The following is a 72,089-nucleotide window of genomic DNA, read 5'->3' on the forward strand; positions in this document are numbered from 1 at the left end:
CAGGACAAGAAGAGAGGCGCCGTGAAGCCTGCGTTCCCTCCCGCACGCGGGTGGCCTCGGTGGCCACCCGGGGAGCCCAGCAAGGAAGGCCCAGGGTTCGGGAGGCGGGTCCTGCACTGCGACGCAGCCTCGTCCAGGTGGCCGCGGGGGCCGCAGGCCTGGGGAGCAGGGTGCAGCACACCTGCCGCCGGCTTGCAGTAGAGGCGAGAGCGGGGCGCCGGGATGCTGGCGTCCAATTTAACCACGAGGGCGCACGGGACGGAGGCCGGGGGTCCCGCTTTTCCGTCAGAGTTCGCGGTCACTAGTGGAACCCACCGAGCACTCTTATTTTCCTGGCATTTTCACGGCATTAATTGGATGACAGAGTCAAGAGGCAGGGCATTTGCCGACACTGACTAGCAACGCGCGGCCTCTGAGCCGCGCCCGGCCGCCCACCCCTTTCTCCTCCCGCACCCGGCCGGCTCCCCATCCCGGCCGGGCTTGGCGGCGCGGGCGCGGGCGGGGGCGTGGGCGGAGCCGCGGCCGGGCAGTTCATTATGTTGGACAGGGCGCGTCTGCGCCTCGGGCCGCCGTGGCTCCCGGGGCCTCCGCCTGCAGCAGGCGGCGGAACGGGGGCAGGCGGCCGAGACGCGCTAGCTATTTGCATTCCCCGGCAGTCATTTTTATATGCGGAGGTAATGAAGTTGTCAGCGGCGCCCCAAGTGTGGCAGAGCCTGATATTCAAATCGCCCTGCCCGCTCCGCCTGCTCCCGCCCGCCAGTCCCGGGAGCCCGGGGCTGCGCGTGCCCGCCCCGCATCCCCGCTTCGCCCCGCGACCGCGCGCGCCTCCTCGTCCTCCCCCGCGCCTTTGTCTCCGTTTCCTCCTTTCCCTCCTCTTTTGTGTCCGGCCAGACTCAGCCCCAGAAACCAGCCACCCTGCCGCGTCCGACTGCCAGGGACCCCGCACGCCGCGAGGTGAGCTGGCGGCAGGTTTGGGGAAGTTAGTGGGTGCAGTCAGGCCGCCGCCCCCGCACTCGACGCCACGCCCACCCCCCCTTTCCTTCCCCAGGGGCCCCTTGCCCTCCCTTCACCTCCGTCTCCAAGAAGGATGACCTAGTACTCCATTACAATTTGGGCCTAGAGAAGTTTTCGTCCCTCTTTCCGAATGCGTATTTGTGGTCATTTTTATGATTACAGAAACCCAACACACAGCTATTCTGTCAGGCTGCTGAAAAAAGGCTGCTGTTCCACAGTTGCAGCCCTGCTAAGGAAATGAGGCGGAAAGGTGGACGCACCTGACTGGAGTGGTTGAAGGAAGGCAGTGAACATCCACGCTCCTGGGGTTGGTTTTCCTGGGCCTCTGCCCCTGTGCTGCTCACTGGGGCAGCCACTGACCACAAGAGGCTGCTGAGTGCTTGCAGTGTGGCCAGGCCAGACCAGGATGTTCTCCAAGTGGGAAATACACACTCCATTGTAAAGAAGACTGTATGAAAAAAAGAATGTGAACTGGCTCATTCATCCTTTAAAAACATTGGTTGCATATTGAAATGATAATATTTTGAGTATATGGGGTGAAATAAAGTATCATGAATTAATTTTTTTTTTAAATGTGGCTACAAAGAACATTTAAATTTACACACGTGGTTCACACTGTATTTCTGTGGGACCGCATTTAAGACCCAACCCCACCTATCCTCTAACCCTGCCCTCTCATCTTGCTCTCCGGGTACTTTGGAACAAGGCAGGGATGGAGGGAAGGTCCTTGTATCTTGGGGATCAAATGCCCAGGAAAAAATTAAGAGGTGTTTGGGATTATGCTGAGAACCCTGACAACACTGCGTAGGAGATGTCTCTTCCTTTTCCCTTTTTTACTGTAAAGAAGAACTTACACTCCCCCACAGCCATGCCACAATTCCATGGACCAACCGTTCCTGTGTGAAGGTGGGCCTCTAGGAGTGTTTTGTGCCTTTTAGGAGTTATTTGTGGCACACTGAACTTGCTGACATGCCATTTAGAAAAGTGAATACTGTGTACGCACTGTAACCACTATTTCATAAGTATTTTTGGTGTACACTGTTCCTCAGCACTCACAGGCTTCAGAGTAAGAGCTCCCGGAGTATGCATTGACACGATGCGCTGCAAATGATCCGGGCATGGGGGAGTCCCCGAGTGTGCATTGATTCCACACACGGTCACGGCTCCTACAGGGTTTTTATGGCACAGCTTGCCAATGATCCGTGTGTTAAAGACTCCCCAAATACCCATTGACACGATAGACTGGAGTTGTTTGGGTCTATCGTGGCAATGATCCGGGGATAATGGCAGTGTCTTATACAATTTCATTGAGATTGGAGTGCTCATGGTCCTAATGGCAGAACCGGAACTGCCCCAGTTAAGTCCCACCATGGCGCCCAGTGAAGGGTGTGTAAGTCTTTGACCTTCCGCTTCATGACACTGTGTCATCGCTAATGTTTATTGATATTTTAACTAACACAATTGAGTTAGCATTTTTCCCCCTGAAAATTCGTTTTTGTAATTCAACACCTGAATTAGGGGGTCTATCTGTTGATGGTTTCATTTGTTTAATCATAAGCTAAAGACCTAGGAAAGGTCATTCTTAAACCTAAAGTGGTTTGGGAAGAAGAATCTTGGGAGATGCATATGAGCTTGAGACAGAGTTAATATGGAATAAATAACCTCAGTCCTGAGAAAACCTAGTTGGCTAGGCTGAAATAGACAAGACAAGAAGGTGGGAAGAAGACGTTTTTAAAAATAATGAAAGTAATATATTCAATAAAAATAATTCAAACACTGCAGAAATGTATGAAATAAAAAATAGAATCCTCCTTCCTTCCTCCTATACCATTCACTGTTACAAGCACTATTAATATTTTTGTATATTCTTCCAGTAACTTAAAAACACATACAAATATATACAGTCATGCATCTCTTAATGATGGGAATATGTTCTGAGAAATGCATCGTTAGGCGATTTCATCATTGCACGAATATCATAAAGTGTAGTTATACAAACCTAGATGGTGTAGCCTACTACACACCTAGGCTATATGGTATAGCCTATTGCTCCTAGGCTACAAATCTGTACACCATGGTACTGTAACAGAACACTGAAGGCAATTGGCCAGGCATGGTGGCTCATGCCTGTAAATCCCCGCACTTTGGGAGGCTGAGACCCGCCTTCAAGACCAGCCTGGCCAACATGGTGAAAACCCGTTTTTACTAAAAACCCCAAAATTAGCTGGGCTTGATGGCACACACCTGTAGTTCCAGCTACTCGGGGGGCTGAGGTAGGAGAACCACTTGAATCTGGGAGGTGAAGTTTGCAATGAGCAGAGATTGTGCCACTGCACTCCAGCCTGGGCGACACAGCAAAACTCCATCCCCCCCCCAAAAAAAAAAAAGAACACTGTAGGCAATTGTAACACAGTGGTGAGTATTTGTGTATCTAAACATAGAAAAGGTACAGTAAAAATACAGTATAAATGATTAAAAAAAAAAAAAAACCCTGTATAGGGTACTTACCATGAATGGAGTTTGCAGGTCTAGAAGTTGCTCGGGTGAGTGGAGTGAATGGTGAGTAAATGTGAGGGTCTAGGACATTGTGTATACTACTGTAGGCTTTATAAACACCGTACACTTAGGCTACACTAAATTTATTTTTAAAAAGGTAATTGCTCTACAACATTATGATGGCTATGTTGCCACTAGGCTCCAAGTTAATCTTATGGGTCCACTGTTGTATATTCTGTCCATTGTTGACCGAAATGTCATGATGTGGTGCATGACTGTATATCTACTCTTTGTTTACACGAATGGGTTAATGCTGAACGTTACTCTTCAGCATCTTATATTTTCAATTAATAATACAGTCATGTGCCCCATAATGATGTTTTGATCAGCAATGGACCGCATATACGATAGTGGCCCTGTAAGATTACCATGGAGCTGAAAAATTGTAACATCTTAATGCAACACATTAGTTGCGTGCTTGTGGTGATGTCAGTGTAAAGAAACCTACTGAATTGCCAGTCATTTAAAAGTGTACCACGTAACACAGTATGCCACATTATCAAGTACATAATACTTGATAATAACAATAAACAACTGTTACTAGTTTGTGCATTTACTATACTATTTATTATTATTTTAGACTGTACTTTCTACACATGCATACACACATATTTATACACACACACACATATATACACACACACACACATATGTATGTATAAAAGTTAACTATAAAACAGCCACAGGCAGGTTCTTCAGAAGGATTCTAGAAGAAAGAATTTTAATAGAGGAGACGAGGCTGGGCGCAGTGGCTCATGCCTGTATTCCCAGCACTTTGGGATGCCGAGGCAGGTGGATCACCTAAGGTCAGGAGTTCGAGACCAGCCTGGCCAACATGGTGCAACTCTATCTCTACTAAAAATGCAAAAATTAGCTGGGTGTGGTGGCAGGCACCTGTAATCCCAGCTACTTAGGAGGCTGAGGCAGGAAAATCACTTGAACCCAGAAGGCAGAGGTTGCAGTGAGAGGAGATCATGCCATCGTACTCCAGCCCGGGTGACAAGAGCGAAACTCCGTCTCAAAAAAAAAAAACACATATATATGTATGAATGAGATGGCAGTTCCATGCACTGACGACCTTACAATGGGACACAATGTGAAGGTGGAAGACAGTGATATTGATGATCCTGATCCTGTCTAGGCCTAGGCTAACGTACCTGTTTGTATCTTCGTTTTTAACAAAAAACTTAAAAAGTAAAAACAATAAAAATAAAAATTTTAAAACAGCTGCTATAAATAAGGATATAAAGAAATTAAATAATTTTGTACAGCTATACAATCTGTGTTTTAAGGTAAGTATTATTACAAAATAAAAGGCTAAAAAAATTAAGAAGTTTTTAAAGTAAAAAGTTATAGAAAGCTAAGTTTAATTCATTGTTGAAGAAGGAAAAATAAATAAATAATTTAGTGTGGCCTAAGTCTACAGAGTTTATTTATTATTTTCACTTTTTATTTTTTGAGATGGGATCTTGCTATGTTACACAGGCTGGATTAGAACTCCTGGGCTCAAGTGATCCTCCTGCCTCAGCCTCTTGAGTAGCTGGGATTATAGATGCGCATCACCATGCCTGGCTAGAGTATAGGGCTTATAAAGTCTGTAGTAATGTACAGTAATGTCCTAGGTCTTCACATTCACTCTTTACTCATCCACTGACCCACTCAGAGCAACTTTCAGTCATGCAAGTTCCATTCATGCTAAGTGCCCTATACAGGTGTATCTTTTCTTTTTTTTTTTTTTTTGAGACAGAGTCTCACTCTGTCGCCCAGGCTGGAGTGCAGTGGCGCGATCTCAGCTCAGTGCAACCTCTGCCTCCCAGGTTCAAACAATTCTCCTGCCTCAGACTCCTGAGTAGCTGGGACTACAGGCACGTGCAACCACGCCCAGCTAATTTTTTGGATTTTTAGTAGAAACGGGGTGTTACCATGTTAGCCAGGATGGTCTCTATCTCCTGACCTCGTGATCTGCCGGCCTCGGCCTCCCAAAGTACATTTTTTATCTTTTACACTGTATTTTTACTGTACGTTTCCTATGCTTAGATATACAAATACTCACCATTGTATTACAGTTGCTACAGTATTCAGTACAGTACCATGCTGTACAGGTCTGTAGCCTAGGAGCAATAGGCTACACCATCTAGCCTAGGTGTGTAGTAAGCTCTATGATCTAGGTTTGTGTAAGTACACTGTATGATGTTTGCACAATGATGAAATCACCTAACAACACCTCTCTCAGAAAGTATCTCCATCATTAAGTGATGCGTGACTATTGAACTTCACTCCTTCTTAGCACATTTATATCTGTGGCATCCTTTTAAATAACTGCATGGAATTCCAGGGTATGGATATAACAATGTTTAGATGTATGCTGTTTCAACTATTACTTCAATGAATACCCTTATTATTCACATTTGGAAATTTGTGCAAGTATGTTCATAAAATAAATTTTTAGTAGTGGAAATGCAGCTAAAAAGACGTACATTAAAAATGTTGATATATATTGCCAAGCTGATCATCTTACACACCGACTAACAGTATGTGTGCTTAGTTTCCCACTCCAGGCTAACATGACGTTTTATCATGTCCACTATCATGGACAGTGAATTTCCCGCCAATTTCTCTGCATAGCTTTATGGTGAGAGTCCAGTACTGGGGGTGGTGATAAATGCAGTGTAGTGCAGAAGCCAGACTACAGAGTAGTAAGTCCTATTAGCCAAGATAAAAAAAATAGTTGAGCCACAAATCACACTGAGAGCAGATGGATTTTGGTAATAACCTATCAACCTGGGAGAATCAGAATTAGAGCACATTAATTCATGATTCAGCAAATATTTATTGTGAGGTTATAAGCAACTCCTCCACTGAATAAGCCCCTTGAAAGCAGGAGCTTTGGCTTCCACAGAATTGTAGATTGAGAGTTGTTTTTATTGTTGGTGTTGTTTGTTTGCTTAATTGGTCACTTCCTGTGTACCACGTGCCTGGCTCTGTGCAAAGCCAGGGAATCAAGATGGCTGACATGTTATTCTTGGTCTCAGGAGCTCCGGGTAGGAGAGACAGTGGGATGTAAACCAGTCTGAAAAGTCACATAGTACAGGCAAAGTAAACATTGAGCAAGTGACTTGCATGGAGTACATAAATTTCCCCAAAGTTCAATATTTGAGCTGGGTCTTGGAAGATGAGTAGGGAATGATTTCCAGATTAAGGAAGGACTTTTAGACAGAGGAAACCACGATGAAAGGGGTGGAGCTTTGTGGGAATGCCCATATGAATGGCACAGGGTTTGTGTGTCAGGGAGAAAGGAGAGCAGAAGGGCATGTGCTTCCTACTTACAAGGTGCCAGGAGTGTAAGGGAGAGATATAGGGAAGGAGTGGGTGTTCCCATTCAGGCTCTATATCTGAATTGTAGTGGGGCACTGGTAAGCCATGAACATCCCATAACTTTAATGTGCCTCATTTGTAAAATGGCTAGATCATTTCCAATATTTTTATCAGCTCAAAAATCTTATGGCTTTTGAGCCACAGGACTTGACTTGCCTGAAAGGATTTTATCTTCCAATCTGCATACTGGGGAGCATTGTGTGATACCTAAGAGTGTTCCTTTACTATGGTAGTAAGGGGCTGCTTATAATTTGCTGGAACTAACAAGCAGGGGCACTTACTGTGACCTCAAATATTTTATACACCTTTTGGCAAAACAGAAAAAGAAAGAAATGCAAGAAAATAAAGGAAAAGAAGAGGAGACTAGTAAAAATGAAGAAAAGTGAAAAGCAGGACATAGGAATCTTCTGGCAATTACTCTTTATATGCAGATGAATCCTATCTCCACTCTGGAAGTTGAACGGATGTTGCTTAACTGGTTTCTCTGAAGTACATTGCAGAGTTGGATGTCAAGTGTCCTCTTTCTTGGGATTCACACACTGAATGAATTTTATTGGACTTGATAAGCTTGCCATCATGTCCTCCTCTGTGGCAAAGGGAAGCATTCTGACTGAGGCAGTGTCTAAAGAGAGAGAGAACCCTGGGACCTATTGATTACAGACCTCCCTTCAAGCTGACATCAGTACTCTTTGAGAATTATTACCAAGCCTACCTTGCCCAAAAGAATGAAAGACTTGCTGACTTTCAGATGAACTATACATGGTTCCCCCAATTTTTAGACTCAGCCTTTTCCAAGTGGTATTTGAGGCTATCTAGAAGCAAACAAAATAAACACAAGCAGATAGCCCATAAGACCAAACGTGCCATCATAACATCTTTTATGACCAGTGACTCACCTAAGATGAGGGATTTTGCTGAATTTATTGAATTATTGAAGAAGGATGCCTTGCCAACCCTGTCAGTCACTAGAGTCTTAGATTTTACAAAGGAAAGTGAGAGGTCTAAGAGGCTCTGCTAAAACCTCACAGAGTCAAGCCATCTGTCCCACATTGATATTGGGGATTTCCAAAATAGCTTCCTATGAGATCACCTTACACGTGGAAGCCATGGCAGACCTCTCCAGGGGGACTCCTGGTGGAACCAAATTTGATATTTTCATTGGCATGGAGCAAGGACTGGCTGGTGAAAACAAATTTCTGATTTCCTCTGAAATTCAAGGGCAGCACAGGGTTACTGATAGTATGACAAGAGAGGTGAGCAGGTGCCAGTCCCAAATTACTGTCAGGATTTTAGGGACCTGCAGTCTTTGTTCAGAGAGCAGAATTCTTCATCCATGATTCACTCCCAGATTACTCCCAGAGTAAAGATTGTTTTGGAAGAATGGTCATTGTGAAAGAGCATGTCCCTCTACCAGTATCAAGAGAGCTACTGGCAGAGTATGTCATACATGTCATTGGGTGTCAGGAAGCTTAAGTATTTCTACGTCAGTACAGACCAGGAGACCCAAAAGTACCCATGTGGAGCCATGAGCACCAGATTGAAGTAATGATGGTTGATAGTCCCCAGTTGGTGAGACATTTTCCTGGCCATTTACGAAGATTATTGAAACTAATATCACAGTAATTGTTTAGTTGATATTTCTGGAGCTATGCTGCAGTTGTGGAGTTTGGTTCCTTCTTGGAAAAACTTAGGAAAATATTGAATCAATCAGAATTAGAGTTCCAAAAGTGTTTCTAGGCTTATGATCTTGCAAAGTAACTGGACCATATCCAGATGCTCAATGAGGACTGATCAAATGAACGAGTGAAGAAGGAAGAAAGGAATGACCTAATATTATATAAACAATAAAATGGCTCCAGAATTATTTTTATCTAGTTTGATGGTACCTGTAAACAAGGAGAGAAATGATTATAAGCCTAAACATGTAGGTGATAGGATTTAACTACTTGTCACCAGAAGTTGTAAAAAGAGAGAAAATAAAGAAAAAAATGATCAATTTCTAATTCTTTCATGTCCTTTGAGAAACACAGTCACAGGAAGATCTCTCAAAGTAAACTGCATTTAATTCTGGAGATGCCATCAATTAACCTGAAATCGTAGGTTTTGAATCTAAAGCGATAGCTTTGAATATGTCACATATATACATAATGAACTGTAGTAGTGTCCAAATATTTAAAGCCTGTAAAGCTCCTAACATGGAGGTGGACATAGAAGGAGAAGAAGAGGCCAATAGACACTTGCAAAGGTCATTCCAAGTTTATGAAAAAATCAGATTGTTGAAGTGAAGTAGGATGTTTCCAAGAAAGAATCAGATTTTCTTTCTACCTTAGAAAACACATAGAATCTTCAGCAAATGAAATTAAAACTGCACACAGAAGATTGAGTTCCTGTAAAAGTCACTTAACCGGGGAAGACACAACCACATATTTTATACCATGGAACTGCAGAGAGTTCAGGGTCATATCAAATAATTGTTTTCCCAACACAAAATGTAAGACATCTTGAGGACGAAATTTCAAGACAGTAAGTTTCATTTGGCATCAACATTTTAGCATCGGATCTTAAGGGACCCCCAAAACTATAAGACAGAGAAAGCAATTCTTCAATGGCCAATGTAGCTGCTTTAAGAAGCACGGGGCATTTCTTTCTTTTTTATTTTTAAAATTTAGATTCAGGGAGTACATGTGCAGGTTTGCTACATGGGTATATTGCAGAAGCACTGGGTATTTCTGTATCTGGTAAATTCAGAGATAGTCTCCCAGTGTACTTTTTTTTGCACGTTTAAATGTCCCATGATTGAATATACATAATTTTCAAAGTGAGGTTAGCAGACTCGATACATCAAGATGCTTGTTCCATTTTAAAGGCAAAGTTTTCTACCCTTGAAATCAGCAGTAAAACCTCCCTGGGCGATTTTTTTTTTTTTTTTTTTTTTGAGATGGAGTCTCGCTCTGTCGCCCAGGCTGGAGTGCAGTGGGGCTGTCTCACCTCACTGCAAGCTCTGCCTTCCCGGTTCACGCCATTCTCCTGCCTCAGTCTCAAGAGTAGCTGGGACTACAGGCGCCCACCACTACGCCCGGCTAATTTTTTGTATTTTTAGTAGAGACGGGGTTTCACCATGTTAGCCAGGATGGTCTCTATCTCCTGACCTCGTGATTCGCCCGCCTCGGCCTCCCAAAGTGCTGGGATTACAGGCATGAGCCACCCCTCCTGGCACCCTGGGCGATTCTTAAGCACATCCAACTTCAAGAACTTTTAGAACTTTGATTAGGGGTTGTGATAGTATGATCTAAAGTTGTTGGTTAGTTCCTTTAAATATTGGGAGTTATATGCTGGAAGAAGTAGGCATGGTTAAACAAATATTTCTTTTTAAAAATGAAAACAGCCTTATTATTTTTCTCTATAGAAAAATGGTACATGCTCATTGTAAAAAAATAAAAAATGTTAGCATATAGAGAAGAGGCCGGGTGCAGTGGCTCATGCCTGTAATCCCAGCACTTTGGGAGGCTGAGGTGGTAGATCACGAGGTCAGGAGTTTGAGACCAGCCTGGCCAACATAGTGAAACCCCCATCTCTACTAGAAATACAGAAATTAGCTGGGCATGGTGACGCATGCCTGTAAGTGCAGCTGCTTGGGAGGCTGAGACAGAAGAATTGCTTGAACCCGGGAGGCAAAGGTTGCAGTGGGCTGAGATCATGCCACTGCACTCCAGCCTGGGTGACAGAGCAAGACTCCATCTTGAAAAAAAAGAAAAAATATATATATACACACACATATGAGAAAGTATTTTATATACTGTCTTTTCAAGATTAGTGATATTAACCCTTTAAAATCATATTTATTGCTAATATTTTTCTCAGATTGTCATTTGCTTTTTTTTTAACTATAGGAGGTTTTTATGAAATAAATTTTTTATGAAATAAAATTTATCAATTTACATTTTTATGAAATAAAATTTCTTTTTCTCTTTTCATTTCTGGCCTTTGACTTAAGATAAGAAAGACTGTCACTTCCCTGGATAATACAAATCTTCATGTGTTTTTCTCCTATACTTTTCCACTTTTCCCATTTTTACATTTAAAGTGTTGATCCCACTGGAATTTAACGCAGTATAAAGAATAAAGCTGGGATCCAGCTCTATTTATTTTGTCCAAATGGTTAGCTAGTTTTTTCCAGATCATTTCTTTTTGTTATGTATGAAGACCATTTCCCATTTCTTGAATAATTTATCTTAGTCCCACTGATGTAAAATGCTACTTTGATTATGTACTAAATGTCTACACATACTTTCTGGCCCCACCATGGTGATGTGGTCAGTCTGTGTATTTCTGTGCCAGCACCACACATTTTAATATCTCATTACTCTTATGTTTAGAATTTTCTTGGCTATTCTTGAATGTTTATCCTTCCAGATAAGCTTTAGAATTATTTTTCAAAGTTTCAAGAAAGATCCTGTTGGTACTTTCATTAGAATTATGTAACTTACACAATATATGTTTACATAAATTTATACATTAACTTGGGGAAGAATTGGCTTCTTTACAATTCTGAGTCTCCTTATGTGATAATATAAGAAGAGACATGATTTCTCAAATTGCTCAAAACTTTGTTGAAACCTTCTTCTGTGTGTGTGTGTGCGCGCGTGTGTGTTCACAAATAGATTTTGCCTGTTTCTTGTAAAGTTTATTTCTGGGAATTTTTCAGGGTTTTGTTGGCTTATGATTAACCGTATGGTTCTAAGGTATGTGCGTAGACCTATGTGTGGCCTAACATGTAAGCTAGATTGCTGTGGTTTTAGGGAATTGGTATGTGATAGAAGCCTGTGTTTCAGAGATAAACCCAAATGGATCTTTAACATAGTTTACAAGTTGCCATCAGACTTTGGATAGATTCTTCTTTCTAAGCTTCTTTTCCCACATGTGTACAGTAGGAAATCTTGAAGGGATTTGTAAGCATTGAATTGTCTAACATAGCGCTTAGCACATAGTGGGTCATCAGATATGGGAGCAGTTCGAAGGCCAAGTCAGTCTCAAAATTCCTTGCAATGTTGAGATTCCTTGAAGCTTTTGAAAAAGTATTTATACTTGGCAGAGTTTAAGAAAAATGCTTGTAATAAAAGCACTGTTCTAATAGTCCCCTCTCCCCTCCTTTGATGGCATATTTGATGTGATGAAGAGAGCTCATCCAATGACTGCCTGATTCTGAGCACCATCACTGCTGAAACGTTTCATCTCAGCCACATCACAATGGGGGGCCTGATTCTTTCTTCTTACACTGTTAATTAATGGTCGATTGGGGAATTAGGGGAGGAACTTCAATGTGTTAATGGCTTAGTAAAGTACATCTGAGGCACACAGACCATTTGGAGTACCCAGTTAAGAATGATTTGCCACATACAGGATAGCTGAAAGAAGACTTTCACGAACCTGGGCATTCAGCTAAACCAATAGCCCCACATTCTTAACGGCATAATCACCAACATAACCATTTCAGCATAATGGCCTTTTAATCCAGAAACAATTACTTCGGATAGTAAAATAACACTTTAATTCGCTTGACACAAAATTTGACCTATGTGGATCATATAATTGTGAGGTGAGGGGAAAGGGAGTCTGTTGAGTTCTAAATACATTATAAAGCGACAACATATAATATACTTCAGGCCTGGGGTACTGTAAATGGCTTAGCAGAAAAATAAAATGATCAGGATCAGCTATTGCTTTGGAATTTACAAAATACTTCATTATTTGGGTATTGGTTTGCTTAGGAAGAGACAGCTAAACCTTGAAGTTGATGCATGTTGATTAAATTTGTTCATTTTGAACACCTACCATGGGAAGTGCTATGGGAGATACGATCAGTCAGCCCACTTTACTGAGTAAAAGATAATGCTGTCCCTCAGAGGGAGATATAAATTACACGTATTGCTTCACTATAGCAATATATATATGTATATTTTGAGGCAGGGTCTTACTCTGTCACCCAGGCTAGAGTATAGTAGTGCAATCTTGGCTCACCGCAACCTCTGATTCCCAGGCTTAAACGATCCTCCCACCTCAGCCTTCTGAGTAGTTGGGACCACAGTTGCACACCACCATGCCTGGTTAATTTTTGTGTTTTTTGTAGAGACAGGGTTTCACCATGTTGTCCAGGGTGGCCTCGAACTCCTGATCTCAAGTGATCCTCCTGCCCTGGCCTCCCAAAGTGCTGGGATTATAGGTATGAGCCACTGTGCCTGGCTGCATATCTTTGTATCTAGCTTTTGGCCATTGTTAGCTGCTTCTGTTCTGTTTTTAATTGAATTGTTTTAATTTTCTTAAACGTTTTCAAATTATTTTGGGAAGTAGGTGAGTTTTAAATCCTAAATAATTAAAAGCTTCCGCATATACACTTACTAAGTAGGGGAGTGAAATAGCTAATCTATATTCTTGGTGTAGGCAAGGACTCTAGTTTTTTCATTTGGAAGAAAAGCTGGGACAAGGCTTAAGAGACTTGTGCTATATAATATCAGGGATTCCAAAAAGTCTCATCTTATGCCTGATTCAATGTACTGTTCCTACTGTATAGCGGATAGTTAATTCCTGTCAGCTAACTACATCTCTCATTACATTGCAACTGTTTCCTGGGAAGTAGTAAAAGTTACTGGCCATGTATACCTTAGTAAGAATGAATTTATAACAGCTTTCTTAAAATAAGTAAAGGAGATATTATTAAGTGTACTAAAAAAAATGCAGAAATGATCCACCAATTTACGATTAAGGATAAGATGGTTTATAAAGTCTTTGATACTATCCCTCTGCTAGGGACTGAATTGTGTTCCCTCCAAAATCCGTATGTTGAAGCTCTAAGCCCAAATATGACTGTATTTGGAGACAGTGTCTTTATGGAAGTGATTAAAGTTAAAGGAGGTGATACAGATGGGGCCCTGATTCGTTAGGATTTGTATCTTTCTAGGAAGAGACACTAGAGAGACACTCAGCCTGGGTGAGGATACACAGTCATCTTCAAGGTAGGAAGAGATTCTTCACCAGAAACTTCTCCTGCGGGGCTCTGATCTGGGACTTCCAGAATCGTCAGAAAGTACATTTCTGTTTACAAATACCAGTCTACGGTATTTTGTTATGGTAGCCTGAGCTGAACAATATACCCTCCAATGGCTGCATACTATTCTAATGAATGCCCTGACCGGAATTATTTTTCTGTTCTCCCACTGTTGGACAGTTATTGGTTTATAACATGGAAGATACTGTTACGTCTGTGAACTACCCTTTCATAGATGGCTCTGCTTCCTTTTTTCCTTTGGATTTTCAAATGTTGGGCTTTCCTTCTCTGAGGTATGCCTGTATATAAAAACAGTCATCATTATTAAGGGGGCTTCTTGCCTTTTCAGGATGAGGGATCTGCAGGTTTAAGTGTCCTAGATCAGGGCTGTGCAAACTGTGGTCTGTGGTCTGTGAGCCAGTGCCCGTCTGTGAATGATTTGCTACTGGTCCACAATGGGACAAATACAGAAACCATGAGGAAATATTTAGAAACCTTCATAGCAATTTGACATTGCCGTAGCATCCAAGAAGTGGTCAGGGGATGGTCTTGTAGCGTATAGAACAGATCAGGTCATGAGTTTTACGTAGTGGGACTCCGTGGGCATTTTAGGATTCTGATTCAGCCCATGTAAATTGTAGAAAACAAACAAACAAAACTGGTTCTTCACCTGAGATATACTGAGAAGAGTGGAGGATGCACGAAACCCCTAAAACCTTCAGAGCAAAGAGTGCAGCTAGTAGTTAAGGGACAGACATGGTGAAACTCCAGTGTTGCCTCTGATTTGCTTTGAGACCTTTGCCAGATTACTAAAGCTCTCTGTATATTGGTTTCCTCAACTGTAAAAACAGGAATAACAATAGAATTAACTTCATAATATGATTCTACAGAGAAAGGACTTGGCAAATTTCCTGGTATGTATCAAGTGCTCAGTAAATAGAAGCTACCATTACTATGTCACTAAACATCATGCAAACAGCAGTTTGTGGAAAGGTTCCTTTACTTTTTATTATTGCAAAACCCAAAGCTCTTGAGTGAAGCAGTATTCCCCTCTTTTTATCAGCCTATTTGTGATCCAGGAGCTTGTGTTTGTCTTCTACAGAGGTTGGGACCACATCCCTTGCAGGGTAGCCTGGATCAGAGGTGACAGGCCAGGAAATCACAGACCCTTTAGAGCACCAACTCCACTCTTTCCTGCACTATCACCAGCTCATCAAAAGCTCTGTTTATCTCACAGTTGCCAGATGTCTATCTTTTTGAGGTTGTCCTGAATTTTATTGCCCTGTCCTGTTTACAGTCCTCATGGATACACAATGGCCTGAGCCCAGGGAGAAGCTGTATATCCATGACGTGTCCTGTCCACATCCTGGCACACTGGGACCCCGATTCTGCTACTCCTGTTGACCCACTCCCTACCTTGCAGGCTTGTTGGAGGCGGAGAGCAGAAAGAGGGTCAGAGCTGGTGTTTGAACATCTGGATTCTTATCCTGGCTCTGCTGCTTATGGTCCCTGAGCCCCAGTGTCCTCATCTGTAAAATGGGGACCATAACACCAACCTTTAGTATGGTGACTAAATGAGAGCCGCTGAAAAGTGTTCTAGTGCATAACACATGCGGCTTTCTTCCCATCCTGCCAGCACTGATCTTCTCTCTGCCTCTTAGTGCTGTACTAAGTGTACAGTAGTCCCCTTATCAGAGCTTTCCATGGTTTCAGTTATCCATGGTTAACCTTGGTCCAAATTCCAGAAATAAGTAATTCACAAGTTTTAAATCATGCTTTATTCTGAGTAGCATGATGAAACCTCAAGTTGTCACACTCTGTCCCACCCATGATGGGAATCATCCCTTTGTCCAGCAGAGATGATTGGGGGACCGTAAAATAAGGGCTCCTTGAACCTCATTTTGCCTTATTTCAAGGAACTCTTATTTTACTTGCTAATGTCCCCAGAGTGCAGAGCAGTGGTGCTGGCATATTGTTGTAGTTGTTCTATTTTATTTTACCTATTGTTGTTAATTTACTACCTTTAATTTATAAATTACTCTGCCTAATTTATAAATTAAACTTTATCATATATATATAGAGAGAGAGAGAGAAAAAAAAAAACCATAGTATATATAGGGTTGGCTACAATCCCAGGTTTCAGGCATCCACTGGACAGTCTTGGAACATTTTGCCTGAGAATAAGGGGGATTACTCTACAAGGCATTGTACAAAGTGAATTCCACACTAGAATGTATGTTCCATAAAGGCAGGGATTTGTCCCTTTTATTTATTGCTCTAACCCAAGTTCTAGAACAATGCCTGGTGACAGTAGATACTTAATTAATATGTGTTGAGCAAATTAATTAAAATGAGTTATATACTCACATTTCTTGGTGTCTCCTTTAGGATATTTTTAGCTCTAAGCAACCGAAAACCCTGACTCCAAAGAGGACATCAATTATTTCATAAGCCAGAGAAGTCTGGAAGTAGAGAGGTTCTGTGGGTGGTTAGTTTCATGGCCCACAAGCATCATCTCTGGCCCAGGTCCTTCCCGCCTTTCCATTCTGTCCTTCTCAGGCTGGCTGTCCTCAGAGTCATAAACAGCTGATGCAGTTCCAGGCATCACATATAGATAGTGACATCAAGTTGAAGCAGAGAGAGACTCTCTCTTCCTTGTGTATCTTTTCAAGAATGTAGAAATCTGTTCCCCAAATCCTCTACTTGACTTTTCTTCACTTGCCTATGCCTGGTTTAGGCAATCACAAGCTTGGCCTAGCAAGGATTAACCCTGAGTTACGTGTGGGAAGGGTTAATACCTAAAAAGATTCTGGCCTTTGTCGAAAAGGAAGAAGAGAGGGCAACCAAGAATGTCAGATCCACTTACTCTTTGGAGTCTTAGAAAAAAACAGCCAGGAATGGTGGCTCACGCCTGTAATCCCAGCATTTTGGGAGGCCAAGGTGAAAGGATTGCTTGAGTTCAGAAGTTTTAGACCAGCCTGGGCAACATAGCAATACCTCATCTCTACAAAAAAATTAAAAAAATTAGCCATGTGTGGTGGTGTGAACCTGTGGTGCCAGCTACTTGTGAGACTGAGGTGGGAGGACTGCTTGAGCCCAGAAGGTCAAGGCTGCAATGTGCCATGGTCATGCCACTGCACTGCAGCCTGGGCAAGAGAGCAAGACTTTGTTTCAAAAAAAAAAAAAAAAAAAGATTAAGCAAAAATTAAACTTGTTTAATTAAACATGTGTGTGGATAAGTAAACATTTATGTTATATGCAAATAAAGAACTGGGAATAATAAGTGTAGACGGAATTGCATTTCGGGAGTTGGGGAAGAAAATACACCCTTCCCAGCTGCCTGATTCAAGCCCAAATGTATTTAGGGTTGACAACTGGCTATATAAAAGGAGGTGCTTAAATGCAAGATGATGTAGCATAAGTTATATTTTGCAGTGCTATAATAGCTTATGGATTAAGTTAGGGATTCAGACCCACCATTGCAGTTGCAGAATAATCTCATTAATGTATCCCCTAATTCATTGCATGTACTAGTTCACTTGACCAGGCTAGTTGTTTACTCTGGTATTTTCCAGGGAGAAATGGTTTGCAAAGGAAACACATAGTCCAAGTAGGAGTACAGGGAATGAGTTAAATGATTTTTAATACTCTGGTTTATCAAACCTCATGTGCAAAGCATATCTATTTATTTAAGCTAGCCCCTGGAACCTATCCTTGGCACACTTAATGGCCTGTGGTTGAAGGCACTACATGCATTTGGAATGAACCACACCAGTATAGTCTAAAATACTTTGAAATGCAAATTTCCTTAATTTGGCCATTACCCTTCCTGCAGTTAGTTTGAATTTCTGAGGTTTTCTTGAATCCCCAGACCTCAGGATACTTAGTAATCAGACCGCAGGAAGCCTGTCCTTGTTTCTGGTGCTGCTACTATGACACTTTGAGGTTCAGCTGAGGGCCCACATTTAGTGGAACCAGCATATGACACATCAGATGCCAAGCATGAAGCCTGGGTAGCCAGACTGCCTGTGTTCATACCCCAGCTTGGCCAGTGGTTATTTGTGTGACCTTTGAGTGAGATACTATCTCTCCATGCCTCAGTTTCCCATCTGTAAGTGGGAATAATAGTAGTACCTACCTTATAGTGTTTTGTGATAAGTACTTGAATTAGTATACATTAGGTCCCTAAAACAGTGGACTGTACAGTAATATAACATGGTTGGTATTTATTATATTATAAAAATGTTTACTATTTTAATAACAAATATATAAATTTGATCTAAATAAATTAAATCATACATATTATGATTCAAAGGACATTGTTCAGTCAGTTATGATTAAGTGTGTGGCAGGTTGGCCAGGCACAGTGGCTCATGCCTGTAATCCCAGCACTTTGGAGGCCAAGGCAGGCGGATCACAAGGTCAGGAGATGGAGACCATCCTGGCTAACATGGTGAAACCCGTCTCTACTAAAAATACAAAAAAATTAGCCAGGTGTGGTAGCGGGCGCCTGTAGTCCCAGCTACTCGGGAGGCTGAGGCAGGAGAATGGCCTGAATCCGGGAGGCGGAGCTTGTAGTGAGCTGAGATCACTCCACTGCACTCCAAAAAAACCCACAAAAAAGTCTGTGGCAAGTCACTTTCTTTCCAGGTCCCTAGGAATGTAACATTTTCTTCAATGCCCAGGGAAGTTTTGCCCAGCTTGCCTCTAATACAACAGCCATATTGTAGCAGAGGAATTGTTTTATGGGTTGCAACATATAAATAAAAGCTGTTATTAATTAACTACTCAATTCCTTCTGAAGCAGTTTGCAATGGTTTTATTTCAATGTATACTGAAGGACATTCTCACTTCTGCCTCCCACTGTGTTAAACATAACAGATATTAAATATACACTTACGGCATTCAACTAAGATAAAAATAATTGTTTAGGCTTGAACTTAGTTGACCTAACTTCTACCATTTGTTTAGAAATTGTCATTTCTTTGCTTTAAGGGCCATAAAAAATTGCACTAAATAGCAACCTATTTAGACATTTTAAAATAAAATTCTTCTGCATGAATTATCCCCATAGAGGTTCGGATGTGTCTGAATTTGCCAATGAATCGAGTCACACTCTATTTGTGTTGATGGATCCCGGGCTTTAACACTCTAAGGCTGGTCCTCTAATTTAAATGTGTGTCACATGTTGTGTTATTATCCACATAGTTCTGAGCAGGGTGAATCGTATGGATATTGAAGAGGTGCTTTTTTATCTCCTATATTCAAGCTGGGAGTGAAGGGAAAGAAACTTACTTCCTGTAAGTTCCTGGAATTTTTTCTATCCATGCATGCAGCAGGACATTGTCTCATCTTAGGTTCTGGCTCAGTCTGCGATGGGAAATCATTCAGTTGCACACAGACACTATCGATGGAGCTCCCACACTGAACTTTCTGGGAAAAGCCAGGAGCTTACTCCTAGGAAGACATCAGGATGAAGGCTCATGACCAGCTTAACATGGCTTTCTGGCATTTCTATGAATCAATCCTTTTATTGACCCCAACCAGGGTGAATTTGAAAGCAGGATCCTCTCAAAGCCCTGACCCCAAGTTACACTGCACCCAATTTCTGACTTTATATTCCTATCTGTTGTAGACTTTCCATGGTTTCCTATGGTGCTTATCACAAAATTAGTTGTCCTTTGTGTTTCTTTTCCTGAGTATTTGCAGGAATGAGGCAGATCTTGCTTGTAATATATGGGGAGCCTGGAGGAAAATGGTGTTACTTTACGAGCCAGCCAACAATTCCTTTCAGGGAGGAGACTGCCTGCCACCTTAACGGAAGCATTTGGCTATGAAGATAAGGCCCTCAGGAGATAGCCTGGACAGTCTGGAGCTAGCCTGAGAGATAGCACACTACTCTGTGAAAGATGTTTACAGGAATTTGGGGGTGGGTGGAGAGCCGAGGAGAAATAAGAGAGGATAGGGTTGAAGTGAGTGAGAAGGCAAGATGGCGGCAGGCCAAAGGCCCTAAGGAGAGCCTTAAGCAGATGGAAAGACTGAGCTTCACAAAAACTGCGGGGTTTTCTGGGGGTGGAGGGAGAAATCAAGTAAAAGGGGTTACATTCAAAATCTAGATTGGCATGGGGCAGCTATGGGAGATGAGAGACAAGTGAGGTCAAGAATCCAGCCAAAAGAAGCCACTGGAGATAGGGAAGTGACCATGAGAATATAAGCTGTCAGGAATTCTCAGACATCTAGGGGAAGACATTGGCCTTTCACAGGATGTGGGAAGGAGGCTTCTGCCAGTTTTTGTTTAAACCTCAAAGCAGAGAGTGATCTCAGCTGATAGTTGTATTATACATCTGTACCAGGAAAAAAAGTGTTTTTGAGTTAACACATTTTTGGAATACTGTTATAGAGATGAATGAAACCTTAAAGTAAATTTTATGACTTACGTGTCTCATAAAAAGAAAAGCATATCAGCAGCATTTAAAAAAAGTTATTTTATAGGATTTTTTTATTCTAATGGATAGAGATTGTCTTTGGAGAATATAAATATTCTAAAGATTTAATGAAGTTATCTGAAGCCACATAGACATTAATTAGAGTTCTGTAATTAGAATTATAGTTATGGAAGCTTCTTGCTGCAAAATAGAGGGTAATATTTCAATATTTCAGGTTTACTGTGCTGTTGGAGCACAGTACCTGATGCATTTTCATATACGAAGGCTTCAATAATTCTTTCTAAATAAGCATTTTGATAGATATTTAATAGTTTTAAAATTAATGTTGGGGTAAAACCCATTTTTATTTGTGCTCATCCCAACCCTCCTTCTCTCACAAGCAGCCCGTCTGCTTTCTGTGCACAGAGCCACCCAAACCGATGATGACACCGAATCCAATCAGAAAAGCAGCATAAAGATGAAAGGTCTTACCAATGAGAAGTGAACTTGCTAAAGTACACCTTTCAATGAATTTGGACAAAACTGAAAAATGTTGTTGATATCAGATCCTTAGGCTGATTACTGAAGCGTTCGATTTTTCAGTATGTCAATTCATCACTGTCTACCTGGTTATATTTAACACTTTCTCCTGTTTCCAGCATGTCTGCTGAGACAGGCAATTGCTGTCACATGATATCTGCCTCTCAAGAAGGTCAGCAGACCATTGGGAGGCCGTGGTTTCTGTCCTCCAGCTGCCTTGATTCTTTCTCAGGTATTACTGACAGCCAATGGAGCCTCAATGTCTTGCAGGATCTAAAATATTAATAAGATTAGGGCTTTTATCCTTCAAACAGTTTAGCCTTTCCTTTTAGAGGCTCTGCACAATGTCTCATCTGTTAATTTATAATACTGGCTCTCCAGGAAGACCTGACACCACTTACGGATACCAAAATACCACTTTGCCCAGAGTCCCTCTTTTTCATGTCGCCAGTGTGCTGGTTCATGTTTTAAATCATGCTCATCTTTCAGAGACATTTGGAGGAGTTTAATTCCAGTTTGAGATGAGAGGTCTTGGGGTGCGTTTTAATAAATATTTGATGGGAATGCTAGCCTTGGGGGGTCATTCTTATTTACAAAATTAGACTTGGCATCTCTGAGGAAAGCTTAACTTTGTGGAAAAGGCGGTGTTTATAAATGCGCACAGCACTCTCATGCACGGGGTGGCCGCCACTTTTCAGAACACAATAGTTATCCACGGTTCCATTTTTAGAAGCAGTGATTAAATTGCAGAGCACTGCTGTGTGATACCAATTACAATAACCATTGTTGATTCAATTGTCTTTTTTTTAAATGGAAAGCAAAATTCACTTTTCTGCATATATCCTACAAAAATACATATATCATATGGTATGCAATTTAGATCATTTTAAAGGGCTGTAATGGCATTAGTTTAGATATCCCATTCCAGTCGGGCAATGAGCATCAATTTTGTTAATTAAGAATTTTAGGTTCTGTAAATTTATAGTACAATTATAATTTACTTCATATTGAAAAGGGTCTTTACCCCATGCCACCATTAGAAAAATGTCCACTTATATTATTTGCTGACAATTTCACAGGCAGATAAATTTCACAGGAACCATTACCATTTCTTTTTTTGCATTGAAATTTCTTATTGAATGCCAATTGTCAGCAGAATGCAACCATGAAGACTTTTGACTTAAATTTCTCTCTTTTCTTTTCTTTCTTTCTTTCTTTCTTTTTTTTGCTAAAGAAAAAGCCAATTCATCAGGTAGGAAAGGACTGCCTTTCGCGGTCCCAGGTCCTGCCAGAGACAAATGACTGTAAAAATTTAAAATCAATCATTAACAGATTAGCTGTTGGTCCTAAGTAAATAGCAATCAGCTTATTAAGCATCAGGCAGAGTGAGATAAAGGGGAAGAGTTATTGAAAATGAGGATGTTGTCTGGGGCTCAGCTTGTGGGGTAGCACAGGAGGAGGCTATTGCTTTGTGACTCTAATTACAAATGGAAAACAAGGTAGCTGGCTGAAAAAGTTGAATCCCTGGTTGTGTTAAACAGAGTCCTGTGGTTTTCTTTCTACGTCATGGCTTTATTCACCTTGATCAGCATGGAAGTTTGTTGTGCTCCCTGGCTGTTCTCCTCTTTGCCTTCTAAGCAAAATCTGTCGACTGCTGTTCACTCAACCCTGCAAAGCAGCCCAGAAACTGTGGCTGAGGCTCCTTAGTTTCAGGAACTGGACCTTTCTTACCCCTTTGCACTAGTTCACATCTCATTACTGGTTAGGTTGGGGTTGTGAAGCGAAGGGATGGTTCATTAGTTGCTTCCCTCTAGGTTCAGATGTGTGAACTACTATTAAATGCCACAGTAATAATTGTTGCAGGCAAATTCCACCAATGGATGCTAAAATCAGTGGTGAAGGTTTGAGGAGAAACAGGATATTTGCATAGCTTCAAAGTATCTTTCCCAAGATATGTATTAATTACAAAAGAAAAACACTAACATTGCAATGGTGAAACCCAACAGACAGCCCCTTAACCAAGTGATCAAGGTTAACTTCACCAGTAGCAAGATGGCGTCCACCAGACCCGCGGCCCCTTCCCCAGACATGATGCACTGAGAAGGACATCATTTTTGTGGTGCTCTTGCTAAAAATGTATAATCTCACTCTAGTCATGAAAAACCAGCAGACAAACCTGTTCTACACACTAACTGGCCAGTACTCTTCCAAAGTGTCAAGGTCATAAATGTCAAGGAAGACTAAAGACCTGGTACAGACTGGAAGAGACTAAAGAGACAAAATAGTGTGGGATTCTGGATTGAATCCTACAACAGAAAAAGGAAGTTAGTAGGAAGCTGGATGAAAGAAGTTACTAGAAAAACTGGTGAAATGCAAATGAAGTCTGAAGCTTAGTCAGTAGTACTGTACCAATTAAATTCCTGGCTTTGGCAATGATACTCATATGGTCAGGATGCTTTGGCCCCTCCAAAACTCATGTTGAAATGTGATTCCCAGTGTTGGAGGTGGGGTCTGGTGGGAGGCAATTGACTCATGGGAGTGGATCCCTCATGAATGGTTTAGCACTATCCCCTGGATGAAGAGTGGGTTCTTGTTCAGTTAATTCATGAGGGATCTGGTTGTTTAAAAGACTCTGGGACCTTCCTCTTCTTTTTTTCATGCTCCCACTCTCGCCATGTGACACGCTGGCTCCCTGCCGCACTCCGCCATGGTTTTAAACTTCCTGAGGCCTCACCAGAAGCAGATGCCAGCACCATGCTTCTGGCAAAACCTACAGAACTGTGAACCAATTAAACTTCTTTTCTTTATAAATTACCCAGTCTCAAGTTTTTTTTTTTTTTGAGATGGAGTTTCACTTTTGTTGCCCAGGCTGGAGTGCAATGGCCCAATCTCAGCTCACTGCAACCTCTGCCTCCTGGGTTCAAGTGATTCTCCTGCCTCAGCCTCGTGAGTAATTGGGACTACAGGCGTGTACCACCACACCTGGCTAATTTTTGTATTTTTAGTAGAGATGTGGTTTCACCATGTTGACCAGGCCGGTCTCGAACTCCTGACCTCAGGTGATTCATCTTCCTCAGCCTCCCAAAGTGGTGGGATTACAGGTGTGAGCCACCACTTCCACCCTTGAGTATTTTTTAATAGCAATGCAAAAATGGCCTAATACAGAAACTATGATTATGTAAGACATGAGCTTTGGGAGAAGCTGGATGAAGGAATACAGAATTGTCTACTATTTTTGCAACTTTCCTAAAGTTATTTCAAGATAAAATGTTAAAAAAAAAAAGGGGGGGGGAAAGATGCACTTAAAGAAAAAATACTGCCTAAGCTCCAGAAGCTTCTACTCCTGAACCAAGCCTACAGTCTGGGTTAATTTGAGCTTTTTATCTTACACAGTTATGCTTGATTTTGGCCAAAGCTTGAGTAAACCATAGCTTTTGATGGAAAACAAAACAAAACAAAACAAAACAAAACAACTTTTCTTTGTATGGGGTCCTTCTTCACAGTTTCTTATTGTGAGTAACTTCTTTATTGATAAGTGCATTCTCTAAAGCAGATGGAGACGATCCCAGTTTGTGGAATGTAGGATTCCACAGTTTGTGTGACTTGGATTCCCAGTTCGTGTGAATTATACTATGTTAGTTATTCTCACGCATCTGCAGGCTGGCCGGGGTTGGCTCTGCTTCGTCCTGCAGGGCTGGGACTGCTCTTTCTTAGACCAAGGAGCTAACTGGGACACAGTCTTCTCAAGGTGAGAACAGAAACTCAGGAGGGCAGGCACCACCACACAAGCACATTGTAGCCTAAGCTTGCGTCCTGCCTGCTAATATCCTGTTAGTCCAAGCGATTCACTGGACCAAGTCCAAAAGTCAGGGTGGTGGGGATGCAGTACATCTGTCTGATGATATATCTAATCTAGCATAATACTTCTGGCCTGTGTTGCCTCTGTCTGGCCTGCTTTCTAGGCCCTCTTTCCTTGCTTAAGTGCAGATATTGAAAGATTGGCTTGCCCTCACTGATCTGATTCATTTTCACGAGGGCTATGACTGCTTGGTGGTCTCCCAAAGTGAGAATGCTCCTTCCACAGTAAGAGTGGGGTCTCAGAACATTATTTTGTGCACTGAGGTGTTATCAAATTGTTTTGAGACCCCCCTCCCAGTTCCTACACAGGTATGTAGACACCATCAGCTTAGCTGAGGCAGGTGCTACAGGCACCAGGCCTGCCAGTTTTCCAAGATCACCACTCATGTCTGGCTCTCAGGCCCTCTGCAAAGAGTGGCTTGTCCTGCCAGACCTCATGCCACATGGCAAACTCTCTCCTGCCGTCTCTCTTCTTTTTCACAACCTGGCTTCTGGCGCCTTGAGACATGTATGCAATTGTCTGACCAACAGTTATGAAAACAAAGTTCAAGTTGGTTGACTTGTTTGTTTGGTTTTCTCCAGGAGGTTCCTCCGCTTAGTTCCTATTTACATTGGTGGCTGTAAATAGTTAATTCTCAGGAGACTTAGTCCTCTGTCCCAGACAACTAGCGTCTCGAAGTAGAGACAGTATCTTACTTATGGTCTATCCATTACAGGGAGTGGCCCCAAATAGTATAAATTGTCAAAAGGCATTTATTGAACGAGATAAATTTCTGAGTCCTTCATAATTTGATCCGGTCTAATTTCCCTGGACTCTCCAACATTTCTCTCCACTAGACATTGTCACTTTTCTCGTTGTCCCTCAAGTCACGTACCATTTCTAATCATTGCCACAACTTCTCAGTGCCCTGGTTGCCCTCCACTCAACCCTGGTCAGCTGTCAGGGCTCACCTGGAGCTCACCTGCTGCAGGAACATGTGCACAGCGTGTAGGTTTCTTACATATGTTTACATGTACCATGTTGGTGTGCTGCCCCCTGTAACTCATCATTTACATTAGGTATATCTTGTAATGCTATGCCTTCCCCCTCCCCCCATCCCATGACAGGCCCTGGTGTGTGATGTTCCTCTTCCTGTGTCCAGGTGTTCTCATTGTTCAGTTTCCACCTATGAGTGAGAACATGTGGTGTTTGGTTTTCTGTCCTGCGATAGTTTGCTCAGAATGATGGTTTCCAGCTTCATCCATGTCCCTACAAAGGACATGAACTCATCCTTTTTTATGACTGCATAGTATTCCATGGTGTATATGTGCCACGTTTTCTTAATCCAGTCTATCATTGATGGACGTTTGGGTTGGTTCCAAGTCTTTGCTATTGTGAATAGTGCCACAATAAACATACGTGTGCATGTGTCTTTATAGCAGCATGATTTATAATCCTTTGGAGATATACCCAGTAACGGGATGGCTGGGTCAAATGGCATTTCTAGTTCTAGATCCTTGAGGAATCGCCACACTGTCTTCCACAATGGTTGAACTAGTTTACAGTCCCACCAACAGTGTAAAAGTGTTCCTATTTCTCCACATCCTCTCCAGCACCTCCTGTTTCCTGACTTTGTAATGATCGCCATTCTAACTGGTGTGAGATGGTATCTCATTGTGGTTTTGATTTGCATTTCTCTGATGGCAAGTGATGATGAGCATATTTTCATGTGTCTGTTAGCTGCATAAATGTCTTCTTTTGAGAAGTGTCTGTTCATATCCTTTGCCCACTTTTGGATGGGGTTGTTTGATTTTTCTTGTAAATTTGTTTAAGTTCTTTGTAGATTCTGGATATTAGCCCTTTGTCAGATGGGTAGATTGTAAAAATTTTCTCCCATTCTGTAGGTTGCCTGGATGAACTCTCTCTTTTCCTATACTCCCGAGCATAGGTAGTCTCAACTACTATTGGACTTACAGTTATTCTTTTGTTTTGGTTTTCTAACTCCATACATAATGCAACAACATAAATTACCTTAAGGAATTTATTAGATTATAATGTCTTTGTGGTTAGGGCCCATGTCCAACATTGCTTCTGTATACTGCCTGGCCAGGAATAAGATTTTAAACACACAATAAGTAGGTACTCAAGAAATTCATAATCAGTTTCAAAATTTAAATCACAAAATAAATCCTTTGCTACTTCCCAAATTAAATAATAAGTAAACTAGGAAGGAAAGAATCAGAAAAAAGCAGAAGATATAATCTCTATGTGCATATAAACTATTCTTAAATATATAGTAGTTTCAAAATATGTGCAACTATTATGTATTCATAATTTTTTTTAAAGCTAACCAAAGAAATAGTAGCTTTATATATGAAAGAATATTGGGACTTTGAAGAGGAAAAGTACATTATTCACAAAGAAAAAGTAATCCTGGATTTATTTTTGTCAGATGATGAATCAATGCTAACTATTCTCAACTCTTATCTAAGCATAATAATAGTTTCTATTTTCCCAGTGTTTTGTAGCTTAGTGAGGGCAGACATCATTATCTCCCTCCATTTTATAGAAAGATAAGAAGCTGCTGTTCAGAGCATGCATATGCTTTGCCCCACGTCCCCAGCTGCTAAATGACAGAGCCAGGCCTAAGTTGTCTTCTGGCTTCAAATCCATGATTCTTTCCACCACTCATGCTCCAAGTCTCTGCTCATTGAGGATGAATCCTTTGTTTCACTTTCCTGGGGTAATTGTGTGGCTTTTGTAAAAGATCCATCACTCTGAAGATGAATTGAACCATCAGGTAAACATTTAAGGAAAGTAGGGGAGCTAAGTTGGAATGTAAGTAGATGCCTGGCATTATAACTGATGGCATAATTACTTCCCATAACGTGGAGCACCAATCACAGAGTGGGTTTAATAGACAGAGGCTCTTAAGTATTTACAAGTATGGATAAAGTGACTGCCCTTCATCAGTACAAGCAGGCGCTGGAGTCCGCCTTCCACTGTTAACTGGGACAGTATCAGTGTATTTCTGGCCCCACCTGGCATTCAGATCCTCTGCCACCCCTATGCCCGCCTTTATAGCCTTTTCCCCTACCACTTCCCTTTCCTCAGCTTGTCATCCACTAAATGGGGGTACTCAGTTTGTGTTCCCCAAACATAGCCCCCTTTTTCCTGTCTCTCTGACTTGGCACACCTCCAGTGACATTGCTTTCCAGGGTCTAGCTCAAATGCCACCCCTGCCGTGAGGCTGTCCTGTTTTCCCAGCTGGACCTGGCTCCCCTGCTTCTAAATCCAAAAGCACTTTCTCTCTCTGTGCTTCTCTTATGGCCCTTACCATGCACTGCCTTTACGATAATAATCATGCTTTTTTTCTGTTTCCTTTGAGACTGCAAAACCTTAAAAGAAAGTTTATCAGACCCTAGCCTAGTGCTGGCACATGGCAATCCTCAGTGTCAGCACTGGCTGGGAAAGTGACTGATGAACACAGGAAGGAGCATCTCACCTACCCGGCTAGCGGGGCTGATTTCAGATGGATCTTGTGTCCACCACAGCATGACCCTTAGTGCCCTGCGTATAGCTGGTGCTCAGTGTGGCTCTGCTGAAAAGAAAAAAAAGCTTGTGTGGATGAACAAAGGAATAAAGAGTGGACAAACAGAAATGATTGAACAAATATCTGGGATACTGAGGTGGAAAATCAAGGTAAATACAAGTCATGCCAGATACCAGAGTCTCTTTAAAAACGGACTCTGGTTTGGGCGTGCTGGCTCATGCCTGTAATCCTAGCACCTTGGGAGGCTGAGGTGGGTGCATCACCTGAGGTCAGGAGTTCGAGACCAGCCTGACCAACATGGTGAAACTCCATCTCTACTAAAAATATAAAAGTTAGCTGGGCATGGTGGCACATGCCTGTAATCCCAACGACTCGGGAAGTTGAAGCAGGAGAATTGCTTTAACCCAGGAGGCGGAGATTGCAGTGAGTCAAGATCAGAGTTGCAGTGGTATAATCTCAGCTCACTGCAACCTCCACCTCCTGGGTTCAAGTGATTCTCCTGCCTCAGCCTCCCCAGTAGTTGGGATTACAGGAACCCACCACCACACCTGGGTTTTTTTTTTTTTTTTTTTGTATTTTTAGTAGAGATGGGGTTTCACCATATTGGCCAGGTTGGTCTCAAGCTCCTGACCTCAGGTGATCCACCCATCTCAGCCTCCCAAAGTGCTGGGATTACAGGTGTGAGCCACCATGCCTGGCCCAGGAATTGTTTATATCTTGAAACATATCCAGTGAGTTACACATGGCATTAAGAGTTCACCTGGGCTCACACCCTCCCTGCTGAAAGCCCTTCCAGTGCATCCGGTGGTTTTCTTCCCACTTGCGGGGTTAATTGTGAGACTGGCATTTTCTGTCTGGGTCATTTGTATCCCTAGATTCTGGCCCCTGATGGGGTCACCTTAGAATCAGAGGTGAAGGTGGGGAACAGAAGACCTCAGGCCTGGCCCTGATCCTCTTGCTGGTGGAACAATCATAGAAACCATATCTTGGCTTTTCATAAAATGTTGATATTTTGGAATTTATTCCACATACTCTATTTTGCAATATTTTAATATAATTTTAAGAATATTTTCATTGCAATTACTACTCTGTGTTTAGAATATTAAAAATTTTCACCCAGAATATGGTCTTTTTTCTCTCTCCAAAAACTTCCTTATGTTAGCAATTAAAAACAATAAATAGAGGGGGAAAATTAACCAAACTGAGAGAGATATTTACTAAACACTTGAAAATGTCCTGCTGTTATGTCTTAAGGCTTATTAAGGGGTAGAAGCAGGATTTTTTAAACCCTGAGTGTTGCACCCATTTCCCATATGTATTTACTTATTTTAGCAGTCAAATGAATTCCACTTCCAAATGTGGAGGTGACTTAGGGTTGGGTTTCTTTCCTGTCCTTCTGATATAGTTAGGTATTGTGCCTCCCCCAAATCTCATCTTGAATTGTAATTCCCATAATCCCCACATGTCAAGGAAGAGACCAAGTGGAGGTAATTGGATCATGAGGGCATCCTCCATTTTGTTCTCATGATAGTGAGTTCCCACGAGATCTGATGGTTTTATGAGGGGCTCTTCCCACTTTGCTTGGCACTTCTCCTTCCTGCTGCCTTGTGAAGAAGAGACCTTGCTTCCCCTTCACCTTCCACCTGATTGTAAACTTCCTGAGGCCTCCCCTGCCATGCTGAACTGTGAGTAAATTAAACCTCTTTCCTTTATAAATTACCCAGTCTGAAGCAGTTCTTTACAGCAGTATGAAAATGGACTAATACACCTTCTCTTCAGAAAGACTTTCCCTACGTGCTCAGCACACCTGCTAAGCTTCTCCAGTGTGTTGACATTAGAGCAGCCTTGTCCAATAGAGCTTTCTAAGGTGATGGAATGTTCTATGTCTGCACCATTCAGTACGGCAACTACTAGCCATGTGTGGCTATTGAGCACTTGAAATGTGGCCAGTGTGACTGAGGAACTGAATTTCTTTTAGCTTTAATTAAGTGTAAATAGCCATACATAGCTAGTGGCCAGCATACTGGACAGGTCAAATTTAGAACTTCTTCTTTCTGCCACTGTTGACTATGACAAAAGAACGAGTCATAGAGAGGAATGGACTTCTCCCATTCTACTGGGGCAGCCTGGAGAACACTTGGGCTTCGAAGGCCACTTCCCTCTGCTCCCCAGGGCCTTCCCCACTGGCTTCAGACGAGTGACTGAGGGCAAGAAGGAAGAGCCAGGATTCTGTCTACATGTGTGTGAGTTCAGTCTCTTTATTTCCAGCATCTTATTTAAAGGCCACATGCCAAGTGTCAATAACAAGCTGGGATCATAACAGTCCTATCCATGCTGTTTTCTAAATTATTGTTTATAGCTTCTTTAATTCTCCATGAAGATGATGAGTCTGTGGAGAATCTTTTTGAGAAGAACACAAAGCAGAGATCTCTGTGTAAATTACCAGTACTCAAATGAGATGTGTTCTACCACATGGCCCATTCTGCTCACATGTGTTGTTTTGTTGGGGGAGCCTCTTCTTCCCTGCTTTTCTGGTGAGTTGTCACCATTTTGTTCTACAGGATCGAGGATGTTGATTCTCATATTGTACATTGTGCCATCTCTTCCTGAGCTTTATTGATGTTTTGAAGCAAAACAACCATTTACCCCTCTCCTAAAGATTCCTGTTAATGAGGCACACACAGATGAGCAAGGTGTTTATATGAAGAAATAAAGCCATTAAATAAAAATTATATGAAGAGGTGAGCTGGGAGAAAAGGCATACTTGTGTGTTTGTGTGTGTGTGCCTGCGTGTGTCTTAGAGCTGCCTGTCAAAGCTTTCCTCTCATGCACAAAGATAGAAATATGGAAATCAGAATGAAAAATAAGGGGAATTGGGTGTAGAGCAGCCTCTTAAAATTTGTGCTGTTTCCAGGCCCCTTAGCAGAGCACCAGCCATTTCCAGGGAGGCACAGCGCTGGCATTTCAGTGCCCTTCTGCTCAGGAAAGACAACCAAACAGCCCTCCTGCCCTCACCTTCACACACCACACATCTCAGCTTCAACTCGCCATCACTGTGGCGGCATTTCAGCAAGCGTTTGTTTTTGGGGAGGGGGTAGTGGTAATTACCAGCACATGATTATTTTATTTTGTCTGAATTATTTACAATGGAAGGAAGCAGTTTGGAGGGAAGGGGATATTAGGGAGTGAGTTCAATCCCACTTGCATTGATTCTACCCAGAGTAAGAAGAGCAAGCCTATTAAGAAGAAAAATCACTTCCTTTTTTCTTCCTCTCTTTCCTTTCCCACCCCCAAGTCTTAGAAATAAATAAATAATGCAAAGAAAAGCCCTGGGTGGCTGCATGGGAGGGGCCAGTGGCTGGGTGTCTGTGGCCTTCATTGAGGACTCACTTCCATTATTACATCGGGTCCTGGGCTGGAGCGTTCAGTGGTTCAATTCTCACTCCCCAGCGCTCATCTTGTACATTGGTGCATAATGAACACCATGTATGGATTGAAATCCCATTTACAGGATGTTCAGTTATGGAACCTGTAATCAGGAGAGGTGGATTTTAATCCCAGAGGTGTCGTTCCCTTATTGTTTTTTAAATTTAAGATTTATAGCTCTCCAACTTCCAGAAGAACTTGCTGATGGTTTATAGCAGCAAAGGTGGTGAATGAGGGATCCTTGAGGAGAAAACAGAAGCGAAACCACCTGAAGGAAGCGGGACGTGTTGATGCTTCCAGGCACCAGGTTGGCCGTAACAGTTGGGTAATAGGCTCATGGTTGTGCTTCCATTTCTTCTTTGTGCTTCCATTTCTTCTTTGTCAAATAGGGAAAGCAAACCCACCTCCTGCCGTGTGAAGTAATAGGTAGAGTAATATTTGTGAGAAAAGACATCCGTATCATTTTGGCATGATATTGCATTCCTACATTTAGGAAAAAGAAATGTCAATAGAGGCAGAGCATCTCATGACCTAACCCCACTGCATATCCCTGAAGAGAAATACTCAGAATAGTGCCCTGGCACACTGAAGATGAGAAACTGGGGTTGCAAGTGCCACCTGAGAGAAATGGGGGTGCTTTTATTTATTTTTTTCTTCAATGAAGAACTTTTGAATAAAATGTTAACATACTTACCAACTCATAATATATGTGAATTTCAAGACTTTGCAATAAAATGGATGTCTAAGTATCTACCCACCTAAATTAAAAAACAAGTAATTATTGTCCAGGCGCAGTGGCTCATGCCTGTAATTCCAGCACTTTGGGAGGCTAAGGAGGGCGAGACTAGCCTGACCAACATGGTGAAACCCCGTCTCTACTAAAAATACAAAAAGTAACTGGGCGTGGTGGCAGGCGCCTGTAGTCCCAGCTACTCAGGAGGCTGAGGCAGGAGAATTGCTTGAACCCTGGAGGTGGAGGTTGCAGTGAGCCGATTGTGCCATTGCACGCCAACCTAGGCAGCAGAGCGAGACGCTGTCTAAAAAAAAAGAAATATATGATTCCTATCATTGAGACTCCAATAATATCCCTCTTAGTGCCAAGGTAACCACTATCATGATTTTGTGCATATTGTTCTTCTACTTTTTAAAAACAAATTTTGCATGTGTTTGAACCATATGTAATTGGAATTATACAGATATATTCTATGAATTCCTTTTTTTCACCTAATATTATGTTTTTGAGATTTGTTCAAGTTAATACTTATAACCTATTTTATTCATTATCACTCTGGTTTGCTATTTTGTTGTATGATTACTCTAAGACTTATTCATTCTCTTGTTGATGATCATCTAGATGTCTCCATTTTTTAAATTACAAACCACATTGCCATAAATATTCTAATATAAATGTCTTTTGGTACACAGATCTAGGAGTTTCTCCATTGTATTTGCCTTAGAGTAGTATTGCTAGCTCATAAGAAAGGAGTGTCTTCAACTTCGTTAGATCTTGCCAAGATCTTAGTCCAATCTGTACTCCCAACAGCAATGTTTATGAAGGAACTCAAGAATTTTTTATCAGCTATGAGCTGATTCAACTCCTTGCAACTAAGAGGAAAAGTTAATAGGAAAGAGAGACTGCATGGCTAACAGAAATCCACAGACAATGATGATGATGATTACCATAATCGCAATGACATAATGATGATTACCATCACACCAATGACAAGGACAAGAACAACAAACCCATAGTGCTTAATGTGTGCCAGGCACTGTTCTGAACAGTTCACACATTTGGCACAGTGCCTGACACATGGTAAAGACCCATTCAATCTTTACAATTACTCTAAGAGATTTGTACTATAGTCTCACTTAGCAAGTAAAGAAACTGAAACACAGAGAGGTTAAGAAACTTGCCTAAGTAATGGCTGATAAATGTAGAAGCAGGAATTTGAGTGGTTGCTCTGAACCACATGCTTCATTAAAAATTTTAATTTAATTTTTCTTGGCATTACCATTCATGGACTTTATTTTTTAACTTTATTTTCTTTTTAATTGACAAATGGTAATTGTATACATTTATGGTGTACAATGTGGTATTTTGATACCCCTATACACTGTCCTTGCTTCATTTTAGCCAATTGCTTATGAGTTCACTCTAAATGAACCAGTAATAAGGGCAGCTACATGATTGATGGATGACTGGTCACTCTGCCATTTGAAGGGCAGGACTTACCTTTCTAATCATACTCCTTATTACACACTCTATTTTACAGCTCTCTTCACTGAGAGTTTTAATTGTATTTAGATTTCATCAGAATTTGGTTCTTAAGAAGCAAGGGAAAAGCATTCTTTCTTGGATAGCATGGAATTTGCATGACCACTTTGGCTCATGTAAAAAAAAAAAAGTGAGGTGTTCTTAAACCAAAGGTTCTCAAATCCTAACTTAACATAACCTACCTGAAATCAATGTTATGCTTATTGGCACTTGACAAGACTGGAAGAAAAATAACTGTTCGTAACAGCTCATCTTCACGTAGCTAATGACAGGTACCATTGTTTTTTAGGCAAAGTGATGGGGGAGGATATTGACTATTTCAAAGGTTGTTCAAAATCACTAAAATATAACATAATAATATTGTCATAGGCATATAGGCCTAGCTATTTTTATCATGGAAACATGAGCAGAAATGAAGAACCATACATATATTTATACCTTAGGATCAATAAAACTATATTTTTTGGTCCAAATTTTTCAGATTAGTCATTTACGTGTATCTCCAATTCACAATTTTCCTCTTTCCTTTTTGTCTGTGTAGACGTACATTTGAACAGGGTAGAAAAGTGATGTTACTAAAACTTAATACTTGGAATCTTTCTTTATGATCCATCTTTAAAAGTAAACACATTATTATGATTAATAGCAATGTTCTCAGGATAATAATTTGTTTGTTTGTTTAAAACAGAAATATTTACATGAAAACTCAATACAAAGGCCAAATCATTAAGCTCTTCTTAAGCCAGAGTAGGCATATTTCATGCTGAGATATGCCATTTTAATGTTGAAAGAAAAAAAAGAAAGTCTTTAAAGATTTGGCCTAAAGAATAAATTCCAAAATGTGAAATAACACGTGCCCTGTAATGAGACGTAGATCATAACTCTGACATTTGTCTTCTCCTGGTGAATTCAATTCCTCACAGAAGTACAGAGAGGGAAAGAAAATATTGGAAGTGAGAGTAATAAAGTCAATACAGCAGGCTTCACATGTATAAATGACACTTTCTTCACAACATGAGAGTTGCAGACTTGCCTAAGACATATTCCCCTTTTCTAAGAATATTCCTGACTTTAAGGATTTCATCAATGTATTTACTATCTCACATCTCACCAGTGGGAGGATGACTGGGCTGTGGGACAGCCCCCTTTAAAAAGGCAACTGTTTTAGAGACTGTTAAGCAATGAGCCATTTGCGTGTGAGTGTAAGTTGATTTAATCAGATGGTTTTCCTTCTGGCAGCCTACATTGGGTCTACACTGAGGGATCCAGAGTTTTGAATTTAGGGGCTGAAACAATTGAGGGGAGGGAAGTGAGAGATGAGTGACACAGAGGTGAGGGGTTACAGCAATCACGAAGATGCTGAGCTCATGGAGAGAGATATGAGCATTGTTGAAAGGGGGTGAAGAAAGAGAGCTGGGAAGACAAATTTGGCTTACTTAAAAGTGTGCCAGTGTCACCTGATTCTAGGCTGTTATTGTTATTTCCCTTAACATTAAATTGGTTTTGGTGAGCTAATATGGTACTCAACTATGACTTGAAATTTGTTTTTATGGAAAAATGCATTCAGAATGTAGTAGATTGAATAATTGGCTCCAATTCTTTGCTTTAGCCTCAATTGAGCAAAGTATATTTTCCTAACCCTTGTCTTTGGCTCATCTATGAAACTTGTTTTGACCAACCACATATGGGCAAAAGTGTGCCAGTCCTGATCTCAGGCCTTAAGAGGCTTTGTCTTTCTCTGCTTGCCCTCTTATCCTCTTTTGTGTTTCTGCCATCTCCACTAGCTAAGCTTTCCGTAGGTAGCTGTTACCCCTTTAGCTGACCTGCAACTCGAAGCAGAGCTGTGAAGTCCAGCACCAGCTTAAATAAGCTGATCTCTAGCCTATGTGCAGATATGTGAGAATAAATGATAGTTGTTTTAAGTCACTCTGTTTTTGAGATCATTTGTTACACAGCATCTTTTTGGTCATAACTGACTGATACACAGAGTTCTAAAGAACCCTCTTACAAGTGAACTCTTGGAACATAACCTGTTGGTAAGTTGGGATTTTCCTGCATTTCAACAAGATCACTACTCTCTTTTTAATGAGAATTTTTTGTCTATTTTTTATTTGGTTTCAGCTCACAGTTAAGATAAAAGCATAATTTGTTACCTGATAAGATAAAGGTTAGCAGAGAGTATGGCTTGTACCTATAGATAAGCACTCATTGCTATTGCATATAGCAATGGTTTTTAGCTGACTCTGTGAAGTTCTAGGGCCTGCAGTGAATTCTTATAAAGGCCACCTTGGGGTGGGAGTTTCCACCTCTTCTCCTTCACATAGCTCCAGCCATAGCAGAGCTATTTTTATTTGTTTTGTAACTGGGTTTCCTTATAAGATTTTGCCTAATTAAAAGGCTGAAATAAGTTGAAAACCTATAGTGAACCCCTCACTTTTCTTGGGACCCATGGTCTTCCACACATGGGCATGCTATCCTTTTTGCCTAGCTAGCTAGCTCTCTCTTTCCACTTCTCTGCAAAGCTCCTATCCATTCTTCCATACTTCTTCCTTCAATAGATGGGACCAAATTGCCATCCCTTTAAGTGTGGGCCAGACTTAGTAACTTTTAATGAGTTGAATGTACAGGAAGTGATGGTGTCTGATGTCCAAGATTTGGAGGACATTAGGCCATAAAAGGGATTGTGGCATCTCTCTCTCTCTCTGTGTCTCTCTCTTATTCATTAAGCATTATGGGTTTACTCATTCTGGGGAAAGCCAGTTAACATTTCATGAGGATACTCAAGCAGCTCCATGGAAAAGTCTACATGAGAGGAACTGAGCCCTCCCGCTAACAGCCATGTCAGTGATTTTGATTGCAACCTCATGAAAAACTGTGAGCCAGCTCTTGAATTCTTGACCCACAGAAACTGTGAGGGAAAAAAAAAGTTTGTTGTTTTTAGTTGTTATGTTTTGTAGTAATTTCTTATGCAGCAATATATAACCAATATGATACCCACTAAAGAGATTCTTTTCTATGATAGTCTTCTGAAATGCCTGAGTATTAATAATTTTCTTCTTTATTATTGCCCTTAATATGTACCTTGTTTGCAGGATTTAGTCCACTGCATTACCTATTTACATATCTTTTTCCTCCATTAGACTATGAGATATTTGTATTCTCAGATATCTGGCACAGTCTTTGGCATCTTACATATTGGATAAAGAATGAAAAAAATAGCTACTGCACAAGTTGTAAAAATCACTCAGAGAAGAATAAGACAGACAAAGGATAAAAAATAGCCATCTCTATCTTTGCCAAAGTAATTCTCAGTTTTGACCAGAGATTATAAATGAGCAGAAAATCCTCAAATAGAGTCAATGCTGTATTTTTCCACCACATATTGACATATAAGCCAGTTCTTTGCACTCTTGTTTCAGCAAATGACAAGCATTCCTGCTCAGATGGTGTGTCTAGAATAACAGGGTCTATAACTGAGTGGGGGGGGGGTGTTTTGACTAGGTTTACAGATGAACAAGTTGGAAATCTATCACTATCCAAAACAAGCTTTGTATTTATGGTTTTGACCAAGTGTAAACAGAAGATATATAATTTATCAAGCTGTAGAGAGCGTTTGGTGGTTTTCAGAAGCCAGAGCTATACAGTCAAATCAAAATGGTGGAAGTAGCTTCTGATTAATTCCATGTGAGCCCAGCAATTTGGAATGAGAGCCTTCTGGATATGCCAGGCTACACAGGTCTGAACAATTAGGTGTTTAAAATTGAGTTTTAATGATGATGATGATGATGAATTGTGTTTTTATTTTGATGATCATCTAAATAATTAGTAGAGGAATATTATGGGTCATCTGGAGGTCAGACAAAAAACTTAGAAGTGCCATGTGATTTCAGGTCTCGAGTTTATGACTCGGCATGGCTCACATGGCCCCTTAAGTGACAGAGTTTAACTTGTAATGCACTATTTCTCAGATTGGGGTGCATGGGCTTGTAATTTTAAGGATCTACAAGTTCTTACATTTGGGAAACAGTGATAGAAACAAGAAATGCTTCCTCGGAGGACGGATTAGTGATATTTCATCTGGGGAGCCAAGGGAAGGCTTTCTGAGGGAGCTGGCATCCTAGATGGCCCTCAAGGACAGACTCTGTGTGCCTTCTCTTATCAAGTGTCCACTTAAAGTATCTGCTTGATAAAAAATCCACCGCTTCCAGAGGCCATTCATGACTCCCTGGTTATTCTTTGAGAGCCTCTGTGTTAGTTCTGTTTAATTACAGTGTGGTGCAGACTGAAGAATGAATGGAAACATTGTGTGGAGGGAGGCATGAGAAAAGAAAGTGTGGGGCTTCAAGAGGGAACAGGAAATAGTTCAGTTTAACTACAGGTCAAGGTATGCAGGGTATAGTGGGGCATGGGATGCAAGGCTGGCAATGACCTATTGTGAAGGTCAAGGCATTTTTTTTTTGTCTCTGTGTTTTATCCCCTGTAATTACGAAGGGAGTGTTTGTGCGTTTGTTGTTGTTGTTGTTGTTGTTGCTGGGGTAGCCATTTCATACTGACGGAGATGATTCTGACAAGACTGCAGCTAACACAAAGTCATGATAATATTGTTGAATAACTATCTCAGCATCATTTTGTTGAAGAGCTCTTGCTTACCTGTAAAGTTTCTGGGCACATGGGAAATTTTTAATTCATGTATCATCTTTGATTTTTGTAGAAGACATATTTTTAGTGTGTACCTTGCCTTTGCTGAAGGCTGCAGCTGGGAAGTCACGTGTAAACTGCATGACCCTGGTCAGAGCCCCTTACCCACTCTTATCCCCACCCTGGATGATTAAACCCAACTGGCACCGGGCCTTGGGAGAGTCAACCCATTGTCTGGGCTGAGCTAATCAGACTCTTTCTTGTGGGAATTTGGACACTGAGAAACTGAGAAAGATGAGGATGGCTTTAGAACTGAAAGGTCATGCCAAATTAACCCACGTTGAATGCAGAGAAAGCTAGTTGAAAGAGGTGAAGAGAGAAGAAGAAAAGCGTGGCAGCGGTGAAATACACGTAGAGAGAATCACCCTGGTTTCCGGTTTTCCAATTCCAATTTTAATTCCAATTTGGTTTGCATATAATTTGTTTCCCGTCTGTTTCTAATCTTCTGCAGGATTTCCTGCTGTATTTTTACAGTAAAATCTTCCACACTTAAGCTTATTTGAGTGACTGACTTTTTCTTGCATCCACACATGACCTTTCTAAGGTAATGCTGAGTTTGCAAATGAAGCCGTTGGTTCTCAAGAGACTGTTGGGCTGAAGGGAGTAATGTCAGCTCATTAGTTTGGGTGCTAAACCAACTTCTACCCATGAAGCAAGAGGGAGGCATGGATAGCTTCAGTTTATTAGTGGGAACTCTGGGAAACAAGGTAGCAAGTACAACTTGACCAATGTTGGAAGAGATTCTACCTCTCAATATGACCAATGATGGGCTATAGACCTCAGCAGTCACTATGGTCTATTCTGATCACAGCTGAGAACGTTTTGGCAAAGAGCTGAGGTGAGTAACCACAGTGACTACATATTCTTCTACTCACAAAGAAGAATAAGAAATTAAGAGTTACGGCTGGGCGCGGTGGCTCACGCCTGTCATCCCAGCACTTTGGGAGGCCGAGGCGTGTGGATCACGTGGTCAGGAGATTGAGACCATCCTGGCTGACATGGTAAAACCCCGTCTGTACTAAAAATATAAAAAAAATTAGCCAGGCGTGGTGGCGGGCACCTGTAGTCCCAGCTACTCGGGAGGCTGAGGCAGGAGAATGGCGTGAACCCAGGAGGTGGAGCTTGCAGTGAGCCGAGATTGCACCACTGCACTCCAGCCTGGGCAACAGAGTAAGACTCTGTCTCAAAAAAAAAAAAAAAAAAATAGTTACATATACATATTATTGAGTTATTAAGAGTTACATATATATAAAATGCCCATATTATACATTATAAATTTTTTTATATAAATGTAACTCTTAATTTTTTATTCCTCTTTGTGAGTAACAAAATCCCACAGTTGAAGAAAAGTCATTGCCATTCTTTCAGGCGTCTGATGAAATCTAAAGCTCTCTTTGTACTAACTGCAAGGTTTAATCAGGAGTGGATAATATGAATGTACCTACCATAATGAATTTCAAGTTTTACTACCTGCAGACATTGTCAGGAACTGAATTTCCAGGGTATGCAACTTATAATTGAAAATCTTTATGTTTTAGTTCCACCTGTCATTTTTAAAATTCTATTCAAAGGATGTCTGTTATAAAAATATCTTTTCTGTCAAAAGTTATGCTTTAGAGGAAATGTGTACCATTAGAAATTAGCAATTTCAACATGTTGGTGATTTGGAATTTTTTGGAATAATTTGCTGTTTTTCAGAGTTGTTGAAATTATACGAAGGACCTTCATTCTGATAAGTAATGAATTTAGTAAGGATGAGATGGCAATGAGACATATTATTTTAAAGTCAATTTCCTTTGAAATCCTAAGAATCTTCTTTAGACAGACATGCAGCTGGAAATAGCAGGGACTAAACCAACAGGGGATGGAGACCCTGGGGATTTTCTTTGCGCTTTTTCTGGGAAGAAGCTCTGCTCTTCTGCTGTTCATCTACTCATCTGTGGGAATTCTATTCTTCAAGTACAGAGGCTAATGGCTGCAAAATGAAGTTTTGCTTATCCTCTCTCTTGCTAGATTTCTTTGAGCATGAAAATTTTACAAGGCACAACCAAACTGAACCACAAAAAGGCATTGATGTTATGGGATTGCATCAATAGCATTGGCTGTTTCATTTCCATTCACTTATCAGACATATTTACTTCTCAGATATTTCCTTAACCGGAATTGACTGTACTATAATTGCCTATTTCTTTGGTCCATTGGCTGTTAACCTTGAAGTGACTGGGGTAGGGCTGGCGAGGCCTTCCCTGTCAGGCCTGACCTCTCACTATGCTGGAGAGAGCGCTGCCATGACAACGGCGACAGATGTCAGCTAAGCAATGTGCACCCTAGAAAGACTCCTGTATTGAGAAAATCGATCTTGTAATGGTGCCACGGAGCACATTCGCTGAACTGCCAAGTGTTCTAGGCTTAATCATTTATTTCATCTAGCAGAGAGAAGAAAACATAAAAGAAATGAAATGAATTTGACCTCTGTCTTTTGAGTGACTTTAGTGCTACACTGAATTCTAGCAAGTGCCTCTTATGAATTTTAAAAAATTACATTAGGAATAACATTTTGAAGTGAAATGACTCTTGTAATGCCAACCCTCCAGAAACATGTTATTTCAAATGTCACATACCTAATAGTCATTTGCTGTTTTCTGTGTATGTCTGGGGGTTAGCTCCATCTTGAGTATGTTTCAGGCAAATTATTATGAAGAAACTGGGAACGAAGTGGACCAGAGCCTGCTGGTTTGGTTTTCTCCCTTCTTAGCATAAGGCAACTTCTTTTGTGCCGATCATCATGGATTAGCGAGTAGCATAAGCAACGTTTCATATTGACAGCTTTTGAATCCCTCTCAATTTTAGAGTCTTCCAATAGAATGCTTGTTCTTTTGTCTGTCTGCAGAGTGAAGTTTGTCTCCCTGACAGTTAATCCTGAGACAGCCTTCCATCGCCTTGATAGGCTTGTCATTCATGCCTTGACACCTCTCGTTCATCTGAGGCTGGCCTGCTGGATATGCAAATGATAGGAGGACTGAAAATCATAATCCTTCAGCCGTGATGGCTAGTATGTCAACGTCACTATTCTTGGAACAAGCCATTTTGTGAGTAGCTGGGGAGTGGTGGGAGACTCTGAGCGAGGGGAGGCAGCACGCACTTCTGACCTTTTCATGGCCCAGGTCAGAATTAGATTTTTAAAAAAGCAAATGCCCAAACCGAAAGAAACCCTTAAAGCCTAAAGACTGTAGACAAATCTCTCTGATAACCTTGCCTGTATAAATAAATATCATTTAGAGTGATTATAGTGAAAAGGATCTCTTAAGATTTTCAATGTGATATGTCTGTCTCTTGTGCTGTGGGATATTTTATTGCATTTTTGCCCTCAAGTGGAGCTGACAGGAGCCAAGCTTGTAATTTAAATCAATAAGAACCCTTTACCATGGCCATAAAATACTTGGCTAAACCTTTGAAGTGGCCACAGTTGAATGCACAGTGAACACAGTATAAACGTTCCTTAAGATGTATTGTATGAGACCACTGCTAGAACAGCATTCAAAGGAACCGGCCTTAAGCATCTTTTGTGACTGATGGGAGAGGGTCCCAAATGCTTTTGATCATTTACATGCCGCTCCAAACAGCCCACTTAATTGGCATGTGACCCAGCTGCAGCCTTCTGTTTTCTCCTCAGACATTTCCACTGTCTCTTTGGTGGGGTTTCTGGAATCTGGGTCTCCTTCTAAACCAATAATCCACATCTGACATGCTGTTGTGTCAGTTGCTCCTGCTCATTTCCACTGTAGCCGGGGAAAATAGAACAAAGGCTGGTTGTTCAAACCCATCCTGGGAGCGCCGCACAGGCAGTTCAGCAGCACTGGCTGGGAAGTGTTCTTTGTGTAACAGCGAAGGCTGAGGTTGCGGCTTACCTGTTAGTTTCTTTTGGAGCGGCTTGTTTTTGGAGGGGTGGCGTTCAGAGAGATGTCAGAATTGAAAAGGCAGCGTTTGCCTCCACTCTGCTTCGCTCTGCTGTCTCCCGCATCCTCACTGTGTGCCTGGCCCTTCCTCCGGCTCCTTCCTGCCGCCTTTGCCTTTTTCCTGTGAGGATGGGTGGGTGGGTGGATGGATGTTTCCCGACTCTTGTCCTCTGGTCTCTGTCTCTGTTTGTCCCTCACTCTTTGTCTCTCTCTTGCTCTCAGATTCCAAAGTCTTCCCCAATTCTACAAAAACAGTAAATGGTGATCGTCTGAATTTGGCAGTGAACTGTCTTGTGTGAGGGACCTGCTGCCCGGGGGGAGTGTTGCAGTTGTGATACCAAACGCACGGGCTCAAGCGCAGTCACTCCTTTCCAGGTTCATGGGCCAAATACCTTTCCTGGCTGCTGCTTCACAGAAGCCCTGTCTTCCTGGTGAGACGTCAAAGATAGGCATCAGAGTCACAGGCCAGTCTCTACTTTATCTGATAGATCACAACCTTCGTTGTAGTTCCCTCTTGGGATGGCACCTACAGGTATCCCAGTGGCTAAGCAGATGGACACACGTCCTGTGTGACCTCTCCTTTTGGGGAAGGCACTTTTTGAAAGGCCCATCTGGGCTCAGGTCTGACTCCCCTAGGGGGCCACATGTCATGTCTGTTTGCCACATGCAGTCTGACAATACATTTTATTACCTGGCCTCTGCAAACCCAATACGATTTTGTGACTCTTGATATTTCAGCTGATGTTTACAAGATTTCTTTTGCCCTTTTGTGAGAACAGACTAGACAGGGCCTTAAAAACACATTACTTTGTGTTTATAAAGTTAATGTGTATAAATGGCATTTAAAAACGTGTGTATGGGTAAACTATTATAGCCAAAATCAGATTTTAAGGACATATCAACAAGATTCAAAGTTCAGAACTTGTTTATGTCCTAATTTGAAAAAATGAACTGGAAAGATATGTAATGTATATTTGAATAACTGGGGACATTTGCCTACAACTGGTTATTATGTAATTGACAAGATATTACGGGAAAGGAAGGCATGGAGTAAATAAAAACCACACTGGAAAGCAATGATAGTTGTAAAAGCTGGGTCATCAGTGGAATAAGCGTTCAGTACGTTATTCTATTTTTATTTATATTTCTAAATACTCTGTTGCAAAGTTAGAAGAAGTTAGCATGCCTACTCAGGATTGCCTTACCACCACACTTATACCTGTTGTTCAATAAAATTGTATTTCGGCAGGTCTTACCTGTTTGCCTGTCATCCTGTGCTTTTACCTCCCATGTAAAATTTCCTTTGCACTGGGGGCTGGTTCTGTTTGAATGCTGTCTATCCCTGTGGCCTGAACTTTAGCATTTAGCATGGAATTTCTGCCTACCTCATCTCCCCATTCAGACTGTAAACTTCTTGAAAGCAGGACCGTTTCTTACCTTTCAGTGCTTCCTACCTATAATTGTGCAGTGTGAGGCTCAGAGTACGAATGAATCGGGCTAGGCTAGACTATGCTGTGGTAACACATAAGTCTTGAAATCTCAGCAGCGTTATGCAGTAAAAGTTCATTTCTTGTTCCTGTAAAGTCGATGTGTGTTGGGCATCTCTGTCCCATCTTGCAGCTATGCTCTCAGGAGTGGGTAGCTTTCAGAGAGACCACAGTGGGGGAAGAGAGAGAGATGAAATCCATCAACAGGTTGTATTTTGACTGCCTCTGCCTGGAAATAACCTACAGAACTTCTCCCACAGCCCATAGGCTGGAATGAGTCACCTGACCCCCAACAGCAAGGCAGGCTGGGAAATGAAGGGAGCATGTGGCTATTTGGTGAGCATGAATTGTTTCTACACTGCTTCTTACCCCATGTGCATGTTGTCTCATGAATTTCAACATGAGAGAGTCCCTGGTGAGAAGGCCTTTGGTCATTTGTGTGGAATAAGAAAATGACAACCAGACCATTTCATTTCCTTTTTTTTTGGCCATGCCAGTGGGTTATTTCCTACATAGTTGGAACCCTGTCTGGTTAATGGTAAGATCCCAGAGGGCTTCATGACCACTGTTCAGGCTTTGTGCCTATGACAGTCAAAGGCACAAGGATTATCGCCTGTCTCCATCTGAAAATGTTACAGCTTGATCCTGTCAGGGTGCTGCCAAGCTTGAGGTGCTCCCAGAATAGAGGGGTACACTGTGACTGGGGCTCATGTGGTTAAAATAGTAATAACCAGAAAAACAGAGCATCTGGCCATTGCAAGAAAAGAAGGGCACAACTACATTACGGTGAGAAGTTCCTTCCTCAGGCAAAGTTGAAAATGTTTAATTTAAGGAAAGGGCACCACTAACCAAATAGAGGAAAATGTAGACTCTCAAGCCAGGTGCATATCTCATGTGTGATATGCTGATGATCATCAGCCAAATTTAGTGACTGAGCAAGTGCTAAGGGGTATTTGCCTGTAGATAAATGGTCTGTATGAACAGGTGTTCCCCAGTCTGCCTGTCTCCCTCCCCTTCCGCCTGTGGGTAGGGCAGGTTTCCTTAGAAGAGCCTGAGGCACTGCAGCCTTCCTGGGGCTGGCAGTGAAGGTACTCTTCCGTGCAGAGCCACATGAGGGACGCTGGTCTGAGAGTCTCCTAGAAATAACAGGCAGCCCTTGAAGGGCATTAAGTAGAGCGTGACCTGACCCTTATTGCTTCTTTATTTTTTTATTTTTTATTTTTTTGAGACAGACTCACTCCATCACCCAGGCTGGAGTGCAGTGGCATGATCTTGGCTCACTCTAACCTCTGCCTCCTGGGTTCAAGGGATTCTCGTGCCTCAGCCTTCTGGGTAGCTGGGATTACAGGTGTGCGCCACCATGTCCGGCCAATTTTTGTATTTTTAGTAGAGATGGGGTTTTACCATGTTGATCAAGCTGGTCTCGAACTCCTGGTTTCAAGTGATCTACCCGCCTTGGCCTCCCAAAGTGCTGGGATTACAGGCATGACAGGCATGAGCCACCATGCTTGGCCCATGGATTGCCCCTGGATGTGGCTGTGTCCTGAGGATGAGCTGCAGGGGCACACTGAAGTAAGCAGGAGGACCAGCTGGGAGGTCACTGAGAGACAGAAGGTTGGTTGCAGGGATGAGGAAAGCAAGGTGAGCTACTCTGTTTGGCAGTGAGTGATAACCGTCTCCTCCCCCTCTCCCTTGGATGTCTAGGCCCAGGCACACTGGTCCCCTGTTAGTTCATTTCTCCCTCAGGGCCTTTGTACCCACTGTGCCCTCTACTGGAACAACCCCCCGCACCCCAAGCCTACACCTACTTACCCTTCAATCTCAACTCTGACGTCACTTCCTCAAAAAGCCTCTGGACAACCCCCTTCCAGATAGGTCAGGCCCCTCATTCACAATTAGTTATGTAATGATGTAATGTCTGTTTCTTCCATTAAAATGGAAGCTTCTTGAATTCAGGGGTTGTATTTGTCAAAATCACATTAAAAAACTACTTTAAAAGAAAAACAGCATGCTGCCTTGTACATAGTAGGTCCTTAATGAGTATTTTTTGAATGACGTATGTTAGGCATTTTCTTACAGTGTGCTGTCAAACCCTCCTTACAAGCTTGCAACCCCATTTTGTGGATGAGTAAACTGTGGCTCCAAGAACACAAAGCAGGGGAGTGGCAGACCCAGGATTTGCAGCTTGGTCTGTGTAGCATCAAAGCTCTCATTCTTTCTGTCACAGCAGAAATAAATGAGGTTACTTTATTCAAACAATGTAATTCAGATTAGGCCAAAGCCAGAGCACGATGAATTCTTTTTATTTCACTGGCTCCAACTTACTGAGATCAATTTAATTCATGTAGCATTTATGGGATACCTTGAACTCATTCACTATGTTAAATAGGAGGGCAAGAAAGGGACAGAGCTGGGCTTCAGGGAAATGCCTGTGGTGAGCTGGATACAGAGGGTCCCAGAAGGAGAAGAAGCTGTGTGCTTTCCAGAGGAGTAGGCTGGCCCAGAGCCCAGGTCACTGAGTTCTTAGGAAGGACCTGCAGGGTGGCAAGGGCCTGCTGTCTCTTGACTCTTGCTGAGGTGGGTAAAACATTTAGGCTGGCTGCTTAATGGAAAGAGCTTGGCTTTGGAGTCGCACTTTGCTCCTTTCCAGCTGAGTAACACTGGGCAAGCTACTTGCACTCTCCAAATTCCAGTTTCCTCATCTGTAAAATGAAGATAATGGGTCGGGCGTGGTGGCTCACGCTGTAAACCCAGCACTTTGGGAGGCCGAGGCTGGCGGATCACCTGAGGTCAGGAGGTCAAGACCAGCCTGGCCAACATGGTGAAACCCCATCTCTACTAAAAATACAAAAATTAGCCGGGCAGCTACTCAGGAGGCTGAGGCAGGAGAATCACTTGAACCCAGGAGGTGGAGGTTGTGGTGAGCCGAGATCATGCCTGAAGTAAGCACTCCAGCCTGGGCAATAGAGCGAGACTCCATTTCAAAAAGAAGAAATGAAGATAATGATATTTCGCGGGGTTGTGGTGAATTCATGGGAAAATGCATAAAAAGCCTGAGGCTCATTGCCTGGCATATGCTTTTAGCGGATGTCTATAACCATCCTAGGGGGCCCTCTGTAGACAGACTGAACTGGAAGAGGATCACCAAGTGGGGTATTCAGAAAGTCAGCACCCAAGAATATTGGGAACAGTGACATGAACACACCTCTGCTTTTATTTTTTCCTTTTTTCTTCTTGGTTGAGGTGAAATTTACACAATCAAATTAACCATTTTAAACTATAATTCAGTGGCATTTAGTACATTCACAATGTGTGCAACCACTACTTGTATCTAGTTTCAAAACATTTTCATCATCCCCAAAGGAAACTGTCTACCCATTAAGTAATCCTTCCCCATTTCCCCTACTCCTCAGCTCCTGGCAACTATCAGTCTGCATTCTGACTCTGGATTTACTTGCTCTGAATGTTTCATGTAAATGAAATTGGTTTTGGGGGTTCTTCCATTTTGTAGCATGTATCAGAATTTCATTCATTTTTATGGCTGAGTAATATTCTATTGTAGGTACATATCACATTTTGCTTATCCATTCATCCCTTGACAGATATTTGGATTGTTTCTACCTTATGGTGATTGTGAATAATGTTGCTATGAACATTTGTGTACAGGTATTTGCTGAAGTACCTGCTTTTGATTCTTCTGGGTATATACCCAGGAATGGAATTGTTGGGTCCTATGGTAATTTTATATTTAACTTTTTGAGAAACCACATAATTGATTTTCATAGCAGCTGCTCCATTGTACGTTCTCACCAGCAATGCGAAGGATTCCAATTTCTCCGTGCTCACCAACACTTATTTTTTGTTTATTTTTGATTATAGCCATCCTTGTGGGTGTGAAGTGGTATCTCATTGCATGTTTTTTCCCCTTTTTTCACTGTGGTTTTGATTTGCATTTCCCCCCACCCCACCTTTATTTTTTAAATTCAGAAGAGTTGTTTGTTCTTCATGACTTCTTTGAATCCTTAGATTATCCCTGATGGTTTATGTACAAAAGAGGTTTCTGTGGGAAAAAAAGACCCTCTTGTACAACTCTGGTAGGATTTTAAATTAGTACAAAGTCTGTGGAAGGTCATTTGGAACACTCTCCATTGAAATTACAAACGCACACACCCTTTGATCCAGCAGTTGCAAGTCTATGAATCTGGCTTATGGATATACTCCCATGTGAACAAAATGATGTATCTGTAAGGTTATTCATTGCAACATTATTTATAATAGCAACAGATGGGAAACAAAATAAATGCCTCTCAACCGGGAACTGGTTAAACAAATTTTGGCACAGCCATACAATGGGATCCAGTATAGCTGTAAAAATGATGGAGACACCTCTTTGTGTGCTGGTATGGAGGGAATCCCAAGACATATTGTTAAGCGGAAAAGGAAATCAAGATTTAGAACAGTGTATAAATAGTCTGCCCTTCATATAAAAATGAGAGAAAAAGAATATGTTTGTGTATATATATGTATGCATATATAAATGCATGTATTTCACTGAATATTCATAAAATACCTTTGTAGAAAGGAAATTGGTGGTGAGAGACAAGAGTGGGAAGGACAATTTTTACTGTATATCCTCTTGTGCCTTTGGAATTTCAAACTCTAAATATATTTCCTGTTTGAAAAATAAATTAAATTAAAATGAAGATAACTCATAAACACCTAGAAATCTCATTAATTTAGGCTCTGATAGATCTGATTTTATAGTGATTTCAGTAGGACATGGACTCTAATGTAAGCTTTGCTACACAAAGTGATGCCAGGGACAGGGTTGCAAAAGAAAGAATTCAAGATCTTATCCCTCCCGCTTCCACTGCAGTCCCGACTGCAGCATTAGCTCACTGACTTGATCACAGTTTGAACTTGAGTCAGGCTTCCCGAGGCCACCCTGAATGACTTCCCACAGTTCCCCTTTGTGCTGATTCTGAGAGTCCTGCCCTTGGGCTTGCCCCAGCAAGTGGTGCTAAAACAGAAACCAATGCGACTGGGGTATGCAGAGGAGCAGGTACAGCCCTAGGCAGTGGAAAGAAACTATGTCCAAAGTAAGTCTTTGAACTTGAGGTTGGGCACTCTGTGGCACCATGTTATCCAAGACCTCTGAGTAGATCAGATGGCAGAGGAAGAGAAGTCTTAGCTCTGTCACTTTCTTGGTCAGTGTCTTTGGGCAAATCACCACATGCCTCTGAATTCCTGTTTTCTCATCTCAAAAGGGGGCCAATACATGCAGGACTGTTGCATGTAGATGATGAGATGTTAAGAGGACTTTTCTTTCCTTTTTTTTTTTAACCCCCAGAGATGGGGTCTTGCTCTGTTGCCCAGGCTGGAGTGCAGCGAATGGTACAATCATAGATCACTACAGACTCTAATCCTTGCGGCTCAACCAATTTTCCTGCCTTAGCCTCCCGAGTAGCTGGGACTACAGGCATGTGCCACCATACCTGGCTAATTTTAAAATTTTTTGTAGAGATAAAGTCTCACTATGTTGCCCAGGCTGAAGAGGGCTTTCTTAATATAAGCCTTATAAAATGCTGTAAAAACATGAAGGTTATTTTGAAAGTCACTATGAAAAGTCCACACTGGTTAAACATCCCCGATGTGCTTACTATGTTTGAGAGCTGGAGAGATGACAAAGAAGAATAATAGATTCTCCACCCTTCAAGAGTTTTGAGGACTCATAGGCTAGTGAGAGAGGGGGTTGTAAGGACAATTAATTACAGCAGAGTGCTAAGTATAGAACAGAATGGAACACCAGGTGTAGGGGTGCAGGGAGGAGGAAGGCACAACTGCACCTGGGGACTCAGCAAAGGTTTATGAGACCAGAAGATGTTAGGGTTGAATCGTGAAAGGGAAGTAGGAGGTTGTCAGGCATGTAGGGGGCATTCTGGGTGGAGGAAACAGTCTGTGAAAAGGCAAGATGGACAAAAGGATAGAGTTTATGGGCAATTCCAAGCAACTGGTTGCTGCAGAGTTTGGGGTATGTGGGTGGGAGCTGAGGTTGAAAAGGGATGACCAGGTCACATCTTGGAGACCTCTTTTATGGAGGACACAGCTAAATAATGCAGTAAGAAATAAAACAAGAATAGGTAAATATGGCAAGCAATCCTTTTACAGATCCCTCTCTCAGACATAAGATACTAAAAGACACTGAGCTTCCAGATTTTTGACTCCCAACTCCCTGTGAGATGCACTGGGCATGAGCTTTGAGCATGACCTTGTGAGGAACTCCAGCCAGCAGTCCTGGACTTTGAGCCATCCCACGCCAGACTGCAGATGATTACAGCTCCTAGTCATGGAGTCACTCCAGTCAAATACCAAAATCCTTTGGGTATTTCCTACTGAGGTCCTGGATGAGCCATCCTCACTGTGCCCATTAAATGATTCCCAGAATCTGTGAGTACAGGCGGTTGTTGTATCCCAGGATGAAGTCACTGATGTAGAACAGGGAAAGGCCCTCACGTTGAGGATAGCTGCCCCTGGGAAGAGGATCATCTGCCCAGGGCATGTCCTAAGGTCATACAATTCATGTTGCTGCCACTGGCCTTTCCAAAACCCAGACGCCATCATGCCATTCCTCTGATTTAAAAGCTGCTGCGGGTCCTCTCTGGCTGCAGAATGTAGCCTAACTGCTCAGTCTGTTGCTCAGGTTATTCGCAGCCCAGCCCTCACCTTCGCCTGGAGCTTCCTCTCCTGTGACCCTCCCCAGCAGCTCCATGTCCTCGCCTCTTTGCTGCTTGGGGAAACCATACTCCTCATTCAGGGTCGGCCAATTCCCGCCTGTCCTCACAGGCAGAGGAATAGCCTCCTCTTCCCGGCTCGCTCAGCGCTCAACACTTTCTTCTTAGAGCTCTTTTCAGACCTTCATTTTTGTGTCTGTACTTTGGAAAGACTGTGATTTCCTGGAGGGTAGGGACCATGTCTGACTCATGTCTGTAATCTCAGGGTCCAGCTCTGTGTCCAGTTCAGTAAATGTTTTAGATGATTGAATGGATGCCTGGGTGGAAGGGAGGTGTGCTCCCCAGCAAACACCTGAGTGAATGTTTTCCAGGAGTGAGTCAGGAGTGGTCTGTAAGTGCTGTTCTCTACTGCTTTGTCTTCTGCCATTTTTCTTTCATTCTCTCCCTCCTGCATTGCTCCTCTTACACTCATTTTTAAAATACGTCTTTCTAAAAATAAAAACAAAATTAATAATTAAAAAATAGAGATGGGATCTTGCTAATTTGCCCAGGCTGATCTTGAAATATTGGGCTCAAGCAGTCCTCCTGGCTCGGCTTCCCAAAGTTCTGAGATTACAGGCATGAGTTACTGCACCCAGCCCATTTTTTTGTGCACCAATTTTTAGAAATACCTGCCATGTTGGGGTTTGTGTATTTGGGGCATAGATACCCAGGTAATACCCCCATCCCAGAACAGTTACTTCAGTTGTTCTGTGGATGACAAATCAGAGACCTACACTGCAGATTTCTCTTTTATATGTCTTAATTGACTATATTAGGAATCATTAGTTACAATGAAAAGGAGAGGTAGAGAAAACATAATTCAGTGTTCTGACACAAGGCTGTTTCCTCTGGTCCACAGGCTAATTTTTTTTTCTATTTAGAATTAGACACTAATGATACTTTCACTTTTTCCCTTAGGAAAATAGTTATGGATTTAGTGATCTTACTTTGAGGGTAATTCTCCAATGATGCTGCCTAAATGTTTCTCCTTTAATTTCATCCCAAGGCCAAGCTTTAATGCTTGAAATGATCAGTTCACATTGCAACTAATTTAGAATTTGAGTTAACACAAACACAGTTTGCATGTATATTCTTATAAGAAAGGTTTGGGCCGGGCGCGGTGGCTCAAGCCTGTAATCCCAGCACTTTGGGAGGCCGAGACGGGTGGATCACGAGGTCAGGAGATCGAGACCATCCTGGATAACACGGTGAAACCCCGTCTCTACTAAGAAATACAAAAAACTAGCCGGGCGAGGTGGCGGGCGCCTGTAGTCCCAGCTACTCGGGAGGCTGAGGCCGGAGAATGGCGTGAACCCGGGAGGCGGAGCTTGCAGTGAGCTGAGATCCGGCCACTGCACTCCAGCCTGGGCTACAGAGCAAGACTCCGTCTCAAAAAAAAAAAAAAAAAAAAAAAAAGAAAGGTTTGAAATAACCCTTTATCTGCAAGGTTTCAGTATTGCCAACACGCAGCATTTCATCCAAATTTGTCACAATTTTTTTTTTTTACAAACTAAGGGCTCAAGAAATCAAGGCCTTTTGCATCATCGGGGCCTACAAATTTTTTTTTAAAGACTAAATGCTTGTGATACATGAATAGGTGATGGAGACATTTACAAATTTCAGTTTTTAGTCCATTGATCTCATTTACTTCTTAAGAGTCATTTATAGAAAATTCAATTCAAGCAAGTACCTGTATAAGGTAATGTAAGCAATGACTTTGTAAACTAGTAAAAACTATGTCAGGTATTATTGACATCTGCATGTACTTGTAAATCCAAGACTGCATTTTAAAAGATGTAGACAATCTAGATGTATTTGCCTACCATTGTGTTACAAATAAATCTATATATTTTTTCTTTTTATATTTTTTAATTAATTAATTTATTTTTTATTATACTTTAAGTTCTAGGGTACATGTGCACAATGTGCAGGTTTGTTACATAGGTTTACATGTGCTGTGTTGGTTTGCTGCACCCATTAACTCGTCATTTACATTAGGTATTTCTCCTAATGCTATCCCTCCCCCAGGCTCCCACCCCACGACAGGCCCCGGTGTGTGATGTGTGATGTACATTATTTTTATTGTGATGTATATCACAATTATTTTTCATATTAAGATAAACAAAACCAGAAAATGTGTTTCTACTTTTTGTATTTCTGCTTTTTGTATCCTATATCCTGGAGAGAAACTGAGTTTCGCAACCCAGCTACCTGCATTTTCAAGTCAAGTAAACAAGCTTGCAATCCAAAAGTGTAAGCAGCACCTCTGCTGGAGACAAGAAGTGGCTTAGACATAAACCCATCACTACCCCTCCCACAACCTGCTTCTCACCTCATCTTTCTTCCAGCAAAGCTGGTTTGAAGGCTCTGGACTTTGGATCATGGCCTCAGGCCGCTGTCCTGGATGGCTGGTCTCAGAAGACCCTCTGAAAACCCAAAGAAGCCTCAGCTACCAGGGATTCATTTCTTATCTTCAAAACATTCTTTAGAGGCAAGATTTAAACCTTCACTTTGTAGGCCCTAGAGTTCCCTTCTCAGAAGAACAGGTGAATTACACAGATGGCTGCATTCTCCTTACAGCGGCCACAGGATCTTTAAAAATGTAAATCATGTCCTGTAACCTGCCTTCTCATTGCACTTCAGATATCCAGATTCCTCACCCAGGCCTTCGAGGACCTTTGGGATCCTGCCCTGCTCCCCTTGCATGCCTGGCTTGAAGCTCTTCCCCTCCTAGCCCTGCTTTTCCCCTACCAGCCTTGCTCTTCTCCTCCCAGCCTCGCTCTGCTCCAGCCCCGCTCTCTGGTCTGGCCTCAGACATGCCCAAATTTCGCCTCCAGGGACTTTGTGCATCAGGTATTTCTGTCTAGTACATTCTTTTCTTTTCTTTTCTGTTTGTTTGTTTGTTTGTTTGTTTGTTTTGGCATGCAGCCATGCATTCCTCCCCTTTAGGTCTCAGCTTAACCCTTACCTGACCACCTGGTCTACACTGGCTTCCCATAAACCCTTCTGTATTGTCTCACTCCATATCAGTCTTTATTACAGCACCATTTTCGTTCTCTCCTGAGCCTTTATATTTGGTCATGACTTCTTTACCTATCTCTGTGCTTCCCCACCTGACTAGAAACTCCATGGGAGCAGGTACTTCAGTCATCTGGGCCTTGCAGGAGACTCTGCTCTAAGCTGGTATTGCTGGCATTGCTAGATGCCCAGCTAGACCACACGTCCCAGCTTCCCTTGTGGCTGTGCTGCTGGGTGGCTAAGTCATCACCTGAAGAGCGGGAGAGGAAGTGATGTGTTTAGCTTCTGCCTCATTTGCTCAGAAGGCATTCTCCAGCCCTAGACATGTACCCGCTTTTCCCTCCTGAGGACAGGAGCATGGCAGTGCCCATGATCAGCCTGACTGTGCAGACAAGGACACACTCTGGAGGGTGGCAGAGCAACTGTATGGACAGACATGGCCCTAAATGACCACATGTGGCAGAACTTCCCCCAGCCTGGACCATGTGCCTTGAAATGTTCCATGAGTGCAGAATAAACCTGTGTGTCTTTAAGCCACTATACTTGGTCTCTTTGTCATGTGGCTTAGCTTTCGGCCAGACAGTCATATCAATAGTTATTGAATGAATGACTGAATCATCAGAGGCTCACCAATTTTACCTGGTGCCTTCACTACCATAGGGGTAAGGGGGGAGGTGGTCATCACTGGGAATCATTCACTGAGCCCCTGCCATGTACTGGAAAACACTCACCAAGAACTTTTCTGTACTGGTTGGGTATCTTCATCTTTTCCCATCTGAAAGCTCCCTGTGGCCTGAAGTGATGTCTCACTGCACTGTTGATGGATTTTTCTCTACCGTCCCAAAGAAACCAAACTTGAAAGAATGTCACGAAGCATGCAGCATGTAAGTCATGCTCTTCATGTGAAGATTCTAAGTTGTTCTATCGTGAAAGATGTTGTGTGAAACAGAAATGTGATCTTATAGACTGTGGCAGTTTGGGACTCACATTATAGCAGAGAGTTCTGCCCACTGAATAGTGCTACACTTACTTCCAAAGTTAATGTCTGCGACATTTCATACCTCAACTTCTAATGTTAGGTAAATTTTTCTGAAACTCTTGGTCCACAATGATGGGTGATTTTGTTTGTTTATTAAACCTTTGGGGAGTATATTAGCTGGGAGTAATGATTTTTCTAAGAATTGCCAGTTATGGCTTTAATTTGGGGGAAAAATATTTCCTCCTTTGCAATGAACTTTTGTTCATTAGGTGCTGGTGTATTTTTCAGCTCTACTATATTTGACAAAAGACATTTAGTAAAGCTGTTCGGTTAATTTCTTACCTCCTCCCAGAGGTAGCATTTTAAAAGAAGATATCAGGGATGGGCACAGTGGCTCATACCTGTAATCCATAAGCCATTAGGTGGCTGAGGTGGGAGGATTGCTTGAGGCCAGGAGTTCGAGACCAGCATGGGCAACATATTGAGTCTCCACCATTAAAAATATAAAAAATAAAAAAATACAAAAGTAGCCAGGCATGGTGGCATGCGCCTGTAGTCCCAGTTGCTCAGGAGGCTGAGGCAGGAGGATCACTTGAGCTCAGGAGCTTGAGGTTGCAGTGAGCTAAGATGGAACCACTATGCTCTAGCTGGGTGATAGAGTGGAACCTTGTTTCTAAAAACAAACAAACAAAACAAGAATCTGAACAAAACTAGACTGGACTCAGGGGGCCAGTGCCTTTTCCAGCTTACTTTCTGCTATGTATCCTGCACTTAGACCCAGATTTGCCAATAAATGAAAGAGAGAACATGCAGGATTATGCAAGAAATGTACAACATCGGATACTTTCAGTGACTTTTGTCAAAATTGAGACACCTCCCTTGACTTTAAATTTCATAAGTTCCTAAGTAAAGACTAAAATCTTTACAGATGTATTGAAACAATATGCATATCATAAGCCCTACCATTTCCTGAGTTTGGCCAGATTGTGAGAAAATGTTTTGAGTCTACTTGAGTCATCAGGAAAGTGGCAGATGAGCTTCCTGTGGGCAAGAATAAGTCAATGCACTCAGGGAAAAATACTCTTAAACTCAAAATCAGGACACATGACTGATGAGGTTGACAATAGAAGGAATTATTTAAGATTGAGGCCTTGTTGGAAAATCCAGGAGGCATCCTTGCTAGACTTGCAGGCTGAGGGTTCTGAGTTATTGGTTATGACTGAATTTGTAAGAGTGGGGATGAGTTGTGGAGGCTGATTCCTGACCGGCCTGCGGGCTGCTGCCTTGGCAAGGGCCATCTTTGTGCTATTTCTTGCCATCATTGTTAGCAGATGCAGCAGCTTTGGAGTCCACATGCGGACGAAACTTTACAGTCTACAAAACATATTAACATTCACAATCTCATTTGATTCTCAGATACAGGAATGGAGAAAAGATACTTTTCTTATAGCATCGTATCAATAAGAGACACAAAAGTTATTAACAAAATACAGCAAATTGAGTCCAGCAATAGATGGGATTTATCTCAAGAATATAAGATTCTTTAAACATTTGAAAATTAATTACTATAATTTAGTAAGTTACAGTATATGGGGAACATATGTAATCATCTCAATATAGATAGAAAATGCATTTGGCAAAACTCAACACTCTCAGTAAACCAGGACCAGAAGGGGATTTCTTCAACCTGATATGAGGACAGCTATGAAAAATCTACAGGTAACATACTTAGTGGTAAAATGTTAAACCCTTTTCCTGTAAGAGTGGGAATAAGTCAAGGGTGTTCACTCTCAACACTTCTATTCAACATTGTACTGGAAGACCCAGCTAGTGCAATAAGGCAAGAAAAAAAGGGCATACAGATTGGAAAGGAAGAAGTAAAGGTGTCATTATTTGTAGATTGCATGACTATCTACATATTATTGCCATTACAAAGATGAGGAAAGTGAGGCTCAGAGAGATGAAGTGATTTGTATGAGCTCAGGCAGGTGTGAAGGATGGCGCTAGCACTCAAACTTAGATCCCCTGACTCCAAACCCTGGAATAAAAGGAGTGACTGTTTCATTCACTTAAACCTAAAGTTTCAGTTATGCTTCTTAAAGAAGATCCAGTGGCATTGGACGTTTTCCAGAGCAAATGAACTAAAACGAAAGTGGGAATGCAGAAGGCTTATCAGTACAGGACAGACTAACTGGCTAGGCTTTTTAGCCTGAGCACAATAAAGTGTGGACAATATAGGACTAGGGTGACCATGGATCCATTCGCCAGCTCCTGAGATGGCAAAACTATTGATCTCAGTAAGTCAGGACTGGTAAAAATACTTCTCACAGTAACTTCAATATACTTATGAAACTCATTGTCAAGAGATGGTGCAGGATAGAAAAGGTTTAGAAAACAAGATGTTGAGAGATTCATAACTAGGCTGACCATATCATTTATCATCATAACTGTGACTCATTTGAGAGAAAGAGGGTGCTATTAGTAATTGCCCTAGGTCAACAGGCGTAAAGACTGTCCTGGGCAAATTAGGACATTTGGTCCACCAGCCTATGATAGATATAAAGGAGACTGGCATGTTTGGTGCTGGGGGGTGGAGAGGCACATCAATAACATCAGTTTTGTAGCATCTGTTCAGGCACTGGCCAGGCGACTCATGGTGAATGTCTTAGGGCCTGGAACCCCTACGAGGAAAGTCAGATCTTTGTTGCCCCTTCAGGTGTTCCTGGCCCTTGCTGCTAATTGTAATAAATAAGAACAATAGCGACCATGTGTTGAGCACTTATTACACGCCAGGCACTGAGAAGTGCTTTATGTGAACAACTTCATTCAACAATCCTAGAAGGAAGGCACTATTCCTACCTCCATTTTACAAGTGAGGAAACAGTGTGTCAGAGAGGTTGAGTAACTTTCCCAAGGTCACTCATCTGGGAAGTATTGGAGCTGAGATTTGAACCCAGACTCTCAGCCATGATGTTAACTAGTCTTTACCTTTTCTCTTTTGGGTTGCAGGCCAATTCAAGGACCCAGGTGTCTGGCATAGGATGAGTGTATGGTTAGATAGCACCAGAGTGGAAATAGGGGAACCTCAGTGACATCCCAGCCTCCATATCAGCCTTGAGCCCACACTAAGAGACACACAGAAGCACAGAGTGACTGCTGGTAACTGCTTAGAGTAGACATGACCCTGGTTTTTGGCCCAGAGCAGCACCAGCTTCCAGAGCAAATCATGGAGTGAATTATCCAACAGCTTTGCTGTGTTTATTATTGCATCGTTTTGCTGTGTGGACAGACAGGAATCTTGTCCCTCCAGATACCTGGGTAATGTTCCTATAACCACCCAGGTCATTTTTGGGCCAGGCAGCCCACATTCAATTCTTTTCATCTTTTTCCATCAGTCAATCCTTAATTATTTTTATTGCTTTTCTCTGAACTCTGTTCAATTTGCTGGCATATCGCTTTTCGGGTAGTGAGATACCAGAAGTGTTCTTCAGAGAAATTATAATCTCCTGTGCATGATGTAATGCTTTGGCTTAGGAAGTTGAAAATCACAGCAGCAATTTCAGCTGCTATTGGTATCATAACCCGCGATCAATTTGGTCATCTCCAATTAACTTGACTTTTTTTTTTTTTCAGTGAAGGTAAGTACCTGGCTCAAAGTCAATATGATTTATATCTGGACTATTCCAAGGATATGTATATATGTATGTGTGTGTGTATTAAAAGCAAAAAAAAAAAAAAGAAGCAGCAGCAAGTTCAGGAAGCAAAAAAGAATGTCTGGTGTTTGCTCATTACTGATCACCCACAAAGTGCCAGACCCCAGCTGCTAACTAAGCTCAAGAAGAATCTTATCTTGAAATGTTTAGGACATTTAAGATATTTTCTTCATTAAAAATTACTCTTGTTTTCCTTGAAACCCTTTAATGATTACATTTTTACTCTCATGTTCCTCTTTGTAGATTGAGAGCTTTCTTTTCTAGTAACAGTGACCCGCTGTGACTCAGGTTACAACTATCTGTGGCTTGATTATTTCAAAGTTAATTATGCTTTGGCAGGAATAATTATATTAAGCAGGTTATATTAGAATACTCACCATGTAATATTCTTTTCTCCTAAGTAAAAATGGAAGACTGAGTTAACTTGGAGTTGAAAGAAATTAATTTGAACAATTTGCCCTCCCTCAGATTTAAGCCACTTTGGTTACTTCTTTTTTCCAAGATGACTTGTTTTTTTCAAGTCTATTTGTCTTCAGAGCAGCTTTCTTTTCTTTTTCTTTTACCTTGTATTATTTGCACAAAGTTGGCTGTGTATTAGTTCCAAAATGATGGCATTGTCTCATGACAATCACAGATGCAGTTTTAAAGTTCTGTTATTTAGCACATAATAAAAAAAACACCAGGAACACAAAGCTTCTCCATGAGGGATGGTTCACTAGTGTACAGAGTTGAATCATGCAGAGCTGGATCTGGCCACCCATCGTCTCTTGTCCAGATGATGGCTTTGAAATGGCCTCTCAGAAAGTCAGAGCTGACCTCAGGCCTGTCCACAGCCCCAGCAGCTGTTTCCTGCCTCCCAGTCATCTCATGATGGAATGCAGATCTAGTTGATGTTTTCAGCCCTACGGATCACTTCCTCTTGTAATTTAGACCCATGAAGGCCTTCTCAAATGGTTTTGTTCATGGTGTAAAAAGTCATTTTCTTCCAAGAATCTACCTATGTTTCAGAGTTGGCCTCATTTTCTGCAAGGTCAGCTTTACCTGGGGTTGGCAGAGAGATGATTTGGGACATGGATTTCATTAGTGCATTTTGTTTAAAAACGAATACAAATCACGTTCTTAGGTGTGTGTCTTTAGTAGAAAACACCACCACCACCACCATCACCAAATGCTACCCTAAAAACTTCTCTGCAAAGTCATGACAATATCCTTTTCTTGCAACTCCCCTGACTTTGTGTCTTTCTGTAATATACAGTATAATTTATAAAAGTGTGAGCAACTGTGGAATTGTTCTCCTAATAGATTCTGAAGATTCCAATTTCCATTCTGCCACACAAGACTGAAAATCCACTTGTGCTCACTTATCTGTATCTGTACCTCATCCCCACGCTGCATCAAAAATCAGGTTCAGGTGCAGGTTAAGAGCACGCATTTACCTCCGGAATATGGGACTTATTAAATATCTCTCCACAATTAACATCACCATATCAATAAGAATTATCATTAGGTCCTGTCAATCAGGTGCTAAATTTTGCTTCAGGGAAACAAAACAATTTAAATTATAGCAAGTGCTCCCCTTCTTTTTTACTTGCTTCTCTTTAAATTGGATAATTATGTGGCTTTTCATTAGATTCCTCTAAGCATAATAGATCACGATATTCACCCTTTGACCTTGGTGATGAATGTCTCTGGTGAAAACATGTGACAAGCAGTGTTCTAATGAGAACAAAATACTGGATAACTGGAAATCTTGTATAATGAAAGGAGGAAGCAGGAGGGAAACATAACCTTTAAGGTTGATGCACAAAATATATTTGTAATGAGGCAATAATATGGGCTGGAGAGAAAAGGGGCTAGTTTTGTTTCTAATAATGTGGATGGAAACGATGATTTTTCTCCTTTGGAATGTGAAAAACAATGGAGAAACAGACATTTCAGGAAAGCTGTGCATCAGAAAACTCTGGTCTCGACTGAATTGTAAGCACAGATGGAGTGAATCTGCTGGCCTAAGGGGGGATTCAAATGACTCACTGAGCCTTGGAACACCTGCACATGGCAGTCTGAGGGTACCTCTCATTGTATTGTTTTCTTTATGGGAGTTCCAAGTGTAAAGACAGCTTAAAAAGGAAACAGTTTGGTCTCAGGGGATCTATAATTGTATTGGGGCTGTCAAGAAAGGACAAGAGAGGAATGGAACACCCCCAAAACTTTCCAACCTCCCTCTCTTGGTCAGTCTGAACAACCTGCCCTGTTGGAGCTGGGATACCACCTACATCTTCAAAGTCCACTTTCTCTGGTGTGAAGAGAGGTTGGGGCATCCTAAAGGTGGCCCTGGAATGTCACCAGAGGTCAGGGACAGGCCAACGACCTCTAGCTTCTTCTTCTTGGTTCCTCCCCCAAACCCCAGCACACCTGGATTTCGTGGATGGCTACTTATTGGGCTGACCCAGGGACAGCTTTGCTCCTTGTGGTGATGGATGGGGGATTTCCCATCAAATCAGCCCTTGGTACTGTGATTTGCTCTGGAGTCATGGAGACAGGTACTTTGCTTCTTTTAGATTTCCTAGATGCTTCTCTGTCCATTTAGGATATACAGCACAAGGGTAGCCCATTGTAAAGCCATTCATCGAGGGTATGGATTTGCTGTATCATCTAAGGACATGGGTTTGTGGCAGGAGCTACTTGTTAAATGCACAAGCTAGGCTGTGCTTGTTTTAGAGTGGAAGAAAGAGAGCTGGAAACTACCACCTAGTAAGCACCCATTTTGTGCCAAGCACTCTCCCAGGCTCTTCATACATGCTCTGTAATTGAATTCTCCCATCAAACCTTATCCTACTTTATGATTTGGAAAATGGCCCAACCTGACCAAGAATGACCTGAGAGCAAAGCTGGGATTTGACTACAGCTTGGCCTGACTCCTAAGAACATGTTCTGGAGGTTAAAGGTAGCACAGAATGTAACACTTTTACCCTCTCCCAAGAACCATGCCTTTACTGTAACATTATCCCCAGCTTACCTTTCCAGGTCTTGATGGAATCAATTTGGATTATTCGGACTTAATATTATTACCATCAATCTTGCTAGTTGTACAGTTTATTTTGTTTAACAGAAGACATGTAAGAGAAGAAACAGCTGCCTCTATAAATTGATTTCTTCCGGTGAATTCCAGTTTGGGAGAAGAATTTGCAGTGAATGATGTATGTGCTTACAGTGGATTAAGAAACCGACCAGGCTCAAAACCATGGTTCCCTTTGTTTATCTGCAGATCTGTCCTGTTTAAGGCAAAATTCACCCTGGGCCTTCACCCCTGACCTCAACCAGGTGACTTTTCATGGAGACATTCTCACTGCCAGCAATCCTTCAACTCTTTCCACAGAAGGCTGCCAGGAAGAGAAATGTCCAAAGTCCATTTTGAGCTCTCAGCCTGGGATTTAGCTGCAATTTTTCATGGACACTGGGCAATTACTGGCATACGAAGCCAAGGAGAAGCAAGAGAGGGAAGGCTCTGCTTCTCTAGTGAGATCATCATCTTTCCATCAGTCACTGTTAGAGACATATCTGGTTTCTGTGCCCAGCCTAACTGCACAGAAAAGAGAGCTTCTGGCTTCTCCCTAGTTTCCCATATGCGAAGAAACTGAAAACAATGGGTATTCATGGTTGTTGTAAGTACTTGGGGGCTCCAGAAGGTGTCCCTAAGAACTCTATAAAGAGGGGCTGTCATTTCTCTGAGATTTAAACCTTTAGCACAAAATGGATCAGAGCGGAGGTGCTGGAAGTCATCCGAAGGAGCCAAAATAGTTTCCAAGCCCACACCCTCAATTGCAACTTGTTTGAACATTTTATTAGCAAATCTAAAGAAATAATGCTTTGATCAGAAAGGAGAGGGTTTACTCACCATGGAAGCAGGACAAAAAAAGGGACTCAAAGGCAAATGTTAGCAGGGCCTGCCCAAACCTTGTCCAAAAGAGAAGGAGCTGAAGTCAATTGACTTGGGTAATTTCTAGGCCTCTTGAAAGATGCATCTCCAATATGGCGACAGAAACCATAGATATCACATGTCTGTAATCAACAGATTTCAAAGATTCAGGTCCCATTGGGAAGAACATCCCATCCTGTCATGGTGCCACTTAAACACTTAGTTTTCCTGTCTAAATTCAATGTTCACCACACCTTGTCTTCAGGTTGCCTTGTTGCCTTGTTGCTGCTGAACATTTGTCAACAGAAAGCAGACAGGATGATGACACTGTTGTAGACCATCTCTGATAGTGATTGCTTATTAAAAATGTCAGTGCTGTGTTTTGATCTTATACATACATGCCTGTGCTTTTGAGGTGTACCCATGAAAAGTTGGGCCAATTCTCGTGAGTTGTCACCCTGCTGACAAATGCAGGGTGCTGAGCCTTTGACTTAGAGCTGAACACCAGCCCTGGACAGTGGCAGCACAGCAAGCTGGTGCCTGCTAAGGAGGCTCCCCATGGAAAAGCTGCTGCTGCTTCACCTCAGCATCTACCTTGACACAGTTGCTGTCCTGGAAGTGGTTTTTTATTACCATTTAACTAGTTTTAAGTGAACAGTTTAGTGGCGTTAAGCACATTCACATTATTGTGCAACAGTCACCACCAGCCATCTCCACAACTTCCTCCGTCTCCAGAACATTCTCCCAAACTCTGCACCCATTCAATAACTCCTTGTTGTCCCCTCCCCATAGTTTCTGGTTGCCACCATTCTACGTCATCTATGAACTTGACTATTCCAGGTACTTCATGTAAGTGAAACCATACAATGTTTATCGGTTCGTGTGGGGTGTATTTCATGTTGCATAATGTCTTATGGTTCATCATGTCATGGCATGTGTCAGAATTTCCCTCTGTTTTAAGGTTGAGTAATACTTTGTTGTATGTATAAACCACATTTTGTTCATCTATTTACTGATGGACATTTAGATTATTTCCACCTTTTGGTTCTTGTGAATAATGCTGCTGTGATATGGGTATACAAATACCAGTTCAAGTCCCTGCTTTCCATTCTTTTGAGTATGAGAGAAAGCATTTTAAATCTCTACAGTAGTAATACTTGATTGTCTCATAGTGTGCTATGGTTTGTGGTGCCTGTAACATATTTATCTGGTTCTGTGAAGTAGATTGGTAGGTGGGTAGACAGAGCTATTGCCTACATTTTGCTGAAGGAAAATTGAGATGTAAAGAGGTCAAGCGGGGAGCCTAGATCCAAAGCTGGCTTTCTAACCACCAGCCAAAGGCTCTCTTCACCACCAAGCCAACTCTCAGGGCAGCAGTGTGTACCTTATTAACCGCTGCACCCCAGGTCCTAGCACAGGGCTGGTCCATAACAGGTGCCCAATAAACACCTGTTGTGTGAACACCACCCCCGGTGCCCCAGTAGCCAATAGCATGGGTGTTGCATGGACCACGGTGGAACATATTTGTTAATTTGGTTGAAGACCACTGTAAAGTTTCTGAGGGAGATCAGCTAGTTTCATGACTGGCTGATGGAGATCCACTGGATAGTGGTGATGATTTCACCCACTCCTTTCATCCCAGTGAGCTCCACATTCCCTATTTCTGTGGCAAGTTCATTTGTGATTATGCTGAGGAGAGAAATACTCCTAGACCAACTGATTGACTGCAGAAGGAAACCTGAATGTACTGAGGAATGAGAGCTTTAACAGGCTGTCTCTTGCCTTGTAGTTACCCCGAAGAGAACCACAGGTTCATCCTACTTTGGTTATCTGGCTAGGTATGAATCATGGTCCCTAAGGAAAAACGAACTTTAGTATTGTCATAATCTGACTTGGAAGAAAATGCAATGAATATCTTTCATTTTCATGGTACAGAGGAAAGTACTTCATGCCTATTTAAAATATTATAGCAAAGTGTGACATGTGCATTCTGTATTCGCTCTATCCTATACCCATCATTTAAAGTTGCTCCCAAAGTAAGTCATTTGGCTTTCCAACAAGAACATTCTTTCATTTTACGGAAACTGGGAGAGATGCTTTGTCTTCTGAAGTATCTGGAGATTTCTTCCTCATTCCCAGACTCTTTCATCATCAAAACTACACAGCTTCTCATGGTCACTTACTTCGTTAAGTTTGTAGTTTAAAATGAACATGAGGAAAACCAATTCTCCAACAAAGGATGCAGAATTCATGTTGTGCTCAACTCTGCCAGATCATGGGCTTATCAACCATAGGTTTGGAGGAGCCTAGGAACAACCACATCCAATATACCTTTGGGAGAATTCCATCCACTATGTATCTTTCTCACCCTTGTGATGTTTTGAGAGGCAGAGTTACCTACCCAGACCAAGTTGAGCTCTGGAGGTAAAGCCTGGCGTTTCTGAACTCTTGAAGAGGTCTGTGACCTGAATCAGCATCCTGATTTAAAAGCAGTAACCGGTAACACAAAGGATAAATGCTTGATGGGATGGAGACCCCATTTTCTATGATGTGATTATTACACACTGTGTGCCTGTGTCAACACATCTCATGTACCCCATAAATATATACACCTACTATGTACCCACAAAAATTAAAGATAATAAATGCAGTGATAATAAATGCAGTAACCAGAGAACTTGAACTATCTAGTGGAGCTCGTGACTTACCCAAGGTCACACACTTGTTAGGGCTGCCTTCAAAGTCTTTTTAGTAGTTTTTAACCTTAGAAGAAGTGGGTGATGGCAGACAGAAACCAAAAGTCATGTAAATTGTATATGTTTATAAGAATGTATTAGTGTGAGGAGATAGAGATGGACTAGTACTAGGACAGTGGTAACTGCACAAAGACCCCCCCCTACACTGGACACCCTACCCTCTTCCCTGACTTCCTCCCAGAAAGGTGTCATGGAATGTTCACAGGTATTTTGCTGAATTAAACATTCCAGGAAACACTGGTATAGACAATTTGTAATTCATTGTATAATTACTGGAATTCATTGGATAACAACCAACTCTCCATCGCTTTGTTCTCAGTGGAGACCTGGCCTGAGTATCCTCCAAGTCTGAACTTTTAGAGATGAATCCAAATCAATAGAGAGAAGAGTCATAGACAGTTACTGTCAGAGAGTGTCCAGTTAAAGGGTGAATGCCAGCGCCCATGCATATCAATCAACAGAGTGCCACATGCCTATTTGAAGTATTATACCAAAGTGTGACATGTGCATTCTGCATTTGCGCTACCCTATGCCTATCTTTTAAAGTTGCTCCCAAAGTAAGTCATTTGGCTTTCCAACAAGGACATTCTTTCATTTTACAACGTGCAATATATTTGTAACGACCTGTCATTTTTCTGAATTCAGTTCACCACCCTTGCAGGACGGAGAAGGACTGCCGTAAATGCAAGAGGGGTACCAAGGGCAGCCTGTCCCTCTGTGGGCTTGTGTGAAGGAGGAGGAAGGGAAGATGGGGGATGGCTTACACAGGTCCAGACAGCCTATACTGGTCTCCATTACTGCTGAGCCCTGGCCAGGCATCTCTGGGGGCCCATGGTCAAGTGTCCGGTTAAAAGTTGTGATTTCAGGCCAGGCTCAGTGGTTCATGCTTGTAATCCCAGTACTTTGGGAGGCCGAGGCGGGTGGATCACTTGAGGTCAGGAGTCTGAGACTAGCCTGGCCAATATGGTGAAATCCCATCTCTATAAAAAATATAAAAATTAGAAATTAGTCGGGTGAGGTGGTGGGCACCTGTAATCCCAGCTAATGTGTAGGCTGAGGCAAGAGAATTGCTTGAGCCCGGGAGGCAGGGTTTGCAGTGAGCCAAGATCACGCCACTGCGCTCCAGCCTGGGTGACAGAGTGAGACTCCGTCTAAAAAAAAAATGTTGTGATTTCAGAGTGATTCTAGGGTTACCTTCTTGTGGGAAAAGAAAGGAAGCTCACATTTAGTGAGCAAGTACTATGTTCCAACCACCATCCATTCTTCATTTCATTTAATCCTCACAATAACTCTAGAAGTTAATTTTACTTTTCCATTCTATTCCTAAGAAAACTGAGATTCAAGAGGTTTAAAAACTTGGCCAAGATCACACAGTAACTAAATGGAAGAGCTGAGACTTGACATCTGAGTTGCTGCTTTCTCAGGTTGATGGAAGTTAACTGTGGGCTTTGGTCAATTACTTTTGTTTTGGAGAGAGGTAACCAGGCAGTGGCTGGCATGAGAAGATTCTTTTCCTAGGCAAGGGAATAGAGGGCAGAAATAAACTCGTCTTGGTCATTCCGAGGGTGGGGGGATGGATGAAAGGGGAATGCAGCGACACCATGTGTTCAAAGTCGTTTTTTTGTTATCCATGGGCATTATCAAGGTCCTAAATGTTGAGCTGGCAATGAACGGCTAGAGCAGACATAGGTTTTGTTTTTCTTGTGCATGCAGATGCTTTAAAAAGTGGGTTCAAATAAATATTATTCACTCAGCAAGCATTTGTTGAGCTCCTACTACCTATTAGGCACTGACACAGGAACAAACAAAACAAAGTCCCTCCCCCAAAATGGGCTTATATTCTAGTGGGGAGACAGTGAACAAATCAACAAGTAAAACCTGGTTTAACAGATAGCGATAAGCTGAATGGAGAAAAGTAAAGTACAACAAGCAAGCTTGAGGGCTGATGTGGATGTGTTTTGTACAGAGTTGTCAGGGAAGGCTTCACTAATGTGGCGACACCAAGCAGGATCTAAAGGAACAGAAGGAGCAAGACATGTGACTATTGGGAAATTGTATTTCAGCAGAAGGAACAGTAAGTGCAAAGATCACAAGGCAGGGTGTGTTTGAGGCACAGCAAGGGGCCAGTGTGGCTGAGCAAAAGGAAAGAGGGAGAGGACTCAGAGCGGTAGCTGGGGCTGGAGAACATAGGGCTTTAGGCCCTGTGAGAATGATGGCTTTTATGCTGAGGTTGTCAGGGAAGTCATTAGAAGCAGAGCATTTGAATGGAGAAACGACGTGATCTGACTTTTATTTTAAAAGAGTTGTTCTGCTGCTGTGTTAAGAATAGCCTGTACTGGGACAAGGGTGGAGGCAGAAAGGCCAGTTAAGAGGCTGGTGCAGCCATCCTGGTGAGGGATGGTGGTTTGGACCGGGGAGATGGCAGTGGAGGCGGTGAGGAGTGGTCAGAGTCTGGATAATGTGAAAATAGAGTCAGCTGGGTTTGCTGGTGGATTGCAATGTGGAGTGTGGTAGGGGTCAAGAACGAGTAAGCTTGCATTTCTGAGCAGAGAGTAGGAGGAGCTGACATTAGTTGAGAGGGCTGTTGGAGGCGCAGGCCTGGGTGTGTGGGTGTTTATGTTGGGATGGGAAGCGGGGCTGGAATCAGGAGGTCAGGTTTGGAACTACTAAGTTTGGGATGCCTATTGACATCCAAGTAGTCATCTCTCTGGAATCTGGGGCGGTGGTCTAGGCTGGAGATGTAAATTTGGGACTTGTTAGCAAATAGATGGTATTTATAGCCATGAGACTGGGTGAGATCAACTGGGGATATAATATGGAGGGAAAAGAGGACCAAGGGCCCAGCCCTGGGCACCGTAATTTTTAGAGGCTGAAAAAATGAGAAGGAACCAGTTGGAGATAGAGAAGGAGCAGTGTCTGGGGAACCCAGTGAAGAAACGACTGAGAGTTCAATCCATATGAGGATGGAGGCTTGGCCACTGCATTTACAACACAGCAGCCATTGTTGGCCTCAACTACAGTGGTTTTGGGGAGGGATGGGGCTAATCCTGAATGGAGCAGGTTCAAGAGAAGATGGAAGAAGGGGCAATGGGGTCTTCCAGTGTAGACACCATTGAAGAAGGGTGCTGCAAAGAGGAGAGGGAAATGGGGCAGGAGTTGAAAAATGCGATTAAGCAAGGATTTTTTGTGTGTGTTTTAAAGATGAGAGAAATTGCTGCAGGTTTGTATGCTGATGGGATTGATATGACAGAGGGGCACACAATGAAGAACGTATGCTTCACGGGTCAGAGGGAGGGGAAGAAGTTCTGAAACAGCATCCTGGGGGCTGTGAGGGGGAAGCCCTGGTGCACAGGAGGGGCTCGGCCTGGATAGCAGCGGGAGATCTGCTGGCAGAGTCGGTGGGAGGCCAGGCGGACAGGCACAGGCAGGCAGGGGCAGAAGCGCCAGGAGTGTGCACTTGAGTCCAGGCCAGCAGTGCAGAGCAGCACAGAAGCAGAGGTGCTGCAAGGTTGAGAAGAAAGGAAAAGGTACAAAACAGTCACCCACAACTGAGGAAGTGAATAGGCCAGGGGAAGACAGTGGGTTTCTGGGAAGCAACAAGTGCCCATGTGAAGGAAGAGACAGTCTGTGTAAAATGAAGGAAAGTTATAAAGTTTAAAGTGAATTAAAATGTAAACTTCGTATTTTGAAATGTAAAGTGAATTCACTGTAAAATGATTTAAATTCTTTAATGGCATGATTCCTCTTTTCTGAAACTTCCACTGATTCCTTTTAAACCCATGATGAAACCCAAACACCAAAGCAGCTGGTGTTCCCATTGCTCTTCTCCCTACCCACTCCTGCTTCCTGCCCACCAGCTGCCAGCTCAGCCCTGGGTGGTCTCCTCTGGGTCCTCCAGCGCCTCTGAAGTCTGTAGTTTCCATTCACTCAGTTTGCTTTGTTTTTCCTTTACCTAAGCTCCATCTTCCCCTGACTGCCCTGCTCTCCTGTCTTTGCATTTTCATTATGCTTTAGGTGTAGCACACATTGAACAGTGGATTGTTTTCTGATTATTTTACTGGGAGAACCTCGTTTCCTCCATAGATTGGATGAGCCTGAGGTCAAGGGCAGCTCTCCTCCTAGCACTGGGCATCTACAAATATTTGACAAATTAACTAAGGTGAGAAAAAGAAGACAAGGCTGGCTGCTGAGGCCCGGGCAGGGCTTACTTCTCATGGCCCTGGTAATGTTCAAGGCCAGAACTGCACAACTGCACCTTTGCAAATTCCATTCAACAGCTATTTTAAAAAGGCACCCAGGTCAGAGCGACATATAATTCTCTCTAGCCTTCCCCTTTCACAGCTCTTCAAACACTGGATGGATTTAAGTGGAACTGCAAGATCTGCAAGGGAGGCCGGTGGTGTTTGTATTTCCTCTGTGATAGTTATCGGTGAACCAGAGCATCTTCAGCTTCCTGAAGCTGGCAGAGATGTGACCCGTATTGAGGTCTCTCTACCCCCTAGGTGGCATCAAATTGAGCCCTGCACAGTTATTAGAGGGATAATGGGATTCATTTCAGCAAGGACTGCCTGGCTGGGGCCGAGCTTATTTTAATTTTCAATGTTAATAAACTTGTGGCTATTGCTTTTTTCACACCGATGTGCCTCACACCTCATTTCGCTGGCACATTAGGCAATTACCAGCAGTGCCTCTGTTCCCAGCACCTCTTAAACACGGAGCAATTATGCTTATTTGGTGAATGATGATGAAACTTGGAGGAGGCAAAGGCACTGGCATAGAACTTTCCTTCCAGCTTCATCAGGTGTGCACTGATGAAGCACCCCGCTCAGTGAAAAACTGGGCTGTGACTCCAGTCTTCATGATAGCAGAGATATGGGGACTGTTGCCTCGTGGTCCCAAGCGTAAGCCCACCAGCATGCCACCTGAGCCAGCCCCGCTGACCCAGACTCAGTCCCCCCAGTGCTGGGCTGTGAAAACAGACCATTCAGCTTGGGAAATGAGCTGATAATGCTCTTCATCTATCTTGAAATGGGAAGTTTCCAATAGGTCTTAAGTGTGTATTAATGCATGAGAATAATGATCCCTTTATTTATAAAGTTGTTTAATTCCTCACTTCTGTGGTCCTTGTGGGCCTGAGTGGATTTTTCATTTACCAAATTTCTCCATGATTTTCACAGCTGCTTAAACAACCCTTGTCTTCCCCCTTCCCAATCCTTTGACTGATAGAAGAGCAAAGCAATTGCCAGGCTGACTTCCAACTCCATTTGCAGAATCTTCCTAGTTTGAAGAATGGGTTCATGTGGGGGGCCAGTGGGCCAGTGTGTGGACTGGAGTCAAGACCCGGACATGGCTGTGCATCCAGAGAGCAGTGCCCTCGCCCTTGGCCGATGACACTGCTCCCCTCCGCTCTGTGGTGGCCTCACTCCACTCCACAGTCCTCCTCTGCCTGACCCAGTTATTGCCCAAGGCTAGCCTGCTTGCCCCCAGTGTCCCCATATCACTGCTTCCTACTCAAAAAGTTTCAGTCATTTGCAGTGAGGGATGGGCTGTGCATATGACTCCTTTCAGAATGGCGTGTTTCTGGGTTCCTGGTTCCAGGGCCTTTCAAGCTGAAGTTTGCTACATGTTAGTGGTACTGACACTTTAGTGGGTTGCAACTCAAGCCTTTTTTTTTTTTTTTTTTTAGAAATGAAAAAGAGGCTGAGCATAGTGTCTTCCACCTGTAATCCCAGCACTTTGGCAGCCTGAGGCAGGTGGACCCATTAGCCCAGGAATTTGAGACCAGCCTGGGCAATATAGGAGATTGTGTCTCTATAAAAAAATTTAAAAATTAGCTGGGCATAGTGGCACGTACCTGTCATCCCAGCTACTCAGGAGCCTGAGGCAGGAGGATTGCTGGAGCCCGGGAGGTCGAGGCTGCAGCGCGCCATGATTGTACCACTGCACTCCAACCTGGGCAACACAGGGAGACCAGGAGAGACAGAGAGTGAGAGAGAGAGAGAAAGAGAGAGAGAGAGGAAGGAAGGAAGGAAGGAAGGAAGGAAGGAAGGAAGGAAGGAAGGAAGGAAGGAAAAGAAAGAAGGAAAGAAAAAGAAAGAAAGAAGGAAAGAAAAAGAAAGAAAGAAAGAAGAAAGGAGGGAGGGAGGAAAGGAAGGAAGGAGAGAGAGAAAGAAAGGAAGAAAGAGAAAAGAAGGGAAAATATCAGAGTGCATGGTGAAGGGAAGTATTGTTTTGCTACGGTCTTGTCGTGTTTTATTCATGGAACAACTAGTTATTGAATAGCTATTCTGTAGCCGACTGAGTTCAATGAACTGGTTTCAGTTATATGTTTTTCTGTCCACTTGTAGGTACATGTCTACTGGATCACAGTAAAAAGTCTATCTCTGAAGTAGATGGATGTAAAATACCTTGGAGAATCTGAGGTGTCGTTCCCAGCACTCTCTAGGACCTGAGACTGACTCTGGCTCCAAGGCTCTCAGCTCTGGTCTTTCAGTGCTCTTGGTTGCCCCATGCTTGCTGGGCAGGATTCAGCATATGTGATTTTAAAGATATTTTTATGCGCTTCCTCCTGGCGGGCAGAGGCTGGGGCCAGGCATCAGGAAGCACATGGTTCAAAGAGAAGGCAGCACGGACTTAGGTGGCAGGGACCCCAGGTAGCACACGAACATCAGGACCTCCAAACCAAATGATGATGGGCTTGAACCCCTTCATTCCGACGAGTCTCTGTTTAGGGAAGACATTTTTGTGCC

At 42.3% G+C, this 72,089-nt stretch overlaps 1 protein-coding gene and 1 long non-coding RNA gene across 2 annotated transcripts; one reads left to right on the forward strand and one right to left on the reverse strand.

The window, feature by feature from the left end:
* The first annotated feature begins 506 nt into the window (after positions 1-506).
* Positions 507-1,587, forward strand: LOC105475731 (uncharacterized). Its single transcript, XM_011731218.3, has 2 exons — positions 507-954; positions 1,177-1,587. Exons 1-2 carry the CDS (start codon positions 537-539, stop codon positions 1,209-1,211), a joined length of 453 nt encoding a protein of 150 aa, XP_011729520.2. The 5' UTR covers positions 507-536; the 3' UTR covers positions 1,212-1,587.
* LOC139362821 (uncharacterized) lies at positions 1,326-16,485 on the reverse strand. The gene is made up of 3 exons (XR_011622250.1): positions 16,355-16,485; positions 15,404-15,516; positions 1,326-1,462 (listed from the first exon to the last, which is right to left on the reverse strand). It is a non-coding gene; the product is annotated as an uncharacterized lncRNA (long non-coding RNA).
* Between the last annotated feature and the right edge of the window lie 55,604 nt (positions 16,486-72,089).

Source organism: Macaca nemestrina, chromosome 4 (assembly GCF_043159975.1).
Source record: "Macaca nemestrina isolate mMacNem1 chromosome 4, mMacNem.hap1, whole genome shotgun sequence".
NCBI classification, from domain to species: domain Eukaryota; kingdom Metazoa; phylum Chordata; class Mammalia; order Primates; family Cercopithecidae; genus Macaca; species Macaca nemestrina.

Bases quoted from the DNA above. Each gene is read 5' to 3' on its own strand.
- LOC105475731 (XM_011731218.3), top strand. From the start codon at position 537: ATGTTGGACAGGGCGCGTCTGCGCCTCGGGCCGCCGTGGCTCCCGGGG. The intron at 955-1,176 runs GTGAGCTGGCGG...TTATGATTACAG, and splicing joins GGGACCCCGCACGCCGCGAG to AAACCCAACACACAGCTATT.